The sequence below is a fragment of the Coregonus lavaretus genome (genome assembly GCF_964263955.1).
Source record: "Coregonus lavaretus genome assembly, contig: HAP1_SCAFFOLD_2030, whole genome shotgun sequence".
NCBI lineage: Eukaryota > Metazoa > Chordata > Actinopteri > Salmoniformes > Salmonidae > Coregonus > Coregonus lavaretus.
In genome coordinates this window covers 20,152-87,500 of record NW_028164070.1, presented here as the reverse complement: position 1 = coordinate 87,500, position 67,349 = coordinate 20,152, and the positions used below count along the sequence as shown (strand labels likewise).

Below are 67,349 nucleotides of genomic sequence, written 5' to 3'. Positions count from 1 at the left end.
CAGAGGAGAGGGCTTAGCGTCAGACACCTGTTCTGTTATATTGTCTGTCTGTCTGTCTGTGTCATCAGTGTTGCGCAACATCACAGTAACCGTTTTTGAATGAATGATTTGATTGTATGTCAAGTGATTATCTTATGAAGTTTAGAATCCTTAAAAGTTCATATAAATGCACCCGTCTGTTCTACTCCTTAGTTATCTGTCAGTCGCTCCATCGAATGAATTTACAGTTATTTAGGTAATAGAGCAGGCTAAGTATGCTGAGCAAAAATATAAACGGAACATTCAACAATTTCAAAGATTTTACTGAGTTACAGTTCATATAAGTATATCTGTGCATTCAAATTGCCATCAATAAAATGTAATTGTGTTCGTTGTCCGTAGCTTATGCCTGCCCATACCATAACCCCACCACCACCATGGGGCACTCTGTTCCCAACGTTGACATCAGCAAACCGCTCGCCCACATAACTCTATACACGCTGTCTGCCATCTGCCTGGTACGGTTGAAACCGGGATTCATCATTGAAGAGCACACTTCTCGAGCATACCAGTGGCCATCGAAGGTGAGCATTTGCCCTTTGAAGTCGGTTACAATGCCAAAGGAGAAGAAGCCGGATGTGGAGGTCCTGGGCTGGCGTGGTTACACGTGGTCTGCGGTTGTGAGGCCGGTTAGACGTACTGCCAAATTCTTTAAAACAACGTTGGAGGCGGCTTATGGTAGAGAAATTAACATTAAATTCTCTGGCAACAGCTCTGGTGGACATTCCTGCAGTCAGCATGCCAATTGCACGCTTCCTCAAAACTTTGACATCTGTGGCATTGTGTTGTGTGACAAAACTGCCCATTTTAGAGTGGCCTTTTATTGTCCCCAGCACAAGCTGCACCTGTGTAATGATCATGCTGTTTAATCAGCTTCTTGATATGCCACACCTGTCAGGTGGATTGATTATCTTGGCAAAGGAGAAATGCTCACTAACAAGGATTTAAACACATTCTTGCCCCCCCAAAAATGAGAGAAATAAGCTTTTTGTGCATATGGAACATTTCTGGGATATTTTATTTCAGCTCATGAAACATGGGACCACTTTACATGTTACGTTTATGTTCAGTGTAGATTGGGGAATATTAGGCTTAATTGCTATTAGTTCGTTCTAGGTTGAGGTTCAAAATATTCTTTATTTAACCAATCGTTTTATCTCGATAATAAGAGTGATGAGGCAGAAGGAACGGCAAATAGGTCTGGCAGCACAACCTATTGGCAAACGTACTGCAAATTGAGAAATAATGTGACTAAACTGAATAAAAATAAACGACACTATGACGTCACGCCTCTCTCCAGCGCTCAGCGTTGCCAGTCTACTAACCACCGTTTATAATTAAACTGACCTTCTGCACCTGCTTCCTGACTCACCTGCTTCCTGACTCACCTGCTTCCTGACTCACCTGCTTCCTGACTCACCTGCTTCCTGACTCCAAGTGCTTACGTTACATATGAAACAAAGATAAATGACATAAAGAATGATAGTAAAAAGCTTGGGAGCAGCTTCAATGACATTTTGGGCAAAAAGGTAAACTAAGCTCCATCATTAATTGAATCAGATGGCTCATTCATCACAAAACCAGTATGAAAATGTATGCACTCACTAACTGTAAGTCGCTCTGGATAAGAGCGTCTGCTAAATGACTAAAATGTAAAATGTAAAACCCACTGATATTGCCAATTACTGTAATGATTTTGTAATTGGCAAGATTAGCAAACTTAGGCATGACATGCCAGCAACAAACACTGACACTACACATCCAAGTATATCTGACCAAATTATGAAAGACAAGCATTGTAATTTTGAATTCCGTAAAGTGAGTGTGGAGGAAGTGAAAAAAAGTATTGTTGTCTATCAACAATGATAAGCCACCGGGGTCTGACAACTTGGATGGAAAATTACTGAGGATAATAGTGGACGATATTGCCACTCCTATTTGCCATCTCTTCTAAGCCTACTAGAAAGTGTGTCCCCTCAGTCCTGGAGGGAAGCTAAAGTCATTCCGCTACCTAAGAATAGTAAAGCCACCTTTGCTGGCTGAAATAGCCGACCAATCAGCCTGTTACCAACCCTTAGTAAACTATTGGAATACAATGTTATTTTACAGTATACAAATTGACAACCGACTTTCAGCACGCTTATAGGGAAGGATATTCAACAAGCACAGCACTTACACAAATGACTGATGATTGGCTGAGAGAAATTGATGATAAAAAGATTGTGGGGGCTGTTTTGTTAGACTTCAGTGCGGTTTTTGACATTATAGATCATAGTCTGCTACTGGAAAAACGTATGTGTTATGGCTTTACTCCACCTGCTATAATGTGGATAAAGAGTTACCTGTCTAACAGAACACAGAGGGTGTTCTTTAATGGAAGCCTCTCCAACAAAATCCAGGTAGAATCAGGAATTCCCCAGGGCAGCTGTCTAGGCTCCTTACTTTTTTAAAATCTTTACTAATGACATGCCACTGGCTTTGAGTAAAGCCAGTGTGTGTATGTATGCGGATGACTCAATACTATAAACGTCAGCTACTACAGCGACTGAAATGACTGCAACACTTAACAAGGAGCTGCAGTTAGTTTCAGAATGGGTAGCAAGGAATAAGTTAGTCCTAAATATTTCAGAAATTAAAAGCATTGTATTTGGGACAAATCATTCACTAAACCCTAAACCTCAACTTAATCTTGTAATAAATAATGTGGAAATTGAGCAAGTTGAGGAGACTAAACTGCTTGGAGTAACCCTGGATTGTAAATTGTCATGGTCAAAACATGTTGATACAACAGTAGCTAAGATGGGGAGAAGTCTGTCCATAATAAAGCTCTGCTCTGCCTTCTTAACAGCACTATCAACAAGGCAGGTCCTACAGGCCCTAGTTTTGTCGCACCTTGACTACTGTTCAGTCGTGTGGTCAGGTGCCACAAAGAGGGACCTCTGAAAATTACAATTGGCCCAGAACAGGGCAGCACGGCTGGCCCTTGGATGTACACAGAGAGCTAACATTAATAATATGCATGTCAACCTCTCCTGGCTCAAAGTGGAAGAGAGATTGACTTCATCACTGCTTGTTTTTGTAAGAGGTGTTGACAAGCTGAATGTACCGAGCTGTCTGTTTAAACTACTAGCACACAGCTCAGACACCCATGCATACCCCAGAAGACATACCACCAGAGGTCTCTTCACAATCCCCAAGTCCAGAACAGACTATGGGAGGCACACAGTACTACATAGAGCCATGACTACATGGAACTCTATTCCACATCAAGTAACTGATGCAAGCAGGAAGATCAGATTTTAAAAAACAGATAGAAATACACCTTATGGAACAGCGGGGACTGTGAAGAGACACACACAGGCACAGACACACATACACATAATAAGACACGTCCTCTACCCACACGTACACATGGATGTTGGATTGTAAATATGTGATAGTGGAGTAGTGGCCTGAGGGAACACACTAAATGTATTGGGTAAAGTGTTATGAAATGTAATCTCATGTCATATTTTAAATTATAACTGCCTTAATGTTGCTGGACCCCAGGAAGAGTAGCTGCTGCCTTGGCAGGAACTAATGGGGATCCATAATAAACTCCAGGAAGAGTAGCTGCTGCCTAGGCAGGAACTAATGGGGATCCATAATAAACCCCAGGAAGAGTAGCTGCTGCCTTGGCAGGAACTAATGGGGATCCATAATAAACCCCAGGAAGAGTAGCTGCTGCCTTGGCAGGAACTAATGGGGATCCATAATAAACCCCAGGAAGAGTAGCTGCTGCCTTGGCAGGAACTAATGGGGATCCATAATAAACCCCAGGAAGAGTAGCTGCTGCCTTGGCAGGAACTAATGGGGCTCCATAATCCACCTGTATAAAAAGACACCTGTCCACAGAAGCAATCTATCAATTAGATTCCAAACTCTCCACCATGGCCAAGACCAAAGAGCTCTCCAAGGATGTCAGGGACAAGATTGTAGACCTACACGACGCTGGAATGGGCTACAAGACCATCGCCAAGCAGCTTGGTGAGAAGGTGACAACAGTTGGTGCGATTATTCGCAAATGGAAAAAACACAAAATAACTGTCAATCTCCCTCGGCCTGGGGCTCCATGCAAGATCTCACCTCGTGGAGTTGCAATGATCATGAGAACGGTGAGGAATCAGCCCAGAACTACACAGGAGGATCTTGTCAATGATCTCAAGGCAGCTAGGACCATAGTCACCAAGAAAACAATTGGTAACACACTACGCCGTGAAGGACTGAAATCCTGCAGCGTCCGCAATGTCCCCCTGCTCAAGAAAGCACATATACAGGCCTGTCTGAAGTTTGCCAATGAACATCTGAATGATTCAGAGGAGAACTGGGTGAAAGTGTTGTGGTCAGATGAGACCAAAATGGAGCTCTTTGGCATCAACTCAACTCGCCGTGTTTGGAGGAGGAGGAATGCTGCCTATGACCCCAAGAACACCATCCCCACCGTCAAACATGGAGGTGGAAACATTATGCTTTGGGGTGTTTTTCTGCTAAGGGGACAGGACAACTTCACCGCATCAAAGGGACGATGGACGGGGCCATGTACCGTCAAATCTTGGGTGAGAACCTCCTTCCCTCAGCCAGGGCATTGAAAATGGGTCGTGGATGGGTATTCCAGCATGACAATGACCCAAAACACACGGCCAAGGCAACAAAGGAGTGGCTCAAGAAGAAGCACACTAAGGTCCTGGAGTGGCCTAGCCAGTCTCTAGACCTTAATCCCATAGAAAATCTGTGGAGGGAGCTGAATGTTCGAGTTGCCAAATATCAGCCTCGAAACCTTAATGACTTGGAGAAGATCTGCAAAGAGGAGTGGGACAAAATCCCTCCTGAGATGTGTGCAAACCTGGTGGCCAACTACAAGAAACATCTGACCTCTGTGATTGCCAACAAGGGTTTTGCCACCAAGTACTAAGTCATTATTTTGCAGAGGGGTCAAATACTTATTTCCCTCATTAAAATGCAAATCAATTTAAAACATTTTTTAAATGCTTTTTTCTGGATTTTTTTGTTGTTATTCTGTCTCTCACTGTTCAAATAAACATACCTTTAAAATTATAGACTGATCATGTCTTTGTCAGTGGGCAAATGTACAAAATCAGCAAGGGATCAAATACTTTTTCCCCCTCACTGTATCATACTAAATGGAGGTACACAAATGTAAGTTTAGTATGGTCAGGCTGCCAAGAAGTGAAAGCATCATGTGTAATGCCTTGGCCTAAAAAAACTAAAACAAACTTAGTGAACAGTGGTGGCTTTTAATTTCAATGAAATAGAGGCTTATGATTTTAGCATTTTAACATCGACTTGACCTCACCTTATCACTTGTTTCTTATTGGCTGATTTGAGGAAAAGGTTCCCTTACTACGACTGTGCTGTGGTTGTGAACTGTAAGATAATAAAACCGGGACAGGATCAGGGTTGTTCAGCTGTAATCTCACAGTAACAACAATGTAGTTCATTCAGAGACAGACCGCTCTCCTGGTCTACTTCTCAAACCTCCATTGGAGGAGAAGGTCAGAGGGGCGGGACGCTGGCTCTCATCCAATGGGTTTTGAGAAGACGAGAGAGGATGCGAGGAGTATGGAATCCTAATCCTAAATCTACCCCTAGTCCCTAGAGAGGCCAGTTGGAACCTGTCAAATCCACTCAGATCTCCACGAGGGCCTAGGGTCTAGGGTCTAGGGCCTAGGGTCTAGGGCATAGGGCATAGGGTCTAGGGCCTAGGGTCTAGGGCATAGGGTCTAGGGCATAGGGTCGAGGGCCTAGGGTCTAGGGCATAGGGTCTAGGGCATAGGGTCTAGGGCATAGGGTCGAGGGCCTAGGGTCTAGGGCATAGGGTCTAGGGTCTAGGGCCTAGGGTCTAGGGCATAGGGTCTAGGGCCTAGGGCATAGGGTCTAGGGCATAGGGTCTAGGGTCTAGGGCATAGGGTCTAGGGTCTAGGGCCTAGGGCATAGGGTCTAGGGCATAGGGTCTAGGGTCTAGGTCCTAGGGTCTAGGGCATAGGGTCTAGGGCCTAGGGTCAAGGGCATAGGGTCTAGGGCCTAGGGTCTAGGGCATAGGGCATAGGGTCTAGGGCATAGGGTCTAGGGCCTAGGGTCAAGGGCCTAGGCCATAGGGCCTAGGGTCTAGGGCATAGGGCATAGGGTCTAGGTCATAGGGTCTAGGGCCTAGGGTCAAGGGCATAGGGCATAGGGTCTAGGTCATAGGGTCTAGGGCCTAGGGTCAAGGGTCTAGGGTCTAGGGGTCTCTACACTTCAGAGTTGGGTTTGTTTGAAGTTTATTAATTTGTAGATTTTACATTTGAGCTTGTATCCTTCAGAATGGTAAAGAATTCCCTTAAAAAAAAAAAATAGTCAAACCAATCCCAAAACATGAAGTTGCTCACAGTAGTTTAATTTCTGATTAAATACTATATGATTTAAATCTTATTAGCTCGGACACTAAAAATAGACTAAAAATATGACTGTCCCTTTAAAACATTCTGAGACAGTGATATGACAACACCTCAGACGAGTGCAAACACTTAGAATCACACGGAGTATTGGAACATGTGCATCGGTAGCTTAGCATAGCTTCAACATGGTAGCTTAGCATAGCTTCAACATGGTAGCTTAGCATAGCTTCAACATGGTAGCTTAGCATAGCTTCAACATGGTAGCTTAGCATAGCTTCAACATGGTAGCTTAGCATAGCTTCAACATGGTAGCTTAGCATAGCTTCAACATGGTAGCTTAGCATAGCTTCAACATGGTAGCTTAGCATAGCTTCAACATGGTAGCTTAGCATAGCTTCAACATCGTAGCTTAGCATAGCTTCAACATCGTAGCTTAGCATAGCTTAAACATGCTGCAGGACCGGAAACAGCAGAGACGTTTAGCATCGCTCTTCAATGCTCTATTTCCACTTCACAAACAATAACACAGAAAATTATCTTGAGAAAAAAATCTGTTTTATTTGTATAAAACTCGTTTGCATAGTGTTTTACAGGAGGGAGGTGGAGTGACACACACACAGTGACACACACACACACACAGTGACACACACACACACCACAGTGACACACACAAACACAGTGACACACACAAACACAGTGACACACACAAACACACACAGAGAGAGAGAGAAGGAGGGAGAGAGAGGAAGAGATGATAGAGGAAGAGATGAGATGAGAGAGAGGAAGAGGGATAAGAGAGAGGAAGAGAGAGGGGAGAGATGAGAGAGAGGAAGAGAGAGGGGAGAGAGGAAGAGAGAGAGGAAGAGAGGAGGGGAGAGAGGAAGAGAGAGAGGAAGAGAGAGGGGAGAGATGAGAGAGAGAGGAAGAGGGATGAGATGAGAGAGAGGGGAGAGAGGAAGAGAGAGAGGAAGAGAGGGGAGAGGAGAGAGAGAGGAAGAGAGAGAGGAGAGAGGAAGAGAGAGAGGAAGAGAGAGGGGAGAGATGAGAGAGAGAGAGGAAGAGAGAGGGGAGAGATGAGAGAGAGAGGAAGAGAGAGAGGAAGAGAGAGGGGAGAGAGAGGGGAGAGATGAGAGAGAGAGGAAGAGAGAGGGGAGAGAGAAAGAGAGAGAGGAAGAGAGGGGAGAGAGGAAGAGAGAGAGGAAGAGAGAGGGGAGAGATGAGAGAGAGAGAGGAAGAGGGATGAGATGAGAGAGGGGAGAGAGGAAGAGAGAGAGGAAGAGAGAGGGGAGAGAGAAAGAGAGAGAGGAAGAGAGGGGAGAGAGGAAGAGAGAGAGGAAGAGAGGGGAGAGAGGAAGAGAGAGAGGAAGAGAGAGGGGAGAGATGAGAGAGAGAGAGGAAGAGGGATGTGTTCATCCAAGGGAGATATCAAAACAAGGACAGATCATCATCATCATCATCATCATCATCATCATCATCATCATGTCACAGCACCCTCTAGTCAGTCTGTACTGGACTAACAGGATAACCACTGCTCTAGGATCAGTCTCCTCTCCCCATATCCCAACATTAACCATCAGTGGGACCAATACCAAACTGACCTGAGATCAGTGTTCCTCACAGAGTACAGATCAGATGAGACAGGAGAACAAGCATTAAGACAAGAACGTTCCATAAAACAAACGGTTCTTTCAAGAACTACATAAAAGACATTTCATGTTTCAACATTACCAATACAGACCAATCAATGTTAAAAAAGAAAGTCCTGGAGAGAGAGACAGAGACAGAGAGATGGAGCGATCTAATTCACAGTATGTAGAATCAGCTGACGTTTAACTAGACACAGAGAGGAGGGGGTGAAGGGAAAACACTGGGCCGGGTGTTTGTGTGTTTGTGGCTCGAGCAGGGATGGGGTGAGGCTGTTGGTGTTTTCCCCAGAGGAGGAGGCTCTGATCTGGGTGTCGGCCATCACAACCCCTGCCTGATACTCTGAATGATCTGGAAGATAGCTGAGAGAGGGAGGAGGAGAGAGAGGGAGGAGGAGGAGAGAGGGAGGAGGAGAGAGAGGGAGGAGGAGGAGAGAGGGAGGAGGAGGAGAGAGAGGGAGGAGAGAGAGAGATTTAGTCAGAGTCTGTGACCGAGCTCCACCCAAACATTCCCAACCCAAAGTCCTGCGTCGGGTGACACAAGAATATTAGCTGGTCGGCTCTCGGTTCAGAACAATTATATTGCGGGTTTGAAACGTTTTAAAACCAAGATAATATATTTTTTAAATGATCCACCCACACAGACAGTGTGGTGAAGAAGGCACAACAGCGCCTCTTCAACCTCAGGAGGCTGAAGAAATTTGGTTTGGCACCTAAAACCCTCACAAACTTTTACAGATGCACAATTGAGAGCATCCTGTCGGGCTGTATCACCGCCTGGTATGGCAACTGCACCGCCCGCAACCGCAGGGCTCTCCAGAGGGTGGTGCGGTCTGCCCAAAACATAATCGGGGACAAACTACCAGCCCTCCAGGACACCTACAGCACCCGATGTCACAGGAAGGCCAAAAAGATCATCAAGGACATCAACCACCCGAGCCACGGCTATCATCCAGAAGGCGAGGTCAGTACAGGTGCATCAAAGCTGGGACCGAGAGACTGAAAAACAGCTTCTATCTCAAGGCCACCAGACTGTTAAATAGCCATCACTAGCCGGCCTCCACCCAGTACCCTGCCCTGAACTTAGTCACTGTCACTAGATACCACCCGGTTACTCAACCCTGCACCTTAGACTGCTGCCCTCAAAGTATTCATACCCCTTGACTTGTGTTACAGTCCGAATTTTAAAACGAATAAAATATAAAATCCTTACCCATCTACACACAATACCCCATAACAACAGTGATAACGTTATTTTTTGGTACATTTATTGAAAATTAAATACAGAAATATCTAATTTACACCTGAGGCAATACTTTGTAGAAGCACCTGGATTGTACAACATTTGCCCACGATTATTTTCAGAATTCTAGATTTTCAAGCAGATTTAGGTCAAAACTGTAACTCGGCCATTCAGGAACATTCACTGTCTTCTTGGTAAGCAACTTCAGTGTAGATTTGGCCTTGTGTTTTGGTTATTGTCCTGCTGAAAGGTGAATTCATCTCCCAGTATCTGGTAGAAAGCAGACTGAAACAGGTTTTCCTCTAGGATTCTGCCTGTGCTTAGCTCCATTCCGTTTATTTTTTATCCTGAAAAACTCCCTAGTCCTTAATGATTACAAACATACCCATAACATGATGCAGCCACCACTATACTTGAAAATATGGAGAGTGGTACTCAGTAATGTGTTGTATTTGCCCCAAACATAACACTTTGTATTCAGGACAAAAAGTTAATTGCTTTGCCACATTTTTTGCAGTATTACTTTAGTGCCTTGTTGCAAACAGGATGCATGTTTTGGAATATTTTTATTCTGTACAGGCTTCCTTCTTTTCTCTCTGTCATTTAGGTTAGTATTGTGGAGTAACTACAATGTTGTTGATCCATCCTCAGTTTTCTCCTATCACAGCCAATAAACTCAGTAACTCTTTTAAAGTCACCATTGGCCTCATGGTGAAATCCCTGAGTGGTTTCCTTCCTCTCCGGCAACTGAGTTAGGAAGGACGCCTTTATCTTTGTAGTGACTGGGTGTATTGATACACCATCCAAAGTGTAATTAATAACTTCACCATGCTCAAAGGGATATTCAATGTCTGCTTTTTTCATTTTTACCCATCTACCAATAGGTGCTCTTCTTTGCGAGGCATTGGAAAAACCTCCCTGGTCTTTGTGGTTGAATCTGTGTTTGAAATTCACTGCTCGACTGACGGACCTTACAGATAATGAATTGTATATGTGGGGTACACAGATGAGGTAGTCATTCAAAAAAATCATGTTAAACACTTATTGCACACAGAGTCCATTCAACATATTAACAAATGATTACTCAAAACGTATTTAGGCCATAACAAAGGGGTTAAATACTTAGACGCAAAACATCAGCTTTTCCTTTTGAATTCATTTGGAAACATTTCAAAAAAACAATTCCACTTTGGCCAGCAAATTTATTTTTTATTTTTTTCAATTCAGGCTGTAACATAACAAAATATGGAAAAGGTCAAGGGGTGTGAATACTTTCTGAAGGCACTGGTCACTTTAATAATGTTTACATACTGTTTACCCACTTTATATGTATCTACTGTATTCTAGTCAAGGTTCATCCTAGACAGCGCATTCAGAAAGTATTCGGACCCCTTGACTTTTTCCACATTTTGTTACGTTACAGCCTTATTCTAAAATGGATTAAATAAAAAATCCTTAATCTACCCACAATATCCCATAATGACAAAGCGAAAACAGGTTTAGAAATGTTTGCAAATGTATTAAAAATAAAAAACAGAAATACCTTATTTACAGTGGGGAAAAAAAGTATTTAGTCAGCCACCAATTGTGCAAGTTCTCCCACTTAAAAAGATGAGAGAGGCCTGTAATTTTCATCATAGGTACACGTCAACTATGACAGACAAATTGAGGAAAAAAATTCCAGAAAATCACATTGTAGGATTTTTAATGAATTTATTTGCAAGTTATGGTGGAAAATAAGTATTTGGTCACCTACAAACAAGCAAGATTTCTGGCTCTCACAGACCTGTAACTTCTTCTTTAAGAGGATCCCCTGTCCTCCACTCGTTACCTGTATTAATGGCACCTGTTTGAACTTGTTATCAGTATAAAAGACACCTGTCCACAACCTCAAACAGTCACACTCCAAACTCCACTATGGCCAAGACCAAAGAGCTGTCAAAGGACACCAGAAACAAAATTGTAGACCTGCACCAGGCTTGGAAGACTGAATCTGCAATAGGTAAGCAGCTTGGTTTGAAGAAATCAACTGTGGGAGCAATTATTAGGAAATGGAAGACATACAAGACCACTGATAATCTCCCTCGATCTGGGGCTCCATGCAAGATCTCACCCCGTGGGGTCAAAATGATCACAAGAACGGTGAGCAAAAATCCCAGAACCACACGGGGGGACCTAGTGAATGACCTGTAGAGAGCTGGGACCAAAGTAACAAAGCCTACCATCAGTAACACACTACGCCGCCAGGGACTCAAATCATGCAGTGCCAGATGTGTCCCCCTGCTTAAGCCAGTACATGTCCAGGCCCGTCTGAAGTTTGCTAGAGTGCATTTGGATGGTCCAGAAGAGGATTGGGAGAATGTCATATGGTCCGATGACTTTTTGGTAAAAACTCAACTCGTCGTGTTTGGAGGACAAAGAATGCTGAGTTGCATTTAAAGAACACCATGCCTACTGTGAAGCATGGGAGTGGAAACATCATGCTTTGGGGCTGTTTTTCTGCAAAGGGACCAGGACGACTGATCCGTGTAAAGGAAAGAATGAATGGGGCCATGTATCGTGAGATTTTGAGTGAAAACCTCCTTCCATCAGCAAGGGCATTGAAGATGAAACGTGGCTGGGTCTTTCAGCATGACAATGATCCCAAACACACCGCCCGGGCAACGAAGGAGTGACTTGGTAAGAAGCATTTCAAGGTCCTGGAGTGGCCTAGCCAGTCTCCAGATCTCAACCCCATAGAAAATCTTTGGAGGGAGTTGAAAGTCCGTGTTGCCCAGCGACAGCCCCAAAACATCACTGCTCTAGAGGAGATCTGCATGGAGGAATGGGCCAAAATACCAGCAACAGTGTGTGAAAACCTTGTGAAGACTTACAGAAAACGTTTGACCTGTGTCATTGTCAACAAAGGGTATATAACAAAGTATTGAGAAACTTTTGTTATTGACCAAATACTTATTTTCCACCATAATTTGCAAATAAATTCATAAAAAATCCTACAATATGATTTTCTGGAATTTCTTTTCTCATTTTGTCTGTCATAGTTGACGTGTACCTATGATGAAAATTACAGGCCTCTCTCATCTTTTTAAGTGGGAGAACTTGCACAATTGGTGGCTGACTAAATACTTTTTTTCCCCACTGTACATAAGCTCAGATGCATCCTGTTTCCATTGATCATCCTTGAGATGTTTCTACAACTTGATTAGAGTCCACTTGTGGTAAATTCAATTGATTGGACATGATTTGGAAAGGTACACACCTGTCTATATAAGGTCCCACAGTTGACAGTGCATGTCAGAGCATAAACCAAGCCATGAGGTCGAAGGAATTGTCCACCTTCCAGAAGGGCAACCATCTCTGCAGCACTCCACCAATCAGGCCTTTATGGTAGAGTGGCCAGACGGAAGCCACTCCTCAGTAAAAGGCACATGACAGCCAGCTTGGAGTTTGCCAAAAGGCACCTAAAGACTCTCAGACCATGAGAAACAAGATTCTCTGGTCTGAATGTCAAGCGTCATGTCTGGAGGAAACCATCCGTATGGTGAAGCGTGGTGGTGACAGCACCTGAAACTGTGCAGCGACGCTCCCCATCCAACCTGACAGAGCTTCTTCTGCAGAGAAGAATGGAAGAAACTCCCCAAATACAGTACTGAGTAAAGGGTCTGAATACTTATGTAAATGTAATATTTCAGTTTTTTTTTTTTATATACATTTGCAAAAATGTCTAAACAACTTTTTGTTTTGTCATTATGGGATATTGTGTGTAGATTGATGAAAAAAAAAACAATTTAATCCATTTTAGAATAAGGCTGTAACGTAACAAAATGGGGGAAAAGTATACTTTCCGAATGCAATGTAGATAGAGAGAAATAACTTGAGCATCGCTGAGAATTCGAGAAGCTAATGGTCCAATATTCTAGAACACGTTTTGGACTCTGAGACAGTCTCTTACCTGATCCACACACCACAAAGACAAAGAGAGCCAGGAGCCAGGGACCTACAGGAGACTTCTCCTCATTCACCACCCGCTGAAACACACAGGGTTAATACAGGGTTAATACCAGAGAGAGGGCACAGGGTTAATACCAGAGAGAGGAGACGGGGTTAAACGCCAGAGAGAGGAGATGGGGTTAAACGCCAGAGAGAGGGCACGGGGTTAAACGCCAGAGAGAGGAGACAGGGTTAAACGCCAGAGAGAGGGCACAGGGTTAAACGCCAGAGAGAGGAGACGGGGTTAAACGCCAGAGAGAGGAGACGGGGTTAAACGCCAGAGAGAGGGCACAGGGTTAAACGCCAGAGAGAGGAGACGGGGTTAAACGCCAGAGAGAGGAGACGGGGTTAAACGCCAGAGAGAGGGCACAGGGTTAAACGCCAGAGAGAGGGCACAGGGTTAAACGCCAGAGAGAGGAGACGGGGTTAAACGCCAGAGAGAGGAGACGGGGTTAAACGCCAGAGAGAGGGCACGGGGTTAAACGCCAGAGAGAGGAGACGGGGTTAAACGCCAGAGAGAGGAGACGGGGTTAAACGCCAGAGAGAGGAGACGGGGTTAAACGCCAGAGAGAGGAGACGGGGTTAAACGCCAGAGAGAGGAGACGGGAGCTGTGTTCGAATACTCTTACTAACCCTACTATTTGTGACGTAAATTGAGTATGTAGCATGCTTATTGGTCATAGTATGGATATAGTTAGTATGCCAAAAGTTCCAGGATGTTTTTCCTCTCTTGTTTCTGAGTAACTTAAGTCACGAGGCCAAAGACAAACGGCCGTCTGAGAGTGACCAGTTTCTGGTTCATCCTGTTCTTTTGGTATCTTTCAAGGGCACAGCTGTGTGGAGATATGAAGAGAACAGAGGCTGGCTGGAGCAGCAGCGACAATTCTATCAGCAGAAAACAAAACTGGCGTTATCACTGGTTTGTATGATATGTTCCCACCAGGCTCTCACACACCTGCTAAACTGCCACGTAGACAAAGGTTATAAAAGCTGAGACACAACTCTTCTCTGTTGGGCCGTTAACTCTGCACTGTTGAGTGGATTGTTAACCAGCTCCAGACTTGCAAATCTTATAATAAATAGTTGTTGTTTGAAGAATCAACAGTCTCTCTTCCTTTCTGGTTAGAATTTCCACAACAATTCTTAGCGACGAGGATGGCATGGTTAACTCCGCTTGCTGATCGTTCCCGGGGACAACAATGTTAACTGCACAGGGAGCCCACACTCCGCTCCAAGGAGCAGAAGGGACCCGCCTCGGACCCGCCAGGGAGCGTCAGTGGACGGATACACCATCCCGAACAGACAAAAGAAATTAAAAGGGTGAGACTGATTTTCTTAAAACACAACTCTCAATTGAGGGTAGGTTCTGGGAACCTTCAGAAATCCTGTTCTGGGAACAGGTTGTGCACAATCAGTTCTGGGAACTGAGGCTCTGTTTGGAACAGAGTAATCTCCGATTGGGGGAAAAGTTCTGGGAACTTTTAGAAAATCCTGTTCTGGGAGATACCAGGACAGGGTCCTGATGAATGTGTTCCAGGACAAGGCCCTGAGGTAGAAGTAAAAAATATTATTGCGGGTTGAAACAAATATTATAGAAAATAAAAATGTAAAATGCATTAAATCAGTGGACTGGTAAAACAGTTGGTTATGATTGGGAAACCAGCTACACATTTAAAACTTACACAGACATTTGCATAGGAGGAACTACCATGTGGGTACAACATGTTAAATTACAGAGTAATTAATTCTGCAACATGTTACAGGGTATCACTCTGGCACAAGGTAGCAGACTTTCCCTTAAAAAGGCACATTGAGTCAAGCTTTATTAGCAGAATGTAGAAAGAAATTGCAGGACTTTGAAGAAACCAAGAAAGGCAAGTAGAATAGACTGGGATGATTTCAGGAAGTAGGAAAGAGAAGCAGGAAGTAGGAAAGTGAAGCAGAGAGTAGGAAAGAAGCAGAGAGAAGATGAAAGGAATAATGGGTAGGTAATGGGTAGGTAATGGGTAGGTAATGGGTAGGTAATGGGTGATACGAAAAGAAGGAGAAACAGGGATGATGTCTTTAATGATGTAATAATAATAATAATAATAATAATAATAATAATAATAAGTCTTTCCACCTCCCTATTATACGCCTGTATCCACTGCACCAGCACCCGCCCTGGGTTGTCCAACAGCAGCCCGCTCAGCCGTCTCCCCCGCTCTAGTACTTTGTTGAAGAACCTTTGACAGCGATTACAGCCTCGAGTCTCCTTGGGTATGAAGCTACAAGCTTGGCACACCTGTATTTGGGGAGTTTCTCCCATTCTTCTCTGCAGATCCTCTCAAGCTCTGTCAGGTTGGATGGGGAGCATCGCTGCACAGCTATTTTCAGGTCTCTCCAGTGATGTTCGATCGGGTTCAAGTCCGGGCTCTGGCCACTCAAAGACATTCAGAGACTTGTCCTGATGCCACTCCTGCATTGTCTTGGCTGTGTGCTTAAGGTTTTCATCAAGGATCTCTCTGTACTTTGCTCCAATCATCTTTCCCTCGATCCTGACTAGTCTTCCAGTCCCTGCCGGTGAAAAAAACATCCCTGATGCTGCCACCACCACACTTCACCATAGGGATGGGGCCAGGTTTCCTCCAGACATGACGCTTGGCATTCAGGCCAGAGAATCTTGTTTCTCATGGTCTGAGAGTCCTTTAGGTGCTTTTTGGCAAACTCCAAGCGGGCTGTCATGTGCCTTTTACTGAGGAGTGGCTTCTGTCTGACCACTCTACCATAAAGGCCTGATTGGTGGAGTGCTGCAGAGATGGTTGTCATTCTGGAAGGTTCTCCCATCTCCACAGAGGACCTCTGGAGCTCTGTCAGAGTGACCATCGGGTTCTTGGTCACCTCCCTAACCAAGGCCTTTCTACCCCGATTGCTAAGTTTGGCTGGGTGGCCAGCTCTAGGAAGAGTCTTGGTGGTTCCAAACTTCTTCCATTTAAGAATGATGGAGGCCACTGTGTTCTTGGGGACCTTCAATGCTGCAGACATTTTTTGGTACCCTTCCCCAGATCTGTGCCTCGACACAATACCATCTCGGAGCTCTATGGACAATTCCTTCAACCTCATGACTTGGTTTTTGCTCTGACATGCACTGTCAACTGTGGGACCTTATATAGACAGGTGTGTGCCTTTCCAAATCATGTCCAATCAATTGAATTTACCACAGGTGGACTCCAATCAAGCTTTTCAAATCAAATCAAATTGTATTTGTCACATACACATGTTTAGCAGATGAGTGGTGCAGTGGTCTAAGGCTGTGCCACTAGAGATCCTGGTTCGAATCCAGGCTCTGTCGCAGCCGGCCGCGACCGGGAGACTCATGGGCGGCGCACAATTGGCCCAGCGTCGTCCAGGGTAGGGGAGGGAATGGCCGGCAGGGATGTAGCTCAGTTGGTAGAGCATGGTGTTTGCAACGCCAGGGTTGTGGGTTCGATTCCCACGGGGGGCCAGTATAAAAAAATAAATAACAAATGAATAACAAATAAAAAAATATATACAAAAAATAAAAAAATGTCAAATATAAATTAATTAATTTAAAAAACTAAGATAAAAGAAACAAACAAAAAAGATAAACAATGTATTCACTAACTGTAAGTCGCTCTGGATAAGAGCGTCTGCTAAATGACTAAAATGTAAATGTAAATGTTATTGTGGGTGTAGCTAAATGCTTGTGTTCCTAGCTCCAACTGTGCAGTATATCTAACAATTCACAACAATACACACAACCTAAAAGTTAAATAATGGAATTAAGGAATATATAAATATTATAAATATTAGGATGAGCAATGTCAGAGTGGCATAGACTAAAATACAGTAGAATAGAATACAGTATATACATATGAGATGAGGAAAGCAAAAATGTGTAAACATTATTAGAGTGACTAGTGTTCCATTATTAAAGTGGCCAGTGATTCCAAGTCTATGTATATGAGCAGCAGCCTTTAAGGTGCAGGGTTACGTAACCGGGTGGAAGCCGGCTAGTGATGGCTATTTAACAGTCTGATGGCCTTGAGGTAGAAGCTGTTTTTCAGTCTCTCGGTCCCAGCTTTGATGCACCTGTACTGACCTCGCCTTCTGGATGATAGCGGGGTGAACAGGCCGTGGCTCGGGTGGTTGATGTCCTTGATGATCTTTTTGGCCTTCCTGTGACATCGGGTGCTGTAGGTGTCCTGGAGGGCAGGTAGTTTGGCCCCGGTGATGTGTCGGGCAGACCGCACCACCCTCTGGAGAGCCCTGCGGTTGCTGGCGGTGCAGTTGCCGTACCAGGCGGTGATACAGCCCGACAAGATGCTCTTATAATAATAATAATAAAATAATATGCCATTTAGCAGACGCTTTTATCCAAAGCGACTTACAGTCATGCGTGCATACATTTTTGTGTATGGGTGGTCCCGGGGATCGAACCCACTACCTTGGCGTTACAAGCGCCGTGCTCTACCAGCTGAGCTACAGAGGACCACATTTAATTGTGAATCTGTAAACGTTTGTGAGGGTTTTAGGTGCCAAACCAAATTTCTTCAGCCACCTGAGGTTGAAGTGGTGCTGTTGCGCCTTCTTCACCACACTGTCTGTGTGGGTGGACCATTTCAGTTTGTCAGTGATGTGTACGCCGAGGAACTTGAAGCTTTCCACATGCTCAACAGCGGTCCTGTTGATGTGGATAGGGGCGTGCTCCCTCTGCTGTTTCCTGAAGTCCACGATCAGCTCCTTTGTTTTGTCGATATTGAGGGAGATGTTATTTTCCTGGCCCCACCCTGCCAGGGCCTTCACCTCCTCTTTGTAGGCTGTCTCGTCATTGTTGGTCATCAGGCCTACTACTGTTGTGTCGTCTGCAAACTTGATGATTGAGTTGGAGGCGTGCGTGGCCACGCAGTCATGGGTGAACAGGGAGTACAGGAGGGGGCTGAGCACGCACCCTTGTGGGGCCCCTGTGTTGAGGATCAGCGAAGTGGAGGTGTTGTTTCCTACCTTCACCACCTGGAGGCAGCCCGTCAGGAAGTCCAGGACCCAGTTGCACAGGGCGGGGTTCAGACCCAGGGCCCCGAGCTTAATGATGAGCTTGGAGGGTACTATGGTGTTGAATGCTGAGCTATAGTCAATGAACAGCATTCTTACATAGGTATTCCTCTTGTCCAGATGGGATAGGGCAATGTGCAGTGCGATGGCATCATCTGTGGATCTATTGGGGTGGTAAGCAAATTGAAGTTGGTTTAGGGTGTCAGGTAAGGTGGAGGTGATAACTAGCCTCAAAGCACTTCATGATGACAGAGGTGAGTGCTACGCGGCGATAGTCATTTAGTTCAGCTACCTTTGCTTTCTTGGGTACAGGAACAATGGTGGCCATCTTGAAGCAAGTGGGGACAGCAGACTGGGATAGGGAGAGATTGAATATATGTCCGTAAACACTCCAGCCAGCTGGTCTGCGCATGCTCTGAGGACGCAGCTAGGGATGCCGTCTGGGCCGGCAGCCTTGCGGGGGTTAACATGCTTAAATGTCTTAATCACGTTGGCCACGGAGAAGGAGAGGCCACAGTCCTTGTTAGTGGGCCTCGTCAGTGGCACTGTGTTATCCTCAAAGCGGGCGAAGAAGGTGTTTAGCTTGTCTGGAAGCGAGACGTCGGTGTCGGCGACATGGCTGGTTTTCCCTTTATAATCCGTGATTGTCTGTGGACCCTGCCACATACGTTACGTGTCTGAGCCGTTGAATTGCGACTCCACTTTGTCTCTGTACTGATGTTTTGCCTGTTTGATTGCCATACGGCGGGAATAACTACACTGTTTGTATTCTGCCATATTCCCAGTCACCTTGCCATTGTTAAATGTGGTGGTTCACGCTTTCAGCTTTGCGCGAATGCTGCCATCTATCCACGGTTTCTGGTTAGGGTAGGTTTTAATAGTCACAGTGGGTACATCATTTCCTATAACCTTCCTAATAAACTCAGACACCGTATCCGCGTATTCTTCAATATTATTCTCGGAGGCTACCCGGAACATATCCCAGTCCGCGTGATCAAAACAATCTTGAAGCGTGGATTCCGATTGGTCAGACCAGCGTTGAATAGTCCTTAGTTGTAGAAACATCAAGGATGATCAATGGAAACAGGATGCACCTGAACTCAATTTCAAGCCTCATTGCAAATGGTCTGATTACTTATGTAAATAAGGTATTTCTGTTTTAATAAATGTGCAAAAATTTCTAAAAACCTGTTTTCGCTTTGTCATTTTGGGGTATTGTGTGTAGATTGATGAGCAAAAACTGTATTTAATCAATTTTAGAATAAGGCTGTAACGTAATAAAATGTGGAAAAGGTCAAGGGGTCTGAATACTTCCCGAATGCCCTGTATAATGCAAGTCTCAGGAAAGACTGTCTGGGTTGGCAATACTCAGTGTAGAAAACCCGAATGCCCTGTATAATGCCAGTCTCAGGAAAGACTGTCTGGGTTGGCAATACTCAGTGTAGAAAACAGCCGGACCCACAACCTGGACCTGCAGGCTGTGGTGAAATCATTTGCACACAAAAAAGGAGGACTTCAGGAGACCAGGGGAGTATCAAGTTAGATTTAATTAGATTTAATTTTCTGTGAATATTGTAGATCATTTATGTAGACTATTAGCCAGGAAAAACCCTCTGAGTAGTGGCTGGATTTATCCTCAAGCCGACTACTTTTTTCCTCATTGTTAGGCTATTTGATGTGGAATTTGTATAAAAAGTTTATAAATAGCAGCTAAATTGAGGTTAAACACATTATATAGCTAGATAGTACACTGCATAATGAAACAATCCCTAGTAAGCTAGTGTTGAGGGTGGACTGACTGTATTATTTGGCGTTAATAGACTGGTTTTATGCACAACAACTTTCTATCCAAGATGGGAGAGTGTGAGAACAGCTGCAGGTTCGGGAACAATCTGTAATATTTGAATTTCCAACTTTTATTACTGAACAAGTAATTACATTATCGCCAGCAGCCAGCTGTCTAAAGATGGCTGCATTGGGACACCTTGTACGGCTTCGTGAACAGTTAGGCGTAACATTAGAAAATGACGACCAAATAGGCCTACCAATAAACATTCATCCATTAGCTAAAGCAAAGCTATATATTCACTGGCACAAAGAAAGACTATAATCGATTGGATAGGCATGCAGCCGCATAGACATGTCTCGATTTCTGCACCCCGGACAGTGATCGGTATAGTCTATCATTTGTGAGTGGCTGTCTGGCTTGGGGGGTAATTTCATTACATTTGACATTTTAGTCATTTAGCAGACGCTAAATCTTATCCACTCTTATCCAGAGCGACTTACAGTTAGTGAGTGCATACATTTTCATACTGGCCCCCCGTGGGAAACGAACCCACAACCCTGGCGTTGCAAGCACCATGTTCTACCAACTGAGCTACAGGGGAATTTCACTGGCAAATGAGCTGCTTGCTGCTCCAAATAAGGCAGTATATCTACCGAACTGGTGTTAGCTAGCTGGGTACTGTAGCACAACAATGTTTATATGAATAAGGTGATAGATATCTTGTCCCCAAGGCTGCAGTCCAAACACCTTATATTTTTATCTTTACCCCCTCAGCCCTTGCTTGGGGAATCCCCGTAGAAACCGGATGCAGTTTGGTTGCCATCTTAAGCGGCGGTCCAAATCATTAACATTACCCCCTCCGCCCTCCATTTAGTTCGAGGGAACAACGTTGGTCACTTGTGGGGTTGATATGACCCACAATTCAATGCAAACTGTAGTCACATGTCAAACGCTGGTGGTTGTGAAGTGTCACATTTAATCAACAAGGCTGCATTTTCAGCATGTCAGTAAAAAGTTTGACGCTAGCTTGCAAAAAGATATAATTTATATAGACATTGTTTTTGGCGTTGGCAAATTGGCTTAGTCTCGTAGTGAGGAGCCTATAAAACGTAGCTAGATCCATAAACATATTTTGGCGAATTCTGAAATGTATTGGAAAAAATGACCACACTATAAAAACTAGCTAGACAGCTATGGGTAACTGTAGCTAGCTACCTGACAGGAGTGCTAGCTAGCTATGTTAGCTTACTAGGTACATCAATAGCTTCAGGTTGGTTGTTTTTAAGATCAATTTAAAGAATTCCACCAAGGACGTTGCCTCTCCGATCATCCCTCTCCCTCGCTTGGACAAGGACATTTAAGGTACACTCGGATGTGACGATGGAAAACGTCATTCAAGGGTTGGAGGGTTTAGGGCCGTCTACTTTGAGTTTGATACGTTGCCTTCAGTCGAATGGTCACTACTAGCTAGCTACTACACTTAGCCAGCCAACATTATAATCCCTAGCAAGCTAGCGTGCCGGCATCCAAAACGTGTCTTAGCTAAAATTGTTTTATTCTTGATTATGAATTACAAAATGTAATTAACTACAGCATCGTGCACTGTGAATGGTGAACTATCAGTTTGATACCCAGTCAGACAGTTTGTAGTTAGCTTCTGCTTGTTACAGTCAAGCTACCAGTTTGAATGGCCAGCTGATTTTATAGCCAACTAGTTAGCCGGTAACGTTAGCTATCATAGCCTAGGCAGTCGATAGTACATGGGCGCTAGATCTGCACTATCAGCTGCCTAGGTAGGCTAGTAGCTATCGGTGTGTGTGGAGCTGATAACCAGCTAATGTTAGTTAGCTAGCTAGTTAGATTCTAACCGTGGTCTTCTGGACGTGTCCTCGCTGCGTTATGGTCTTGCTATGTTTCTCGTTAGCCACTTTCATCCGTTGGACCGCCGACATGTCGACAACCGGTGTGTCAAAATCACTCACAGCCACGAAATGACGATACACTTAACTCAACCACCGGGCGTATCAGTCACAGATCAGGACTCTGAGAAAGGAGACGGTTTGTTGATTAGCCGATAAATGCTGTAGCGTCCAGCTCGCGAAGGCTAACGGTTGTTAGCTTGCTGCTAGCCTGCTAGCTACCGGAAGTAGATGCTTCTACCCGCGTCATGTGACGAGGGTCTAGTGTGAGGCACGTTTGCTAAGGGCAGATATAGTGTAATGTTTACTGTTAATATTGGTTTATTATCTACTTCACTTGCTTCGGCAATGTTAACATACGTTTCCCATGCCAATAAAGCCATTAAATTGAAATGTTCACCCTGATACATGTTTGCTAAAGGCAGATATAGGGTCGGTTTATTCCATCTACCCCAAACTAGACCCAAACGATGTGGAGGGCTGAAGGTACAACGCAAAACCGACCGTGGATCAGTTTCACAAATGTAAATGAAGTACTGGCTACTTGCCTGCATTTCAAGCAGTGTTTATTCAGTGTTATTTTACATGGGCTTATTTTAGCTGTGCATGTGCCTTCACGTACTTTCGCTCTCCCGGTTTCGCTGTAACTGCAAAACATCTTCCTAAACTCGTCCGTTTCACGGTGGTCCACATGGATGTTACCGAGGACCGCTCAACTCCGTTCTCTTATATCGAGGCGGAGTTGAGTTTTGATAACTGGTAGATGGATTTGTTAGTAACAACATTGAGACACCATCAGTCGATTCTTGTAAAAATGTCAATTTTGAAAACTCTTACATGTACCTATGTTTGTCCAGTACAAATGCGGTCTTTCCGCGGGGTGATGAAATTCATACTTTTAATAAAAACCCAACAACGTAGAGTTTAAAGTTAAAATAGACCCATGGGCGGCGCACAATTGGTCCAGCGTCGTCCAAGGTAGGGGAGGGTTTGGCCGGCAGGGATGTGGGTTCGTTTCCCACGGGGGGCCAGTATGAAAGAAGAAAAAAACAAGAAAAAAAACATGTATGCATTCACTAACTGTAAGTCGCTAAAATGTAAATGTATATAAAATAGGAACTTCTTATTCGGTGGGGTTTATCAGCGGTTGGCATCCAACGTTATGGTGCATTACCGCCACCTACTGTACTTGAGTGTGGGCCAGCGACAGGGAGAAACTAAATCCTACCTGCCAGCCCCGTTGCTCTTAAAACATTTACATTTACGTCATTTAGCAGACGCTCTTATCCAGAGCGACTTAAAGATAACAACATATTTGAGACTATATCTAATGACGTTCTACTCAATATACTCTTTAAACTTATTTCCTTAATCCCTTTCTCCCTCATACTAGATCTCAGCCTCTCTCTTTACATTTACATTTTAGTCATTTAGCAGACGCTCTTATCCAGAGCGACTTACAGTTAGTGAGTGCATACATTTTCATGACTCTTTCCCTCTGATACTGCCCACACTGTAGCAATACATGCTCCACTGTCTCTGTTTCCTGACAATAATCACACTTTCCTGTTGGATGCTTTCCTATCACATTAAGGTCTTATTCAACCGGCTGTGTCCCACCCTTAATCTTGTAAAAATAGCCTCCTCTCTTCTGTCCCTTCCTGCCGTCCTCCCCTCCCCGACTTTCCTCTGTACTTGAAATAAATGCCTTCCCTTATTATCTCTATTCCACTGCTCCTGCCATCTCTAGACCATCACTGTCCATATCAGGATTTTTGCCTCTGCCTTGCTCATTGAAACTACAACATCAACATCCCCACTACTAAGTGCTTGTTTAGCCAGTTCATCTACTGCCTCGTTCCCCTCCCCCCCACATGGGCTGGGACCCAAGTAAATCTTATCTGAATACCCATCTGTTTAATCCTGCCATGGGTTTGTAGCACCTCATAAAGCAGGTCTTGTCTGCTACGTGAGCTAAAGGACTGGAGACTCATTAACTCTGCACATGAATCAGAACAAATAACTATTCTGTCTGGCTTAACTTCCTCCACCCACTGCAAGGCCAACAGGATGGCCATCAGCTCCACCCACTGCAAGGCCAACAGTATGGCCATCAGCTCCACCCACTGCAAGGCCAACAGTATGGCCATCAGCTCCACCCACTGCAAGGCCAACAGTATGGCCATCAGCTCCGCCCACTGCAAGGCCAACAGTATGGCCACCAGCTCCACCCACTGCAAGGCCAACAGTATGGCCACCAGCTCCACCCACTGCAAGGCCAACAGTATGGCCATCAGCTCCACCCACTGCAAGGCCAACAGTATGGCCATCAGCTCCACCCACTGCAAGGCCAACAGTATGGCCATCAGCTCCACCCACTGCAAGGCCAACAGTATGGCCATCAGCTCCACCCACTGCAAGGCCAACAGTATGGCCATCAGCTCCACCCACTGCAAGGCCAACAGTATGGCCATCAGCTCCACCCACTGCAAGGCCAACAGTATGGCCATCAGCTCCACCCACTGCAAGGCCAACAGGATGGCCATCAGCTCCACCCACTGCAAGGCCAACAGGATGGCCATCAGCTCCACCCACTGCAAGGCCAACAGGATGGCCATCAGCTCCACCCACTGCAAGGCCAACAGTATGGCCATCAGCTCCACCCACTGCAAGGCCAACAGTATGGCCATCAGCTCCGCCCACTGCAAGGCCAACAGTATGGCCATCAGCTCCACCCACTGCAAGGCCAACAGGATGGCCATCAGCTCCGCCCACTGCAAGGCCAACAGGATGGCCATCAGCTCCACCCACTGCAAGGCCAACAGGATGGCCATCAGCTCCACCCACTGCAAGGCCAACAGGATGGCCATCAGCTCCACCCACTGCAAGGCCAACAGTATGGCCATCAGCTCTGCCATATATACAGCCAGATGATCTGTAATACGTTTCCTGACGTCCACCACTCACTGCAAGGCCAACAGGATGGCCATCAGCTCCGCCATATATACAGCCAGATGATCTGTAATACGTTTCCTGACTTCCACCACCCACTGCAAGACCAACAGGATGGCCATCAGCTCCGCCATATATACAGCCAGATGATCTGTAATATGTTTCCTGACTTCCACCACCCACTGCAAGGCCAACAGTATGGCCATCAGCTCCGCCATATATACAGCCAGATGATCTGTAATACGTTTCCTGACTTCCACCACCCACTGCAAGACCAACAGGATGGCCATCAGCTCCGCCATATATACAGCCAGATGATCTGTAATACATTTTTTACATTACATTTTAGTCATTTAGCAGACGCTCTTATCCAGAGCGACTTACAGTTAGTGAATACATTTTTTATTTAATTTTTTTTTTTTTTATACTGGCCCCCCGTGGGAATCGAACCCACAACCCTGGCGTTGCAAACGCCATGCTCTATCAACTGAGCTACATCCCTGCCGGCCATTCCCTCCCCTACCCTGGACGACACTGGGCCAATTGTGCGCCGCCCATGAGTCTCCCGGTCGCGGCCGGCTGCGACAGAGCCTGGATTCGAACCAGGATCTCTAGTAGCACAGTTAGCACTGCGATGCAGTGCCTTAGACCACTGCGCCACTCAGGATTAGTCCAACGGTAGCTATTCCTGTGAATCCACCATGGCTACTCCCGCCTCCAGTAGTTGATCTAGAAGTGTTGGAGAGACTACAGAAAGATAGGGAGAGTGTTGATCCAACTGATTTGTTTAAGAGACGTCTGCATACTGTGTATCAGGATTTTGTGGCCATTTACACAGACGGTTCAAAAGAGTACGTTTCCTGACTTCCACCACCCACTGCAAGACCAACAGGATGGCCATCAGCTCCGCCATATATACAGCCAGATGATCTGTAATACGTTTCCTGACTTCCACTGCAAGGCCAACAGTATGGCCATCAGCTCTGCCGTATATACAGCCAGATGATCTGTAATACGTTTCCTGACTTCCACCCCACATTCCTGCACTACAAACGCTGACCCAGTACGTCCTGTCCTTGGATCTTTTGAACCGTCTGTGTAAATGGCCACAAAATCCTGATACACAGTATGCAGACGTCTCTTAAACAAATCAGTTGGATCAACACTCTCCCTATCTTTCTGTAGTCTCTCCAACACTTCTAGATCAACTACTGGAGGCGGGAGTAGCCATGGTGGATTCACAGGAATAGCTACCGTTGGACTAAACTCCCTTCCATCCAGTCCCATCTCCTTCGCCTGGGCATTACCCACCTTCCCAAAACTCATGTTCTGTCTTCGCTCATGTTCCTAGCATGCCTGTAAAATCCCTTTTCGCAGGATGAGACACCCCATGTCCTTGTAGGTTGACTCAATAATTCATTGCCAGCTGCTGTCTCCTAATCTACAATGGCATATCCCCCTTCTCCACCTGTAATGCAGCCACTGGGGAGGTCTGAAACGCCCCACTACATATTCTGAGTCCTTGCCCCTGTAGCCTTTCCAGTGAGGTCCGGGCTGCCGAACCATATGCTATACTGCCATAGTCTATTACAGATCGGATCAATGCAACATACATGGTCCTCAATGAGGAACGCCCAGCCCCCCAATCCTTCCCTGTCAGACAGCGCATCACATTTAGCACCTTCTTATGCTTTCCCACCACTCTCTCAATGTGTTCTGCCCAGGTCAGTCTAGTATCAAAGTATACCCCAAGGAACCTGAAGGCCCCCACCCTCTCCAAGTTTCTCCCATGCAACTTCAAGCATACCTCATCTCCCACCTTCCTCCTGGTTAAGAACACTGAGTTTTCTCTACAGAGAACCTGAATATCCACATTAATGCCCAGCGCTCTACCTCATCAATTGCTTCCTGTACCTCTCTGACTATTTATGGCACATTTCTTCCCCTCTTCCATAAGGTCCCATCATCTGCAAATAACCACCTCCCGATATCCGGCCGAACCTGAGAGTAAACTCTCCAAAACTTGAGCGTGCGTCTCTAGCCAACTCTCCTGCTATCTCTCTCAGAATGACCTTCTTGATCCAAACCAGTCAGGTTTCAAGACTGGTCATTCAACTGAGACTGCTCTTCTCTGTGTCACGGAGGCTCTCCGCACTGCTAAAGCTAACTCTCTCTCCTCTGCTCTTATCCTTCTAGACCTGTCTGCTGCCTTTGATACTGTGAACCATCAGATCCTCCTCTCCACCCTCTCCGAGCTGGGCATCTCCGGCGCGGCTCACTCTTGGATTGCGTTCCTACCTGACCGGTCGCTCCTACCAAGTGGCGTGGCGAGAATCTGTCTCCGCACCATGTGCTCTCACCACTGATGTCCCCCAGGGCTCAGTTCTAGGCCCTCTCCTATTCTCGCTATACACCAAGTCACTTGGCTCTGTCATATCCTCACATGGTCTCTCCTATCATTGCTACGCAGACGACACACAACTCATCTTCTCCTTTCCCCCTTCTGATAACCAGGTGGCGAATCGCATCTCTGCATGTCTGGCAGACATATCAGTGTGGATGTCGGATCACCACCTCAAGCTGAACCACGGCAAGACAGAGCTGCTCTTCCTCCCGAGGAAGGACTGCCCGCTCCATGATCTCGCCATCACAGTTGACAACTCCATTGTGTCCTCCTCCCAGAGTGCAAAGAACCTTGGCGTGACCCTGGACAACACCCTGTCGTTCTCCGCTAACATCAAAGCGGTGACCCGATCCTGCAGGTTCATGCTCTACAACATTCGCAGAGTACGACCCTACCTTACACAGAAAGCGGCACAGGTCCTAATCCAGGCACTTGTCATCTCCCGTCTGGATTACTGCAACTCGCTGTTGGCTGGGCTCCCTGCCTGTGCCATTAAACCCCTACAACTCATCCAGAATGCCGCAGCCCGTCTGGTGTTCAACCTTCCCAAGTTCTCTCACGTCACCCCGCTCCTCTGCACACTCCACTGGCTTCCAGTTGAGGCTCGCATCTACTACAAGATCATGGTGCTTGCCTACGGAGCTGTGAGGGGAACGGCACCTCCTTACCTTCAGGCTCTGATCAGTCCCTACACCCAAACGAGGGCACTACGTTCATCCACCTCTGGCCTGCTGGCCCCCCTACCTTTGCGGAAGCACAGTTCCCGTTCAGCCCAGTCAAAACTGTTCACTGCTCTGGCACCCCAATGGTGGAACAAGCTCCCTCACGACGCCAGGACAGCGGAGTCACTCACCACCTTCCGGAGACACTTGAAACCCCACCTCTTTAAGGAATACCTGGGATAGGATAAAGTCATCCTTCTACCCCCCCCCCCCCCCATAATAAAAAAAAGAAGAAAAGTGGTTATCCCACTGGTAAATAATGTACTTACATTCAGTAATCTTGCACTGATTTGTCATCCTAAGCGTCCCAGAGATAAAATGTAGCATAGTTTTGTTTGATAAAATCCATTTTTATATTCAAATGTAGGAACTGGGTTCTACAGTTTGAACCCCTGCTGTCTCTGGCTCCACACCCACCCCGACCGGCCATCTAGATGTATGGAAGTTAGTGTATAAGCTAATGATCCATCATGTATGACATTCCTGGGAGGGTGTAAACTTACAAAAATGATATGGTAATACAAAATGTATATTCTCTATTGTTATGTACTTGAAAATGTATCAATTGACCAATTCAGCACATTTGGGCAGACTTAATACAAAATAGTCCAGTATTGCAATGCTTCACTGGATAAATCTGAAACTTTGCACACACACTGCTTCCATCTAGTGGCCAAAATCTAAATTGCGCCTAAACTGCAATATTATATTGTGGCCTTTCTCTTACATTTTACATTGTAGTCATTTAGCAGACGCTCTTATCCAGAGCGACTTACAGTTAGTGAGTGCATACATTTTTCATACTCTTGCATTTTCATGATGGAACAAAAAAATAAATAGAAAACACATGTTTCTTTGTTTGTATTATCTTTTACCAGATCTAATGTGTTATATTCTCCTACATTAATTTCACATTTCCACAAACTTCAAAGTGTTTCCTTTCAAATGGTATCAAGAATATGCATATCCTTGCTTCAGGTCCTGAGCTACAGGCAGTTAGATTTGGGAATGTCATTTTAAGCGAAAATTGAAAAAACGGGTCCGATCCTTAAGAGGTTAAGGGCTTGTAAGTAAGCATTTCACAGTAAGGTCTACACCTGTTGTATTCGGCGCATGTGACAAATTTGATTTGATTTGGCTTTATTCAAAGCCAGTGGCATGTCGTTAGTAAAGATTGAAAATAGTAAGGGGCCTAGACAGCTGCCCTGGGGAATTCCTGATTCTACCTGGATTATGTTGGAGAGGCTTCCATTAAAGAACACCCTCTGTGTTTTGTTAGACAGGTAACTCTGTATCCACATTATAGCAGGGGGTGTAAAGCCATAACACATACGTTTTTCCAGTAGCAGACTATGATCTATAATGTCAAAAACCGCACTGAAGTCTAACAAAACAGCCCCCACAATATTTTTATCATAAATTTCTCTCAGCCAATCATCAGTCATTTGTGTAAGTGCTGTGCTTGTTGAATGTCCTTTCCTATAAGCGTGCTGAAAGTCTGTTGTCAATTTGTTTACTGTAAAATAGCATTGTATCTGGTCAAACACAATTTTTCCCCAAAGTTTACTAAGGGTTGGTAACAGGCTGATTGGTCAGCTATTTGAGCCAGTTAAGGGGGCTTTACTATTCTTAGGTGGGGGTTAACGTTTGCTTCCCTCCAGGCCTGAGGGCACACACTTTATAGTAGGCTTAAAATGAAGATATGTCAAATAGGAGTGGCAATATCGTCCGCTATTATCCTAAGTAATTTTCCATCCAAGTTGTCAGACCCCGGTGGCTTGTCATTGTTGATAGACAACAATACTTTTTTCACCTATTCCACAATCACTTTACGGAATTCAAAACTACAATGCTTGTCTTTCATAATTTGGTCAGATATCCTTGGATGTGTAGTGTCAGCGTTTGTTTGCGGGCATGTCATGCCTAAATTTGCTAATCTTGCCAATGGTTTGCTAATCTTGCCAATAGTTTGCTTATCTTGCCAATAGTTTGCTAATCTTGCCAATAGTTTGCTAATCTTGCCAATGTTTTGCTAATCTTGCCAATGTTTTGCTAATCTTGCCAATAGTTTGCTAATCTTGCCAATAGTTTGCTAATCTTGCTAATAGTTTGCTAATCTTGCCAATAGTTTGCTAATCTTGCCAATAGTTTGCTAATCTTGCCAATAGTTTGCTAATCTTGCCAATAGTTTGCTAATCTTGCTAATAGTTTGCTAATCTTGCCAATGGTTTGCTAATCTTGCCAATAGTTTGCTAATCTTGCCAATAGTTTGCTAATCTTGCCAATAGTTTGCTAATCTTGCTAATCTTGTATCATGTTAAATATGAGCCACTATCGGTAGCCACATTAACTGTCACTTTAGTTCCTTTCAAATTGGTATCATTCATCCCCTGGACAGGACACTAGTCTATCTCCTGTTTCTGTAGTGAGACAGCTTGATGTACATTACACCCCCTGGACAGGACACTAGTCTATCTCCTGTTTCTGTAGTGAGACAGCTTGATGTACAGTACACCCCCTGGACAGGACACTAGTCTATCTCCTGTTTCTGTAGTGAGACAGCTTGATGTACAGTACACCCCCTGGACAGGACACTAGTCTATCTCCTGTTTCTGTAGTGAGACAGCTTGATGTACAGTACACCCCCTGGACAGGACACTAGTCTATCTCCTGTTTCTGTAGTGAGACAGCTTGATGTCCTGTAAGATGCTCTTGATAAGAGTGTTTGCTATAATTTTAATGGCTTAGCTGATAATAACAAAAGAAGAACAATATTTACATGGCTCAAAGAGAAGGAATATAATATCTATTGTTTACAGGAAACTCATTCAACAATTCTAGATGAAGTTGCGTGGAATGGGGGGGGGGGGGGGGGGGGGGGGGGATATCCTTCTCCCATGGGCAAATAAATTCAAAAGGGGTGATGATATTAATTAATAGTAATTTCGATCCGAATGTGCAAATTGTCCAAATAGATACGCAAGGTAGATGGATTATTTTAAATATGTTATTGGACCATAAACAGATATGGCTCATTAACCTTTACGGACCAAATAATGATGATCCACACTTCTTTGACAATATATATAATGAATTGCTTGCAGGGTTGACAATTTAAGACAATATTATTATGGTGGGGGATTATAATACTGTTTTAAATAGCTCAATGGACCGTAAAGGAAATCACACCACAAACAATCACCCACATGCTCTTAAGGGAATTGTGAATGTCATGGATACATTAGAACTAGTAGATATATGGAGGCTTAAATATACTGATCTAGTGAGATATACATGGCGGAGACTCAATCAAGCTAGTCGTCTTGACTTCTTTCTTATCTCATTCTCGTTGGCACCAAAAGTTTAAAAAGTTTTGATAGGGGACAGAATGCAGTCGGACCATCATATAATTGGCATATACATTACTCTTACTGAATTTCCACGTGGGCGAGTATATTGGACATTTAATCAAAGCCTATTGGATGATAATTTATTTATAATTAGAACAAAGGAATTTATAACTGACTTTTTCCGACATAACATAGGTACAGCAAATCCACTTATTGTATGGGACAACTTTAAATGTGCCTTTAGAGGCCATGCAATTCAGTACTCATCTCGAAAACAAAAGCAATTTAGGTCAAAAGAGTTTATACTAACAAAAAATGTTTACATTACCATGTAGTTTACCAATAAAATGGTCTGATGGTGATGTGGATATACTCGGAATACATATCTCAAAGGAAGTAAATGATCTCACTTCAATAAATTTGAATAGAAGGTTAGCAAAAATAGATAAGATCTTGCTACCATGGAAAGGTAAATACCTGTCAATTTGTGGAAAAATCACCCTGATTAACTCTTTAGTATTATCCCAGTTTACCTATTTGCTTAAGGTCTTGCCTACGCCTAGCGAACAGTTTTTTAAATTATATGAGAAAAAAATATTCAATTTTATTTGGAATGGCAAGCCAGACAAAATTAAAAGAGCATATTTATATAATGAATATGAATTCGGAGGACAGAAATTATTAAATATTAAAGCTTCAGTCATACAAAAGTTATACTTAAATCTGAACTGGTTCTCAAGCAAATTAGTAAGAATGTCTCACCCAATGTTCAAGAATGGCCTTTTTCCCTTTATTCAGATTACAACCTCTCATTTTCAGTTATTTGAAAAGGAAATCATCTCCCAAATATCACTATTTCTAAAACAAGCCATAGAACGTTTGTTGCAATTTCAATTTAATCCTCCAGAAACGACAGAACAAATAATGCAACAAATATTGTGGTTAAATTCAAATATACTAATTGACAAAAATCCTTAATTTTTTGACAGAATGTTTAAAAAAGGTATAATCTTCGTAAATGATATCATCGGTAGGACTGGTGGAGTTATGTCGCACATGCAGCTAACAAAAACATATGGAAATGTCTGCTCTACCCAAAATTACAACCAAATAATTGCAGCCTTACCGCAAAAGTGGAAGAGGAAAGTAGAAGGGGGAGAAAGTAAGGAACTTGTCTGTCAGCCTTGCATTAAAGAACATAATTGGTTAAGGAAAACTGTGATAAATAAAAAAGTATGTCAGTTTCACTTAAGGACCAAAGGATTGATAGCCGTCCCATATAAATTGAAAAATAGTTGGGAAGAGATTTTTGACGTACCGATCCCATGGCATAGTGTTTATGAACTGACACGCAAAACGACACCGGATTCAAAAACTTGAATCTTTCAATTTAAATTATTATATAAAATTCTTGCTACCAATAGAATGTTATTTATATGGGGGATACAATCTTCCCAGCTCTGCAGATTTTGCTGCGAAGAGACATAATCATTAGATCAATTTTTTTGGAACTGTCCATTTGTAGCTTGTTTTTGGACACAGGTCCAGGAATGGCTAAAGGATTGCAATATTTACCTGGAGCTAACCTTGCAGACAGCACTACTGGGTGATCTGAAAAGTCATAGTCAATAATAATAATACTTTTAGCAAAAATGTTTATTTTTAATTCACAATCTGTAGAAGCAATGAGAATAGAAAGGTTCAGAACTTTTGTAAAACATCACAGTACGGTTGAAATATATATGGCAAATAGAAATCCAATATGGATGGTGTTAAGAGATAGATGGGTGGTGTTGAATGGAGTTGAAGGATGGGACTAATAACAACTAACAACAACTAATAACAAAGATAGCTAATAATGTAAAGCATACTGTGGCCATAATAAGTATATAGGTTATAGGTTGAGAGCTTTTGGGAAAGAGCACAGTTAGAAAGATATGGCATATAGAAGCAAACCGGATGGACATCATGAAAATGATCGGAGAGATTGAGAGTAGAAGAAGTTCAGGAGCAAAAACAAATAAAATATAATTATTGTAAAATTGACTGTGTCCATAAAATATATATAGTATGTATAAGCTGGAAGTAGAGGCCTAAGCGTTGTTGTTCACTAATTTACCCCAAGTAGGGAAAGGATGGCGGAGTTGAAAAGTAATAAAGGGGAGTATATATATAAAAAACATGGAGGATTGGAAGTGATGCAGACAATTACATTGATAGAAGATACAATCTATCTGCAATATTAAGCTGATCTACCCCCAAAAAAATAAAAATAAAAAATTTAAAAGAGTGTTTACTAAATCAATGAAATGTAAATGTAGTTGCTTTGTGAGTAGGTCAGCCATTGTTATGAAAAGTACCCAGGGCCCGGGCTTCAACTCAGGGCAGGTCCTCCGGAGCCATGGCCCAGTGAGACACGGATTAGAAGTCTGAGCCTTTTGGGTAAAACACCAGGATAAATCCTTAATAGAAAGTCGCCATAAACAACCAATCAGGACAGGAGAGCACAACTTTACATTTTTTATTTGTTTTATTTCTCACGTTACATCAATAAAGACGCTTGTGATGGGAGAGGGATGGAGGGATGAGGAGGTCGAAGATAAAACCAAAACCTGACCCCTGAACCCAGTCAGCCGTGATGGAGAGGGGGAAGAAGAAAGCCGTGGTTTAGGTCAGAGGTCAGGATTTAGTTGACCTTGGGGTGGCGGTAGTCCTTGCCAGCGAACTTTGCCTTGTCTCCAAGCTCCTCCTCAATCCTGGAAGGGTTAGGGGTTAGAGGTCAGAGTTTTACATATAGAATCTCTAAAATGGCCATTGGCATCCTAACAATATGACAAAAAATCATCCATCTTGATCAGGAAAACGTTCAATCTAGAAACAAGGCAACAGTAAACATGCCGTCCCCCACGAATGATGCAGCACCCCCCTTGGGCCAATCAGTGACAGCAATTGAAGCTTAAACGGGACAGGAGAAATGCTTGTTCAAAGTTTGGAATTTCAGTTTATTAGTATAGCGCCCCCCTTGGGCCAGTCAGTGTAATTTGCCGGGTCTCTATTGCAAGATGCACCACTCACCCAAGTTTCATCAAAATTGGCCAAGTGGTGTCTGAGATATCGCGTGAGACTAACGTACGAACGGACAGACAGATCCATAGTCCCCCCCTCCAACCAATTTCATGGAGGGGGACAACTAGTCTAGTTGTATTGGTCAGGGTACAGTAGCTGTTGTCAGTGTTGGGGTCAATTCCATTTACATTCCAGTCAATTCAGGAAGTAGACTGAAATTCCAATTCTATTTCATGCCTTTCAATTAGGAAAATGTTTAATTCTAATTGGGTTTACTTTCTGCATGCATTTGCATATTTCCATTAGGGAACGCCTTCTCTGTGAAGTGTGGGTACAATAACGCAATTTGCCCTTGCACTCCTAAACAACGCAATTTTTTACAACTTTGGCAAAGGGTCAAATCTAGAAAATTTAGTGCACTCTGTTCGTAACGGATCGTAGTTTTGGGAACAGAAAACTGTATTGAGATTAAATGTTTAATTGATGAGAAAATGAGCAGAATGTCGGGCAAGTTTCATGTCGCTCCATCTTCTCCCACTTCACCATATTTCGAGTGGAAGTTCTAAAATGATTCTTCAGATTTACAAAATATACAAATATGATGGTATGATAAAACATTGTGAATGAACAATCCTTTTCATACTTTATAATAGGTGCATATATACAGTGCATTAGGAAAGTATTCAGACCCCTTGACTTTTTCCAAATTTTGTTACGTTACAGCCTTATTCTAAAATTGATTAGATCGTTTTTTTCCCCTCATCAATCTACACACAATACCCCATAATGACAAAGCAAAAATAGGTTTTCATAAATGTTTGAAAATGTAAAAACGGAATTGTCACAAGTATTCAGACCCTTTACTCAGTACTTTGGCGAAGCACCTTTGGCAGCGATTACAGCCTCAAGTCTTCTTGGGTATGACGCTACAAGCTTGGCACACCTGTATTCAGGTCTCTCCAGAGATGTTAGATCGGGTTCAAGTCTGGGCTCTGGCTGGGCCACTCAAGGACATTCAGAGACTTGTCCCGAAGCCACTCCTGCGTTGTCTTGGCTGTGTGCTTTTTTTATTTTTTTATTTCACCTTTATTTAACCAGGTAAGCCAGTTGAGAACAGGTTCTCATTTACAACTGCGACCTGGCTTAGGGACGTTGTCCTGTTGGAAGGTGAACCTTGACCCCAGTCTGAGGTCCTGAGCGCTCTGGAGCAGGTTTTCATCAAGGATCTCTCTGTACTTAGCGCCGTTCATCTTTCCCTCGATCCTGACTAGTCTCCCAGTCCCTGCCGCTGAAAAACATCCCCACAGCATGATGCTGCCACCACCATGCTTCACCGTAGGGATGGTACCAGGTTTCCTCCAGACATGACGTTTGGCGTTCAGGCCAAAGAGTTCAATCTTGGTTTAATCAGACCAGAGAATCTTGTTTCTCATGGCTGTCATGTGCCTTTTACTGAGGAGTGGCTTCTGTTTTTTGCTTTGTCATTATGGGGTATTGTGTGTAGATTGATGAGGGGAAAAAACAGTTTAATTCATTTTAGAATAAGGCTGCAACGTAACAAAATGTGGAAAACGTAAAGGGGTCTGAATACTTTCTGAATGCGCTGTAAACATAATCTGGCGTCTTTCAGTCTGTACAGTATGTTAACGGAGTCAGGGTGCAGTAGCTGGTGTATTCCTGTAGGGGTCAGTCTACCATAACACTACAGTATATTAACTGAGTCAGGGTGCAGTAGCTGGTGTATTCCTGTAGGGGTCAGTCTACCATAACTCTACAGTATATTAACTGAGTCAGGGTGCAGTAGCTGGTGTATTCCTGTAGGGGTCAGTCTACCATAACGCTACAGTATATTAACTGAGTCAGGGTGCAGTAGCTGGTGTATTCCTGTAGGGGTCAGTCTACCATAACACTACAGTATATTAACTGAGTCAGGGTGCAGTAGCTGGTGTATTCCTGTAGGGGTCAGTGTAACTGACCTCATCAGCTGGTTGTATTTGGCCAGACGTTCTGATCTACAGGGGGCGCCAGTCTTGATCTGTCCAGTGCAGAGTCCGACCACCAGGTCAGCGATGAAGGTGTCCTCTGTCTCTCCTGAACGATGAGACACCATCACACCCCATCCGTTAGACTGGGCCAGCTTACACCTGTAATACACAGAGTATAGACACCATCACACCCCATCCGTTAGACTGGGACAGCTTACACAGAGTATAGACAGGTTGAGAGCTTCAAGTTCCTAGGTGTCCACATCACCAACGAACTATCATGGTCCAAACACACCAAGACAGTCGTGAAGAGGGCACGACAAAGCCTATTCCCCCTCAGGAGACTAAAAAGATTTGGCATGGGTCCTCAGATCCTCAAAAAATTCTACAGCTGCACCATCGAGAGCATCCTGACTGGTTGCATCACCGCCTGGTATGGCAACTGCTTGGCCTCCGACCGCAAGGCACTACAGAGGGTAGTGCGTACGGCCCAGTACATCACTGGGGCAAAGCTTCCTGCCATCCAGGACCTCTATACCAGGCGGTGTCAGAGGAAGGCCCTAAAAATTGTCAAAGACTCCAGCCACCCTAGTCATAGACTGTTCTCTCTGCTACCGCACGGCAAGCGGTACCGGAGTGCCAAGTCTAGGTCCAAAAGACTTCTCAACAGCTTCTACCCCCAAGCCATAAGACTCCTGAACAGCTAATCATGGCTACCCGGACTATTTGCACTGCCCCCCCACCCCATCCTTTTTACGCTGCTGCTACTCTGTTAAGTATTTATGCATAGTCACTTTAACTCTACCCACATGTACATATTACCTCAACTACCTCAACTAGCCGGTGCCCCCGCACATTGACTCTGCAACGGTACCCCCCTGTATATATAGCCTCCCTACTGTCACTTTATTTTACTTCTGCTCTTTTTTTTCTCAACACTTTTTTTGTTGTTGTTTTATTTTTACTTTTTTTGTTAAAAATAAATGCACTGTTGGTTAAGGGCTGTAAGTAAGCATTTCACTGTAATGTCTGCACCTGTTTTATTCGGCGCATGTGACCAATAAAATTTGATTTGATTTGATTTGATTAGACACCATCACACCCCATCCGTTAGACTTGACCAGAGAAGAGATGGTCAGGGGTGTAGTCATTACGCACACCGTATCAAAACCGTAGCAATGGAAAAAATAAAACAAGTGTTTGTTATTTGATTAATTTAGGTCCCTCCTCGTATCGGCCTGTTCGCTTCAGTTAGTTTCCTAGTGAATACATCCCAGTTTGGCCCTGTTATATAGCCCCTGTGGCGCAGCTCTGCGAGGGGGCCCTGTAGCCTAGTCCCTGTGGTGCAGCTCTGCGAGGGGGCCCTGTAGCCTCTGTGGTGCAGCTCTGCGAGGGGGCCCTGTAGCCTAGTCCCTGTGGTGCAGCTCTGCGAGGGGGCCCTGTAGCTTAGTCCCTGTGGTGCAGCTCTGCGAGGGGGCCCTGTAGCCTAGTCCCTGTGATGCAGCTCTGCGAGGGGGCCCTATACTTACGCCTTGATGGACTCTGTGACGGAGCCGATCTGGTTGACCTTGAGGAGCAGGCAGTTACAGGCCTTCTTCTCCACAGCCTGCTGGATACGCTTGGGGTTGGTCACGGTCAGATCATCACCCACCACCTATAGAATAACACAATGTATAGATTATATAGGTTAACATCATATAGAGTAACTCTAACCGTAATGCTTGGGGTTGGTTCCGGTCAGATCGTCACCTCCCAGGGATATATAGGGTTAATATATAGGGTTATATAGAGAACATATACAATATATAGGGTTATATAGAGAACATATATAATATATAGGGTTATATAGAGAACATATAACCCTATACAAGCTCCCCCACGACGCCAGGACAGCGGAGTCACTGACCACCTTCCGGAGACACTTGAAACCCTCCCTCTTTAAGGAATACCTGGGATAGTATAAAAGTAATCCTATAGGGTTAACAGACAGAGGGGTGGACCACCGAGACAGAGGGGTGGACCACCTAGACAGAGGGGTGGACCACCTAGACAGAGGGGTGGACCACCTAGACAGAGGGGTAGACCACCTAGACAGAGGGGTAGACCACCGAGACAGAGGGGTGGACCACCGAGACAGAGGGGTAGACAGAGGGGTAGACCACCTAGACAGAGGGGTAGACCACCGAGACAGAGGGGTAGACAGAGGGGTGGACCACCTAGACAGAGGGGTAGACCACCTAGACAGAGGGGTAGACAGAGGGGTAGACCACCTAGACAGAGGGGTAGACCACCGAGACAGAGGGGTAGACCACCTAGACAGAGGGGTAGACCACCGAGACAGAGGGGTAGACCACCGAGACAGAGGGGTAGACAGAGGGGTAGACCACCTAGACAGAGGGGTAGACCACCTAGACAGAGGGGTGGACCACCGAGACAGAGGGGTAGACCACCGAGACAGAGGGGTAGACCACCTAGACAGAGGGGTGGACCACCGAGACAGAGGGGTAGACCACCGAGACAGAGGGGTGGACCACCGAGACAGAGGGGTGGACCACCGAGACAGAGGGGTGGACAGAGGGGTGGACCACCGAGACAGAGGGGTAGACCACCGAGACAGAGAGGTAGACCACCGAGACAGAGGTAATGACTGGACCCACCTGGATGTCGACAGCGGCAGTGAACTTTGACCATGCTGCCCAATCATCCTGATCGAAGGGATCCTCAATGGACTGAACTGGAAGAGGAGAGGAGGAGTTAGAGAGGAAGGGTGTGTGTGTGTGTGTGTGTGTGTGTGTGTGTCTGTGTGTGTGTGTGTGTGTGTGTGTGTGTGTGTCTGTACCGGGATATCCCTTGATGAAGCTCTTGTACAGATCTCCCAGCTGATCGCCAGTGATGTATCTGGCAGGGTCGTCAGGTGACTTGAAGTCCAGGTCGTACTTTCCTGCCTTGTAGAACTCAGAGGCAGCCACGTCCATGCCGATGATGATCTTGTCTGGGTATCCAGCCTTCTCAATAGCTGACTTCAGGAGCTCCAGAGCTGGAGGGAGAAGAAAGGTTCAAGTATCACACACCTCTGCCAGGGGGCCCTAAGACCCTTTACAATAGTCCCTGTGGCGCAGCTCCACCAGGGGGCCCTACAGGATAGTCCCTGTGGCGTAATAGTCCCTGTAGCGTAGCTCCACCATGGGGCCCTACAGGATAGTCCCTGTGGTGCAGCTCCACCAGGGGGCTCTATAGGATAGTGGCGTAGCTCCACCAGGGGGCCCCACAGGATAGTCCCTGTGGTGCAGCTCCATTAGGGGGCCCTCCAGGATAGTCCCTGTGGCGTAGCTCCACCAGGGGGCCCTACAGGATAGTCCCTGTGGTGTAGCTCCACCAGGGGGCCCTACAGGATAGTCCCTGTGGCGTAGCTCCACCAGGGGGCCCTACAGGATAGTCCCTGTGGCGTAGCTCCACCAGGGGGCCCTATAGGATAGTCCCTGTGGTGTAGCTCCACCAGGGGGCCCAACAGGATAGTCCCTGTGGCGCAGCTCCACCAGGGGGCCCTATAGGATAGACCCTATGGCGTAGCTCCACCAGGGGGCCCTCCAGGATAGTCCCTGTGTTGCAGCTCCACTAGGGGGCCCTATAGGATAGTCCCTGTGGTGTAGCTCCACCAGGGGACCCTATAGGATAGTCCCTGTGGCGTAGCTCCACCAGGGGGCCCTACAGGATAGTCCCTGTGGCGTAGCTCCACCAGGGAGCACTATAGATAGACATTAAAGTCTGGTCTAGTGGTACATCTGCCAACACTGACAAAGGGGTTTGAACTGGGCTGGGCCGACTGTCCTCTCGTTTCCACTCTCTTGTACCTATCCCCGTCATAAACTTCTACAAATATACAAGGAGATCTTTCTCTCTTACCCTCGTTGTTCTCCAGGATGTTGGGTGCGAAGCCACCCTCATCTCCTACGTTGGTGGCGTCCTTTCCGTACTTGGCCTTGATCACGTTCTTCAGGTTGTGGTAAACCTCAGCTCCGATCCTCATGGCCTCGTGGAAGTTAGACGCTCCGATGGGCAGGATCATGAACTCCTGCATGGCCAGCTTGTTACCAGCATGGCTACCACCGTTGATCACGTTGAAGGCCTGGAGAGAGGGAGGAGAGGGGTAGAGAAGATGAGGTTAGGGCTTGTTACCAGCACGGCCTGGAGAGAGGGAGGAGAGGGGTAGAGAAGATGAGGTTAGGGCTTGTTACCAGCACGGCCTGGAGAGAGGGAGGAGAGGGGTAGAGAAGATGAGGTTAGGGCTTGTTACCAGCACGGCCTGGAGAGAGGGAGGAGAGGGGTAGAGAAGATGAGGTTAGGGCTTGTTACCAGCACGGCCTGGAGAGAGGGAGGAGAGGGGTAGAGAAGATGAGGTTAGGGCTTGTTACCAGCACGGCCTGGAGAGAGGGAGGAGAGGGGTAGAGAAGATGAGGTTAGGGCTTGTTACCAGCACGGCCTGGAGAGAGGGAGGAGAGGGGTAGAGAAGATGAGGTTAGGGCTTGTTACCAGCACGGCCTGGAGAGAGGGAGGAGAGGGGTAGAGAAGATGAGGTTAGGGCTTGTTACCAGCACGGCCTGGAGAGAGGGAGGAGAGGGGTAGAGAAGATGAGGTTAGGGCTTGTTACCAGCACGGCCTGGAGAGAGGGTAGGAAACACACATTTTCTTTAGGAAATGTCCTTTCAAGTTTGATATGCTACCTGTTATTTTTCAGAACATAAAAAAAGTAGACATTTCTTCAGTTACCATTTCAAAGTCATTTTTCCATATACAGTACATCAAATGTAAATGTCTTTGTTGTAAAGATAAACGTTCCAAGCCATGCTGTATTCGATGACACAGACGGTAACAGTTCCATCTGAATTATCACAGCCTTTATAAGAATATCATGTTTGTATTTATTATGGATCCCCATTAGTTCCTGCCAAGGCAGCAGCTACTCTTCCTGGGGTTTATTATGGATCCCCATTAGTTCCTGCCAAGGCAGCAGCTACTCTTCCTGGGGTTTATTATGGATCCCCATTTCTCTTCCTGGCATCCAGCAAAATTAAGGCAGTTATACATTTTAAAAACATTACAATACATTCATAACAGATTTCACAACATATTAAGTGTGTGCCCTCAGGCCTCTACTCTACTACCACATATCTACAACACAAAATCCATGTGTACGTGTGTATAGTGCGTATGTTATCATGTGTTTGTATGCATGTGTCTATGTTTGTGTTGCTTCACAGTCCCCGCTGTTCCATAAGGTGTATTTCTATCTGCTTTTTAAATCTAATTTTACTGCTTGCATCAGTTACTTGATGTGGAATAGAGTTCCATGTAGTCATGGCTCTATGTAGTACTGTGCGCCTCCCATAGTCTGTTCTGGACTTGGGGACTGTGAAGAGACCTCTGGTGGCATGTCTTGTGGGGTATGCATGGGTGTCCGAGCTGTGTGCTAGTAGTTCAAACAGACAGCTCGGTTCATTCAACATGTCAATACCTCTCACAAATACAAGTAGTGATGCAGTCAATCTCTCCTCTGCTTTGAGCCAGTGGAAACAGGAGCTCAATTTGGAGTCTCATAGCAAAGGGTCTGAATACTTATGTAAATAAGGTATTTCTGTTTTTTTTTTATGTATAAAAACCTGTTTTCACTTTGTCATTATGGGGTATTGTGTTTTTTAAAAATCCATTTCAGAATAACGTAACAAAATGTGGAAAAAGGAAAGGGGTATGAATACAGAGAGGTAGACCACCTAGATATATTAATTAATATATTATATATAAACATGTATGTTGACACCCTTTAAGTTATTAGATTTGCGCACACAGCCATGCAATCTCCATAGACAAACATTGGCAGTAGAATGGCCTTACTGAACAGCTCAGTGACTTTCAACGTGGCGCCTTCATAGGATGCCACCTTTCCAACCTGTCAGTTCATCAAATATCAGCCCTGCTAGAGCTGCCCCGGTCAACTGTAAGTGCTGTTATTGTGAAGTGGAAACGTCTAGGAGCAACAACGGCTCAGCCGCGAAGTGGTAGACCACACAAGCTGACAGAACGGGACCGCCGAGTGCTGAAGCGTGTAGCGCATAAAAATGGTCTGTCCTCGGTTGCAACACTCACTACCGAGTTCCAAACTGCCTCTGGAAGCAAGTCAGCACAATAACGGTTCGTAGGGAGCTTCATGAAATGGGTTTCCATGGCTGAGCAGCCGCACACAAGCCTTAGATCAACATGTGCAATGCCAAGCGTCAGCTGGAGTGGTGTAAAGCTCGCCGCCATTGGACTCTGGAGCAGTGAAACGCGTTCTCTGGAGTGATGAATCACGCTTCACCATCTGGCAGTCCGACAGACAAATCTGGGTTTGGCGGATGCCAGAAGAACGCTACCTGCCACAATGGATAGTGTCAACTGTAAAATTCGGTGGAGGAGGAGTAATGGTCTGGGGCTGTTTTTCATGGTTCGGGCTAGGCTCCTTAGTTCCAGTGAAGGGAAATCTTAACGCTACAGCATACAATGACATTCTAGACGATTATGTGCTTCCAACTTTGTGGCAACAGTTTGGGGAAGGTTCTTTCCTGTTTCAGCATGACAATGCCCCTGTGCACAAAGCGAGGTCCATACAGAAATGGTTTGTTGAGATCGGTGTGAAAGAACTAGACTGGCCTGCACAGAGCCCTGACCTCAACCCCATCGAACACCTTTGGGATGAATTGGAACGCTGACTGCGAGCCAGGTCTAATCGCCCAACATCAGGTCCCGACCTCACTAATGCTCTTGTGGCTGAATGGAAGCAAGTCCCACAGCAATGTTCCAACATCTAGTGGAAAGCCTTCCCAGAAGAGTGGAGGCTGTTATAGCAGCAAAGGGGGGACCAACTCCATTCTAATGCCCATGATTTTGGAATGAGATGTTCGATGAGCAGGTGTACACATACTTTTGATCATGTAGTGTAGGTATATGATGGGGCAGGAGTTAAAGGTTAACGGTTAAAGGTTAAAGCTGTACTCACGGGGCAGGGCAGGATGACGTCCTGGTTATATTATATATAGGTAGGTATATGATGGGGCAGGGGTTAAAGGTTAAAGCTGTACTCACGGGGCAGGGCAGGATGACGTCCTGGTTATATTATATATAGGTAGGTATATGATGGGGCAGGGGTTAAAGGTTAAAGCTGTACTCACGGGGCAGGGCAGGATGACGTCCTGGTTATATTATATATAGGTAGGTATATGATGGGGCAGGGGTTAAAGGTTAAAGCTGTACTCACGGGGCAGGGCAGGATGACGTCCTGGTTATATTATATATAGGTAGGTATATGATGGGGCAGGGGTTAAAGGTTAAAGCTGTACTCACGGGGCAGGGCAGGATGACGTCCTTGTGTCCGGCCAGGTCAGCGATGTGACGGTACAGGGGCACTCCCTTCTCCGCTGCTCCTGCCTTGCAGACCGCCAGAGACACACCCAGGATGGCGTTGGCTCCAAACTTAGCTACAGAAAAGCCAAGAGTTTTAAACACATAGTGATACCATCTCCTCCAGTTGTAAAGTATTTTCAGCTTATTCAAAGGACATTTTACTGGGAGAGGACTTACTGAGATGGACGTGATCTAACTTTCAATGGTAATAAAGTGAATTAAGAAAGGAGGAGACAGAGACAGAGAGAGAGAGAGAGACAGAGAGAGAGACAGAGACTGAGAGAGAGACCGAGAGAGAGACAGAGAGAGACCGAGAGAGAGACAGAGAGAGACCGAGAGAGAGACAGAGAGAGACCGAGAGAGAGACAGAGAGAGAGAGAGAGAGAGGGAGAGAGACAGAGAGAGAGAGACAGAGAGAGACAGAGAGAGAGAGAGAGAGAGAGAGAGAGAGAGAGAGAGAGAGAGAGAGAGAGAGAGAGAGAGAGAGAGACAGAGAGAGACAGAGAGACAGAGAGAGACAGAGAGAGACAGAGAGAGACAGAGAGAGAGACAGAGAGAGAGAGGGAGAGAGACAGAGAGACAGAGAGAGACAGAGAGAGACAGAGAGAGACAGAGAGAGACAGAGAGAGAGACAGAGAGAGAGACAGAGAGAGAGACAGAGAGAGAGACAGAGAGAGAGACAGAGACAGAGACAGAGAGAGAGACAGAGAGAGAGACAGAGACAGAGACAGAGAGAGAGACAGAGACAGAGACAGAGAGAGAGACAGAGACAGAGACAGAGACAGAGAGAGACAGAGGATGAGCGACGTACATTTGTTCTCAGTTCCGTCCAACTCCAGCATGAATTTATCGATCTTCTCCTGGTCAACAACGCTGAATTTCTGCTCAATCAGTTTGGCGGCAATGTCCTTGTTCACATGATCCACAGCCTTAACGGTACCTTTAGAGATAGTAAGAATTATTTGATATTTAGAGATAGGCCTTCTTGGAACACAACACTGTCAGACCAGACCTACCGATCACTGAGAGACACAAGAGATCTCCTTTCTATACAATGGTCTCATCTGTGACAGCAGCCACTTTCCATTTGAAAGTAGTCAATTTTTTCTTCTACTTCTATGAGTATATTGACAGTTCATAAATAAACTGAAAAGGTACCACCTAATGTGCTGGAGTAACTATATTCTTAGCAGGGAAGGTAGTAGTAGTAGTAGTAGTAGTAGTAGTAGTAGTAGTAGTAGTAGTAGTAGTAGTAATAGCAGTAACAGTAGTAGTAACCTTTTTATTATTTTTTTATTTCACCTTTATTTAACCAGGTAAGCCAGTTGAGAACAAGTTCTCATTTATAACTGCGACCTGGCCAAGATAAAGCAAAGCAGTGCGATAAAAACAACAACACAGAGTTACATATGGGGTAAAAAACATAAAGTCAAAAATACAACAGAACATATATATACAGTGTGTGCAAATGTAGCAAGTTATGGAGGTAAGGCAATAAATAGGCTATAGTGCAAAATAATTACAATAGTATTAACACTGGAATGCTAGATGTGCAAGAGATTATGTGCAAATAGAGATACTGGGGTGCAAAAGAGCAAAATAAATAACAATATAGGGATGAGGTAGTTGGGTGGGCTAATTTCAGATGGGCTGTGTACAGGTGCAGTGATCGGTAAGGTGCTCTGACAACTGATGCTTAAAGTTAGTGAGGGAGATAAGTGTCTCCAGCTTCAGAGATTTTTGCAATTTGTTCCAGTCATTGGCAGCAGAGAACTGGAAGGAATGGCGGCCAAAGGAGGTGTTGCCATAGTAGCAGTAGCAGCAGTAGTAGTTGTTCTACCTTGCCGGCTCGGGGATTCGACCACCGACCTTTCGGTTACTAACGTTCTTAACCGCTAGGCTACCTGCCGCTAGGCTACCTGCCGCTAGGCTACCTGCCGCTAGGCTACCTGCCGCTAGGCTACCTGCTGCTAGGCTACCTGCTGCTAGGCTACCTGCTGCTAGGCTACCTGCTGCTAGGCTACCTGCCGCTAGGCTACCTGCCGCTAGGCTACCTGCCGCTAGGCTACCTGCTGCTAGGCTACCTGCTGCTAGGCTACCTGCCGCTAGGCTACCTGCTACCTGCCGCTAGGCTACCTGCCGCTAGGCTACCTGCCGCTAGGCTACCTGCTGCTAGGCTACCTGCCGCTAGGCTACCTGCTGCTAGGCTACCTGCCGCTAGGCTACCTGCTGCTAGGCTACCTGCTGCTAGGCTACCTGCTGCTAGGCTACCTGCTGCTAGGCTACCTGCTGCTAGGCTACCTGCCGCTAGGCTACCTGCCGCTAGGCTACCTGCCGCTAGGCTACCTGCTGCTAGGCTACCTGCTGCTAGGCTACCTGCTGCTAGGCTACCTGCCGCTAGGCTACCTGCTACCTGCCGCTAGGCTACCTGCCGCTAGGCTACCTGCCGCTAGGCTACCTGCCGCTAGGCTACCTGCCGCTAGGCTACCTGCCGCTAGGCTACCTGCCGCTAGGCTACCTGCCGCTAGGCTACCTGCCGCTAGGCTACCTGCCGCTAGGCTACCTGCTGCTAGGCTACCTGCCGCTAGGCTACGTCTACTTAAAAATGGTGAAAGTCCTCAATGGTCCTGCCCATGCTAAAACAAGCTTTGGGCCAAGTGCACCCTCTATCCACCTCTATGGATCGGACTCACCTTTTCCCAGGTAGCGTGACTTGTCTCCATCTCTCAGCTCCAGAGCCTCATGGACACCGGTAGAGGCACCGCTGGGCACGGCTGCCCTGAAACGGCCTGACCATACACACACAGAGAGAGAGAGGTTAGACTGCTGGGTCGGTGAACAACATTGTGGAACAGTATGTTTGTATGTAAACACTGTGAGCACCTTTGGCAGTGTAGAGGTCCACCTCCACGGTGGGGTTTCCTCTGGAGTCGAGGATCTCTCTGGCATGGATCTTAGTGATAGACATCCTGACTAGAGGAGTGGAGGAGGGGGGGGGGGGGGGGAGGTAGAGAGAAAAATAGAAAAACGTCAGATTTCTTCTGTTTGCTCTGAGCCAATCAGAATACAGGTCAGAGTCTCCTAGCAATCTGTTCTGTAGTCTGAACACTACAGTCTGTGTCCCATAGAGATAGATAGGGGACTCTTTATATCTGTCCCGTTGTACTGTCTGTGTCCCATAGAGATAGATAGAGGACTCTTTATATCTGTCCCGTTGTACTGTCTGTGTCCCATAGAGATAGATAGAGGACTCTTTATATCTGTCCCGTTGTACTGTCTGTGTCCCATAGAGATAGATAGAGGACTCTTTATATCTGTCCCGTTGTACTGTCTGTGACAGCAGCACCATTGAGGCTACAACCCACAGGAACCCCAACCCAGTTGGCTACTTTAAAATGGCGGAAGCCCTCAATGGCGCTGCCCATGCTATAACAGCCTATAGGCCACTAGAGGCCTCTATCATTCTCTATGGTGTGACCTGAGGTAGCCAGTCTGTGTTGTAGCTTCATGTTGTCATCACAGTGTAATCTGTGCCTTCTGTCCCTCTCCCCACACCGTACTTCCTCCTCTACGCATCACACACCCAGCTAGCCTATCCGACTGACCCGCTGTCCGACTGCAGAACCTGTCTCTCGTCCGTCCGTCTGTCTCTCGGTCCTTCTGTCTGTCTCTCGGTCCTTCTGTCTGTCTCTCGGTCTGTCTGTCTGTCTCTCGGTCTGTCTGTCTGTCTCTCGGTCTGTCTGTCTGTCTCTCGGTCTGTCTGTCTGTCTCTCGGTCTGTCTGTCTGTCTCTCGGTCTGTCTGTCTCTCGGTCTGTCTGTCTCTCGGTCTGTCTGTCTGTGGATGCAATCTGAGCTGGACACTAAAGCTGTTCCTACACTGTGTCTGGGCACACTCTGCCCGGAGTGCAGCTGTCTGAAGGGCTCCCCCAAGAGCGGAGCAGTTATGTCCTGAATGCTCTCTAGAGACTGCTATTAATAAACACAAGATAGTGTGTACTGTATACGTGCTGCATATAGTGTGTACTGTATACGTGCTGCGTATAGTGTGTTAGTGTATATGTGCTGCGTATAGTGTGTTAGTGTATATGTGCTGCGTATAGTGTGTTAGTGTATACGTGCTGCGTATAGTGTGTACTGTATACATGCTGCGTAGTGTGTACTGTATATGTGCTGCGTATAGTGTGTACTGTATACATGCTGCGTATAGTGTGTACTGTATACGTGCTGCGTATAGTGTGTACTGTATACGTGCTGCGTATAGTGTGTACTGTATACGTGCTGCGTATAGTGTGTACTGTATATGTGCTGCGTATAGTGTGTTAGTGTATACGTGCTGCGTATAGTGTGTACTGTATACGTGCTACGTATAGTGTGTACTGTATATGTGCTGCGTATAGTGTGTTAGTGTATACGTGCTGCGTATAGTGTGTACTGTATACGTGCTGCGTATAGTGTGTACTGTATATGTGCTGCGTATAGTGTGTACTGTATACGCACTGCGTATAGTGTGTAATGTATATGTGCTGCGTATAGTGTGTACTGTATACGTGCTGCGTATAGTGTGTTAGTGTATACGTGCTGCGTATAGTGTGTACTGTATACGTGCTGCGTATAGTGTGTACTGTATACGTGCTGCGTATAGTGTGTACTGTATACGTGCTGCGTATAGTGTGTACTGTATATGTGCTGCGTATAGTGTGTTAGTGTATATGTGATGCGTATAGTGTGTACTGTATACGTGCTGCGTATAGTGTGTTAGTGTGTATGTGCTGCGTATAGTGTGTTAGTGTGTATGTACTGCGTATAGTGTGTTAGTGTGTATGTACTGCGTATAGTGTGTTAGTGTGTATGTACTGTGTATAGTGTGTTAGTGTGTATGTACTGCGTATAGTGTGTTAGTGTGTATGTACTGCGTATAGTGTGTATGGACTGTGTATAGTGTGTTAGTGTATATGTACTGCGTATAGTGTGTTAGTGTGTATGTACTGCGTATAGTGTGTTAGTGTGTATGTACCGCGTATAGTGTGTTAGTGTGTATGTACCGCGTATAGTGTGTTAGTGTGTATGTACTGCGTATAGTGTGTTAGTGTGTATGTACTGCATATAGTGTGTATGTACTGCATATATTGTGTTAGTGTATATGTACTGCGTATAGTGTGTTAGTGTGTACGTGCACTACAGTGTGTGTGGTTAGCAGTTAATTTGTGCAATGAGTGTATGAAGCGTTCTAGAGCCTCATTGACCCTTCATCTTTTAGTTTGACCTTTCACTACATTCACAAGAGATTTCAGTTTGACCTTTCACTAGCGGTCATGGTTGAGGCTGGCGATCCTGTATTTCAGTACGGAACGCAGTGTGTTTATTAATAAACATACACACAACATTCATGACATTTGAATGACATTAGCGAGCTGATACAGGATAAGCGGTCCTTGGCTCTCCTCATCTGACTGGGAGAGAACATTCTGAAGTAACATTCTCATTCTATACACTGAGTATACAAAACATTATGAACAACTGCTCTTTCCATGAGTGATTCCAGGTGAACGCTATGATCCCTTATTGATGTCACCTGTTAAATCCACTACATTCAGTGTAGATGAAGGGGAGGAGACCGGTTAAAGAAGGATTTTCAAGCCTTGAGACAATTGAGACATGGATTGTGTATGTGTGCCATTCAGAGGGTGAACGGGCAAGACAAAAGATTGAAGTGCCTTTGAACGGGGTATGGTAGTAGGTGCCAGGCACACTGGTGTGGTCAAGAACTGCAATGCTGCTGGGTTTTTCACACTCAACAGTTTCCCTTGTGTATCAAGAATGGTCCACCCCCCAAAAATATATCCAGCCAACTGTTGGAAGCATTGGAGTCAACATGGGCCAGCATCCCTGTGGAGCGCTTTCGACATGAGTCCATGCCCCAACGAATTGAGGCTGTTCTGAGGGCAAAAGGTGGGTGCAACTCAGTATTATGAAAGGTGTTCCTAATGTTTTGTACAGTCAGTGTATGTCCGCATCGACATTCTAAAGGAATATCCTAGACTCCTACAACATTACAACGTTAGATATTCCTGTTTAAAAAGAATACTGGTCTAGGATGGTGGTTTAGTTACACTAGGCTAACACTGATGCTGTACATCAATACAGCAGTTACAGATCCATACAGCTATGGAGCCTCCATCCTACTAAACTACACTGTAGCAGTTACAGATCCATACAGCTATGGAGCCTCCATCCTACTAAACTACACTGTAGCAGTTACAGATCCATACAGCTATGGAGCCTCCATCCTACTAAACTACACTGTAGCAGTTACAGATCCATACAGCTATGGGGCCTCCATCCTACTAAACTACACTGTAGCAGTTACAGATCCATACAGCTATGGGGCCTCCATCCTACTAAACTACACTGTAGCAGTTACAGATCCATACAGCTATGGGGCCTCCATCCTACTAAACTACACTGTAGTTACAGATCCATACAGCTATGGGGCCTCCATCCTACTAAACTACACTGTAGTTACAGATCCATACAGCTATGGTGCCTCCATCCTACTAAACTACACTGTAGTTACAGATCCATACAGCTATGGTGCCTCCATCCTACTAAACTACACTGTAGTTACAGATCCATACAGCTATGGTGCCTCCATCCTACTAAACTACACTGTAGCAGTTACAGATCCATACAGCTATGGGGCCTCCATCCTACTAAACTACACTGCAGTTACAGATCCATACAGCTATGGGGCCTCCATCCTACTAAACTACACTGTAGCAGTTACAGATCCATACAGCTATGGTGCCTCCATCCTACTAAACTACACTGTAGCAGTTACAGATCAATACAGCTATGGGGCCTCCATCCTACTAAACTACACTGTAGCAGTTACAGATCCATACAGCTATGGTGCCTCCATCCTACTAAACTACACTGTAGCAGTTACAGATCCATACAGCTATGGAGCCTCCATCCTACTAAACTACACAGCAGTTACAGATCCATACAGCTATGGGGCCTCCATCCTACTAAACTACACTGTAGCAGTTACAGATCCATACAGCTATGGGGCCTCCATCCTACTAAACTACACTGTAGCAGTTACAGATCCATACAGCTATGGGGCCTCCATCCTACTAAACTACACTGTAGCAGTTACAGATCCATACAGCTATGGAGCCTCCATCCTACTAAACTACACTGTAGCAGTTACAGATCCATACAGCTATGGGGCCTCCATCCTACTACACTGTAGCAGTTACAGATCCATACAGCTATGGAGCCTCCATCCTACTAAACTACACTGTAGTTACAGATCCATACAGCTATGGGACCTCCATCCTACTAAACTACACTGTAGTTACAGATCCATACAGCTATGGGACCTCCATCCTACTAAACTACACTGTAGCAGTTACAGATCCATACAGCTATGGGGCCTCCATCCTACTAAACTACACTGTAGCAGTTACATATCCATACAGCTATGGGGCCTCCATCCTACTAAACTACACAGCAGTTACAGATCCATACAGCTATGGGGCCTCCATCCTACTAAACTACACTGTAGCAGTTACAGATCCATACAGCTATGGAGCCTCCATCCTACTAAACTACACTGTAGCAGTTACATATCCATACAGCTATGGGGCCTCCATCCTACTAAACTACACAGCAGTTACAGATCCATACAGCTATGGGGCCTCCATCCTACTAAACTACACTGTAGCAGTTACAGATCCATACAGCTATGGAGCCTCCATCCTACTAAACTACACTGTAGCAGTTACAGATCCATACAGCTATGGGGCCTCCATCCTACTAAACTACACAGCAGTTACAGATCCATACAGCTATGGAGCCTCCATCCTACTAAACTACACTGTAGCAGTTACAGATCCATACAGCTATGGGGCCTCCATCCTACTAAACTACACTGTAGCAGTTACAGATCCATACAGCTATGGGGCCTCCATCCTACTAAACTACACTGTAGTTACAGATCCATACAGCTATGGGGCCTCCATCCTACTAAACTACACTGTAGTTACAGATCCATACAGCTATGGGGCCTCCATCCTACTAAACTACACTGTAGCAGTTACAGATCCATACAGCTATGGAGCCTCCATCCTACTAAACTACACTGTAGCAGTTACAGATCCATACAGCTATGGGGCCTCCATCCTACTAAACTACACTGTAGCAGTTACAGATCCATACAGCTATGGGGCCTCCATCCTACTAAACTACACTGTAGTTACAGATCCATACAGCTATGGGGCCTCCATCCTACTAAACTACACTGTAGTTACAGATCCATACAGCTATGGTGCCTCCATCCTACTAAACTACACTGTAGTTACAGATCCATACAGCTATGTGGCCTCCATCCTACTAAACTACACCTCCTGAGTTCCACACAGCTGTTCGGAGCATGCTAGATAGCTACAGAGTATTCATTAACCTGTATATAGCCTCGTTTTTGTTATTTTATTGTGTTACTTTTGTGTTAAATTTAGTTTTACTTTATTTAGTAAATATTTTCTTATCGCTTTCTTGAACTGCATTGTTGGTTAAGGGCTTGTAAGTAAGCGTTTCACGGTGAGGTCTACACCTGTTGTATTCGGGGCGCATGTGACAAATAAAATGTGATTAGATTTTACACCCCCTTGACAAAAAAAAATGCTATTGTGTTACAAAGTGGGATTAAAGTGGATTTAATTGTCATATTTTTTTTCAATGATCTACACCAAATACTCCAATGTCAAAGTGGAAGAAAAATTCTAACATTTGTAACTTGTTCAACACCTGCTGTCAGTCGGCTTCAGACAGTCAATCAAACGAGAATAGGAGGCAGCGGTTTCAGTAAAAGGTCATTTTTAAAAGGTAATTCCATTGCTAACAGTTGCAATATCTAAGAAAGTAGGCTCACGTTTCCTCATTCCCAAACGCTATGATGAAAGTATTCAGTAACCTATCTATGATGTAGTCCGACGTGGAACACCAGCAAAGTGAGCAGGTCTAGGCTACAGTCCAAAGCAACTACAGCGTGTCCTTCATAACCACAAGACGATCTTTCCCAAGTATTTACATTACACTAGATGTTTATGATGTTTAAGAAGAGAACAGAGGAAAACTGGACGGTACCTGAGTGGGTTTTCACCTACTGGCTCTCCGACTGTCCTTCTGGAAAGTGTCACGCTGTCCTCCAGTCTGACGTTTTATAGCCTGCCGGTGGCGACCGCAGCCAGATAAGGACAAGGATTTAGAGACCAGAGACAAACTACCAGACACAGTCAGAAACGGAAAAACTGAAAGTATGGTCATGTGTCTGAGTGTATCTGAATAAAGGGTTTTCATATATAGAATACATATGATTCATCAACATGTAAGATCATTAAAGGATTTAAAGAGTATAAAATGCTATTTTGGTTACTTTTGAATGTTTTCTAGATTTCGCTATTTTAGATGAAAACATGTAGGCCTACTGTCAATTTACAGTGGGGTATCTAGGAACACATGAACTGATCAGAGAGAACAGTGGGGTATCTAGGAACACATGAACTGATCAGAGAGAACAGTGGGGTATCTAGGAACACATGAACTGATCAGAGAGAACAGTGGGGTATCTAGGAACACATGAACTGATCAGAGAGAACAGTGGGGTATCTAGGAACACATGAACTGATCAGAGAGAACAGTGGGGTATCTAGGAACACATGAACTGATCAGAGAGAACAGTGGGGTATCTAGGAACACATGAACTGATCAGAGAGAACAGTGGGGTATCTAGGAACACATGAACTGATCAGAGAGAACATTGGGGTATCTAGGAACACACGAACTGATTCAGAGAACAATACATTACTTTGGACTCAACCAGTGTTCATCTCTTTTTCAGAAGAGAATATTAGGATCATTTGATTTGATTGTGTTCCAGAGATAACAGAACAGCAACCCTAGTTCTGTTCAGTGGTGGGAAACAAGTACCCAATTGTCATACTTGAGTAAAAGTAAAAAGATACCTTAATAGAAAATGACTCAAGTAAAAGTGAAAGTCACCCAGTAAAATACTACTTGAGTAAAAGTCTAAAAGTATTGGGTTTTAAAAATACTTAAGTATGAAAAGTAAAAGTAGAAATCATTTCACATTCCTTATATTAAAAGATAGCCAGGGGCACACTCCAACACTTTGACAATAATTTACAAACAAAACATTTGTGTTTAGTGAGTCCACCAGATCTGAGGCAGTAGGGATGACCAGGGATGTTCTCTTGGTAAGTGTTTGAATTGGACCATTTTTCTGTCCTGCTAAGCATAAAAAATGTAACAGGTACTTTTGGGAGTCAGGGAAAATGTATGGCGTAAAATGTACATTATTTTCTTTAGGAATGTAGTGAAGTAAAAGTTGTCAAAAATATAAATAGTAAAGTACAGATACCCAAAAAAACTACTTAAGTAAAAATACTTGAAAGTACTACTTAAAGTACTTTACACCACTAGTCCAGATGGTAGGCTGCATCAGGTTTCTGAGTTCAACCTCTTCTGTTTAGACCTGGGAGACCAGGTCGGTGGAATTCAGCCAATCACTTATATTGATCAATGACCTGAGTTGGTGAGGTGATACGTAGTCAGGTGTGATGCTTGCTTGGAGCTAAACCCTGCACTAGGCCTCAGCTCTCCAGCAGGTACAGGACTGCAGACTAGCCAGGTAGTGGTAGTGATAATGTAACGTACTGAACTAGCCACGTAGTGATAATGTAACGTACTGAACTAGCCAGGTAGCGGTAGTGATAATGTAACGTACTGAACTAGCCACGTAGTGATAATGTAGTGTACTGAACTAGCCACGTAGTGATAATGTAACGTACTGAACTAGCCATGTAGTGATAATGTAACGTACTGAACTAGCCACGTAGTGATAATGTAACGTACTGAACTAGCCACGTAGTGATAATGTAACGTACTGAACTAGCCATGTAGTGATAATGTAGTGTACTGAACTAGCCATGTGGTGATAATGTAGTGTACTGAACTAGCCAGGTAGTGATAATGTAACGTACTGAACTAGCCATGTAGTGATAATGTAACGTACTGAACTAGCCATGTAGTGATAATGTAACGTGCTGAACTAGCCATGTAGTGATAATGTAGTGTACTGAACTAGCCATGTGGTGATAATGTAGTGTGCGGAACTAGTCAGGTAGTGATAATGTAGTGTACTGAACTAGTCAGGCAGTGATAATGTAGTGTACTGAACTAGCCAGGTAGTGATAATGTAGTGTGCTGAACTAGCCATGTAGCGATAATGTAGTGTACTGAACTAGTCAGGCAGTGATAATGTAGTGTACTGAACTAGCCATGTGGTGATAATGTAGTGTACTGAACTAGTCAGGCAGTGATAATGTAGTGTACTGAACTAGTCAGGTAGTGATAATGTAGTGTACTGAACTAGTCAGGCAGTGATAATGTAGTGTACTGAACTAGCCATGTGGTGATAATGTAGTGTACTGAACTAAATTCGTTGGGTACTGATAATATAGTGTGCTCAACTAGTTGGGTAGTGGTAGAGATAATGTAGTGTACTGAACTAAATTAGTTGGGTACTGATAACATAGTGTTCTGAACTAGTCGGGTAGTGTTAGAGATAATATAGAGTACTGAACTAGTAGGGTAGTGGTAGTGATAATATAGAGTACTGAACTAGTAGGGTAGTGGTAGTGATAATATAGAGTACTGAACTAGTAGGGTAGTGGTAGTGATAATATAGAGTACTGAACTAGTAGGGTAGTGGTAATATAGAGTACTGAACTAGTAGGGTAGTGGTAGTGGTAATATAGAGTACTGAACTAGTAGGGTAGTGGTAGTGATAATATAGAGTACTGAACTAGTAGGGTAGTGGTAGTGATAATATAGAGTACTGAACTAGTAGGGTAGTGGTAGTGATAATATAGAGTACTGAACTAGTAGGGTAGTGGTAATATAGAGTACTGAACTAGTAGGGTAGTGGTAGTGATAATATAGAGTACTGAACTAGTAGGGTAGTGATAATATAGAGTACTGAACTAGTAGGGTAGTGGTAGTGGTAATATAGAGTACTGAACTAGTAGGGTAGTGGTAGTGGTAATATAGAGTACTGAACTAGTAGGGTAGTGGTAGTGGTAATATAGAGTACTGAACTAGTGGGTAGTGGTAGTGATAATATAGAGTACTGAACTAGTAGGGTAGTGGTAATATAGAGTACTGAACTAGTAGGGTAGTGGTAGTGATAATATAGAGTACTGAACTAGTAGGGTAGTGGTAGTGATAATATAGAGTACTGAACTAGTAGGGTAGTGGTAGTGATAATATAGAGTACTGAACTAGTAGGGTAGTGATAGTGGTAATATAGAGTACTGAACTAGTAGGGTAGTGATAATATAGAGTACTGAACTAGTAGGGTAGTGGTAATATAGAGTACTGAACTAGTAGGGTAGTGGTAGTGATAATATAGAGTACTGAACTAGTAGGGTAGTGGTAGTGATAATATAGAGTACTGAACTAGTAGGGTAGTGGTAGTGATAATATAGAGTACTGAACTAGTAGGGTAGTGGTAGTGGTAATATAGAGTACTGAACTAGTAGGGTAGTGGTAGTGATAATATAGAGTACTGAACTAGTAGGGTAGTGGTAATATAGAGTACTGAACTAGTAGGGTAGTGGTAATATAGAGTACTGAACTAGTAGGGTAGTGGTAGTGATAATATAGAGTACTGAACTAGTAGGGTAGTGGTAGTGATAATATAGAGTACTGAACTAGTAGGGTAGTGGTAGTGGTAATATAGAGTACTGAACTAGTAGGGTAGTGGTAGTGATAATATAGAGTACTGAACTAGTAGGGTAGTGGTAGTTGTAATATAGAGTACTGAACTAGTAGGGTAGTGGTAGTGGTAATATAGAGTACTGAACTAGTAGGGTAGTGATAATATAGAGTACTGAACTAGTAGGGTAGTGGTAGTGGTAATATAGAGTACTGAACTAGTAGGGTAGTGGTAGTGATAATATAGAGTACTGAACTAGTAGGGTAGTGGTAATATAGAGTACTGAACTAGTAGGGTAGTGGTAGTGATAATATAGAGTACTGAACTAGTAGGGTAGTGATAATATAGAGTACTGAACTAGTAGGGTAGTGGTAGTGGTAATATAGAGTACTGAACTAGTAGGGTAGTGGTAGTGGTAATATAGAGTACTGAACTAGTAGGGTAGTGGTAGTGATAATATAGAGTACTGAACTAGTAGGGTAGTGGTAGTGGTAATATAGAGTACTGAACTAGTAGGGTAGTGGTAGTGGTAATATAGAGTACTGAACTAGTAGGGTAGTGGTAGTGGTAATATAGAGTACTGAACTAGTAGGGTAGTGATAATATAGAGTACTGAACTAGTAGGGTAGTGGTAGTGATAATATAGAGTACTGAACTAGTAGGGTAGTGGTAGTGATAATATAGAGTACTGAACTAGTAGGGTAGTGGTAATATAGAGTACTGAACTAGTAGGGTAGTGGTAGTGATAATATAGAGTACTGAACTAGTAGGGTAGTGGTAATATAGAGTACTGAACTAGTAGGGTAGTGATAGTGATAATATAGAGTACTGAACTAGTAGGGTAGTGGTAGTGGTAATATAGAGTACTGAACTAGTAGGGTAGTGATAATATAGAGTACTGAACTAGTAGGGTAGTGGTAGTGGTAATATAGAGTACTGAACTAGTAGGGTAGTGATAATATAGAGTACTGAACTAGTAGGGTAGTGGTAGTGGTAATATAGAGTACTGAACTAGTAGGGTAGTGATAATATAGAGTACTGAACTAGTAGGGTAGTGGTAGTGGTAATATAGAGTACTGAACTAGTAGGGTAGTGGTAGTGATAATATAGAGTACTGAACTAGTAGGGTAGTGGTAGTGGTAATATAGAGTACTGAACTAGTAGGGTAGTGGTAGTGGTAATATAGAGTACTGAACTAGTAGGGTAGTGGTAGTGGTAATATAGAGTACTGAACTAGTAGGGTAGTGGTAATATAGAGTACTGAACTAGTAGGGTAGTGGTAGTGATAATATAGAGTACTGAACTAGTAGGGTAGTGGTAGTGGTAATATAGAGTACTGAACTAGTAGGGTAGTGGTAGTGATAATATAGAGTACTGAACTAGTAGGGTAGTGGTAATATAGAGTACTGAACTAGTAGGGTAGTGGTAATATAGAGTACTGAACTAGTAGGATAGTGGTAGTGGTAATATAGAGTACTGAACTAGTAGGGTAGTGGTAGTGATAATATAGAGTACTGAACTAGTAGGGTAGTGGTAATATAGAGTACTGAACTAGTAGGGTAGTGGTAATATAGAGTACTGAACTAGTAGGGTAGTGATAATATAGAATACTGAACTAGTAGGGTAGTGGTAGTGGTAATATAGAGTACTGAACTAGTAGGGTAGTGGTAGTGATAATATAGAGTACTGAACTAGTAGGGTAGTGGTAATATAGAGTACTGAACTAGTAGGGTAGTGGTAATATAGAGTACTGAACTAGTAGGGTAGTGGTAGTGGTAATATAGAGTACTGAACTAGTAGGGTAGTGATAATATAGAGTACTGAATAGTAGGGTAGTGATAGTGATAATATAGAGCACTGAACTAGTAGGGTAGTGGTAGTGATAATATAGAGTACTGAACTAGTAGGATAGTGGTAGTGATAATATAGAGTACTGAACTAGTAGGGTAGTGGTAATATAGAGTACTGAACTAGTAGGGTAGTGATAATATAGAGTACTGAACTAGTAGGGTAGTGGTAGTGGTAATATAGAGTACTGAACTAGTAGGGTAGTGGTAGTGATAATATAGAGTACTGAACTAGTAGGGTAGTGATAATATAGAGTACTGAACTAGTAGGGTAGTGGTAGTGATAATATAGAGTACTGAACTAGTAGGGTAGTGGTAATATAGAGTACTGAACTAGTAGGGTAGTGGTAGTGGTAATATAGAGTACTGAACTAGTAGGGTAGTGGTAGTGGTAATATAGAGTACTGAACTAGTAGGGTAGTGGTAGTGATAATATAGAGTACTGAACTAGTAGGGTAGTGGTAGTGATAATATAGAGTACTGAACTAGTAGGGTAGTGGTAGTGATAATATAGAGTACTGAACTAGTAGGGTAGTGATAATATAGAGTACTGAACTAGTAGGGTAGTGGTAGTGATAATATAGAGTACTGAACTAGTAGGGTAGTGGTAGTGATAATATAGAGTACTGAACTAGTAGGGTAGTGGTAGTGATAATATAGAGTACTGAACTAGTAGGGTAGTGGTAATATAGAGTACTGAACTAGTAGGGTAGTGGTAGTGATAATATAGAGTACTGAACTAGTAGGGTAGTGGTAGTGGTAATATAGAGTACTGAACTAGTAGGGTAGTGGTAGTGATAATATAGAGTACTGAACTAGTAGGGTAGTGATAATATAGAGTACTGAACTAGTAGGGTAGTGGTAGTGGTAATATAGAGTACTGAACTAGTAGGGTAGTGGTAGTGATAATATAGAGTACTGAACTAGTAGGGTAGTGATAATATAGAGTACTGAACTAGTAGGGTAGTGGTAGTGGTAATATAGAGTACTGAACTAGTAGGGTAGTGGTAGTGGTAATATAGAGTACTGAACTAGTAGGGTAGTGATAGTGATAATATAGAGTACTGAACTAGTAGGGTAGTGGTAGTGGTAATATAGAGTACTGAACTAGTAGGGTAGTGATAATATAGAGTACTGAACTAGTAGGGTAGTGGTAGTGGTAATATAGAGTACTGAACTAGTAGGGTAGTGATAATATAGAGTACTGAACTAGTAGGGTAGTGGTAGTGATAATATAGAGTACTGAACTAGTAGGGTAGTGGTAGTGATAATATAGAGTACTGAACTAGTAGGGTAGTGGTAGTGGTAATATAGAGTACTGAACTAGTAGGGTAGTGGTAGAGATAATATAGAGTACTGAACTAGTAGGGTAGTGGTAGAGATAATATAGAGTACTGAACTAGTAGGGTAGTGGTAATATAGAGTACTGAACTAGTAGGGTAGTGATAATATAGAGTACTGAACTAGTAGGGTAGTGGTAATATAGAGTACTGAACTAGTAGGGTAGTGGTAGTGGTAATATAGAGTACTGAACTAGTAGGGTAGTGGTAGTGATAATATAGAGTACTGAACTAGTAGGGTAGTGGTAATATAGAGTACTGAACTAGTAGGGTAGTGGTAATATAGAGTACTGAACTAGTAGGGTAGTGGTAGTGATAATATAGAGTACTGAACTAGTAGGGTAGTGGTAGTGATAATATAGAGTACTGAACTAGTAGGGTAGTGGTAGTGGTAATATAGAGTACTGAACTAGTAGGGTAGTGGTAGTGATAATATAGAGTACTGAACTAGTAGGGTAGTGGTAGTTGTAATATAGAGTACTGAACTAGTAGGGTAGTGGTAGTGGTAATATAGAGTACTGAACTAGTAGGGTAGTGATAATATAGAGTACTGAACTAGTAGGGTAGTGGTAGTGGTAATATAGAGTACTGAACTAGTAGGGTAGTGGTAGTGATAATATAGAGTACTGAACTAGTAGGGTAGTGGTAATATAGAGTACTGAACTAGTAGGGTAGTGGTAGTGATAATATAGAGTACTGAACTAGTAGGGTAGTGATAATATAGAGTACTGAACTAGTAGGGTAGTGGTAGTGGTAATATAGAGTACTGAACTAGTAGGGTAGTGGTAGTGGTAATATAGAGTACTGAACTAGTAGGGTAGTGGTAGTGATAATATAGAGTACTGAACTAGTAGGGTAGTGGTAGTGGTAATATAGAGTACTGAACTAGTAAGGTAGTGATAATATAGAGTACTGAACTAGTAGGGTAGTGGTAGTGGTAATATAGAGTACTGAACTAGTAGGGTAGTGATAATATAGAGTACTGAACTAGTAGGGTAGTGGTAGTGGTAATATAGAGTACTGAACTAGTAGGGTAGTGATAATATAGAGTACTGAACTAGTAGGGTAGTGGTAGTGGTAATATAGAGTACTGAACTAGTAGGGTAGTGGTAGTGATAATATAGAGTACTGAACTAGTAGGGTAGTGGTAGTGGTAATATAGAGTACTGAACTAGTAGGGTAGTGGTAGTGATAATATAGAGTACTGAACTAGTAGGGTAGTGGTAGTGATAATATAGAGTACTGAACTAGTAGGGTAGTGGTAGTGGTAATATAGAGTACTGAACTAGTAGGGTAGTGGTAGTGGTAATATAGAGTACTGAACTAGTAGGGTAGTGGTAATATAGAGTACTGAACTAGTAGGGTAGTGGTAGTGATAATATAGAGTACTGAACTAGTAGGGTAGTGGTAGTGGTAATATAGAGTACTGAACTAGTAGGGTAGTGGTAGTGATAATATAGAGTACTGAACTAGTAGGGTAGTGGTAATATAGAGTACTGAACTAGTAGGGTAGTGGTAATATAGAGTACTGAACTAGTAGGATAGTGGTAGTGGTAATATAGAGTACTGAACTAGTAGGGTAGTGGTAGTGATAATATAGAGTACTGAACTAGTAGGGTAGTGGTAATATAGAGTACTGAACTAGTAGGGTAGTGGTAATATAGAGTACTGAACTAGTAGGGTAGTGATAATATAGAATACTGAACTAGTAGGGTAGTGGTAGTGGTAATATAGAGTACTGAACTAGTAGGGTAGTGGTAGTGATAATATAGAGTACTGAACTAGTAGGGTAGTGGTAATATAGAGTACTGAACTAGTAGGGTAGTGGTAATATAGAGTACTGAACTAGTAGGGTAGTGGTAGTGGTAATATAGAGTACTGAACTAGTAGGGTAGTGATAATATAGAGTACTGAACTAGTAGGGTAGTGATAGTGATAATATAGAGTACTGAACTAGTAGGGTAGTGGTAGTGATAATATAGAGTACTGAACTAGTAGGGTAGTGGTAGTGATAATATAGAGTACTGAACTAGTAGGGTAGTGGTAATATAGAGTACTGAACTAGTAGGGTAGTGATAATATAGAGTACTGAACTAGTAGGGTAGTGATAATATAGAGTACTGAACTAGTAGGGTAGTGATAATATAGAGTACTGAACTAGTAGGGTAGTGATAATATAGAGTACTGAACTAGTAGGGTAGTGGTAGAGATAATATAGAGTACTGAACTAGTAGGGTAGTGGTAATATAGAGTACTGAACTAGTAGGGTAGTGGTAGTGGTAATATAGAGTACTGAACTAGTAGGGTAGTGGTAGTGGTAATATAGAGTACTGAACTAGTAGGGTAGTGGTAGTGGTAATATAGAGTACTGAACTAGTAGGGTAGTGGTAGTGGTAATATAGAGTACTGAACTAGTAGGGTAGTGGTAGTGATAATATAGAGTACTGAACTAGTAGGGTAGTGGTAGTGATAATATAGAGTACTGAACTAGTAGGGTAGTGATAATATAGAGTACTGAACTAGTAGGGTAGTGATAATATAGAGTACTGAACTAGTAGGGTAGTGATAATATAGAGTACTGAACTAGTAGGGTAGTGATAATATAGAGTACTGAACTAGTAGGGTAGTGGTAGAGATAATATAGAGTACTGAACTAGTAGGGTAGTGGTAATATAGAGTACTGAACTAGTAGGGTAGTGGTAGTGGTAATATAGAGTACTGAACTAGTAGGGTAGTGGTAGTGGTAATATAGAGTACTGAACTAGTAGGGTAGTGGTAGTGGTAATATAGAGTACTGAACTAGTAGGGTAGTGGTAGTGGTAATATAGAGTACTGAACTAGTAGGGTAGTGGTAGTGATAATATAGAGTACTGAACTAGTAGGGTAGTGGTAGTGATAATATAGAGTACTGAACTAGTAGGGTAGTGGTAGTGATAATATAGAGTACTGAACTAGTAGGGTAGTGATAATATAGAGTACTGAACTAGTAGGGTAGTGGTAGTGATAATATAGAGTACTGAACTAGTAGGGTAGTGGTAGTGGTAATATAGAGTACTGAACTAGTAGGGTAGTGGTAGTGATAATATAGAGTACTGAACTAGTAGGGTAGTGGTAGTGATAATATAGAGTACTGAACTAGTAGGGTAGTGGTAATATAGAGTACTGAACTAGTAGGGTAGTGGTAGTGATAATATAGAGTACTGAACTAGTAGGGTAGTGATAATATAGAGTACTGAACTAGTAGGGTAGTGGTAGTGGTAATATAGAGTACTGAACTAGTAGGGTAGTGGTAGTGGTAATATAGAGTACTGAACTAGTAGGGTAGTGGTAGTGGTAATATAGAGTACTGAACTAGTAGGGTAGTGGTAGTGGTAATATAGAGTACTGAACTAGTAGGGTAGTGGTAGTGATAATATAGAGTACTGAACTAGTAGGGTAGTGGTAATATAGAGTACTGAACTAGTAGGGTAGTGGTAGTGGTAATATAGAGTACTGAACTAGTAGGGTAGTGGTAGTGATAATATAGAGTACTGAACTAGTAGGGTAGTGGTAGTGGTAATATAGAGTACTGAACTAGTAGGGTAGTGATAATATAGAGTACTGAACTAGTAGGGTAGTGGTAGTGATAATATAGAGTACTGAACTAGTAGGGTAGTGATAATATAGAGTACTGAACTAGTAGGGTAGTGGTAGTGGTAATATAGAGTACTGAACTAGTAGGGTAGTGATAATATAGAGTACTGAACTAGTAGGGTAGTGGTAGTGGTAATATAGAGTACTGAACTAGTAGGGTAGTGGTAGTGATAATATAGAGTACTGAACTAGTAGGGTAGTGGTAGTGGTAATATAGAGTACTGAACTAGTAGGGTAGTGGTAGTGGTAATATAGAGTACTGAACTAGTAGGGTAGTGGTAGTGGTAATATAGAGTACTGAACTAGTAGGGTAGTGGTAATATAGAGTACTGAACTAGTAGGGTAGTGGTAGTGGTAATATAGAGTACTGAACTAGTAGGGTAGTGGTAGTGGTAATATAGAGTACTGAACTAGTAGGGTAGTGGTAGTGATAATATAGAGTACTGAACTAGTAGGGTAGTGGTAATATAGAGTACTGAACTAGTAGGGTAGTGGTAGTAATATAGAGTACTGAACTAGTAGGTAGTGTAGTGGTAATATAGAGTACTGAACTAGTAGGGTAGTGGTAGTGATAATATAGAGTACTGAACTAGTAGGGTAGTGGTAATATAGAGTACTGAACTAGTAGGGTAGTGGTAATATAGAGTACTGAACTAGTAGGGTAGTGATAATATAGAGTACTGAACTAGTAGGGTAGTGGTAGTGGTAATATAGAGTACTGAACTAGTAGGGTAGTGGTAGTGATAATATAGAGTACTGAACTAGTAGGGTAGTGGTAATATAGAGTACTGAACTAGTAGGGTAGTGGTAATATAGAGTACTGAACTAGTAGGGTAGTGGTAGTGGTAATATAGAGTACTGAACTAGTAGGGGTAGTGATAATATAGAGTACTGAACTAGTAGGGTAGTGATAGTGATAATATAGAGTACTGAACTAGTAGGGTAGTGGTAGTGATAATATAGAGTACTGAACTAGTAGGGTAGTGGTAGTGATAATATAGAGTACTGAACTAGTAGGGTAGTGGTAATATAGAGTACTGAACTAGTAGGGTAGTGATAATATAGAGTACTGAACTAGTAGGGTAGTGGTAGTGGTAATATAGAGTACTGAACTAGTAGGGTAGTGGATAATATAGAGTACTGAACTAGTAGGGTAGTGGTAGTGATAATATAGAGTACTGAACTAGTAGGGTAGTGATAATATAGAGTACTGAACTAGTAGGGTAGTGATAATATAGAGTACTGAACTAGTAGGGTAGTGGTAGAGATAATATAGAGTACTGAACTAGTAGGGTAGTGGTAATATAGAGTACTGAACTAGTAGGGTAGTGGTAGTGGTAATATAGAGTACTGAACTAGTAGGGTAGTGGTAGTGATAATATAGAGTACTGAACTAGTAGGGTAGTGGTAGTGGTAATATAGAGTACTGAACTAGTAGGGTAGTGGTAGTGGTAATATAGAGTACTGAACTAGTAGGGTAGTGGTAGTGATAATATAGAGTACTGAACTAGTAGGGTAGTGGTAGTGATAATATAGAGTACTGAACTAGTAGGGTAGTGGTAGTGATAATATAGAGTACTGAACTAGTAGGGTAGTGATAATATAGAGTACTGAACTAGTAGGGTAGTGGTAGTGATAATATAGAGTACTGAACTAGTAGGGTAGTGGTAGTGATAATATAGAGTACTGAACTAGTAGGGTAGTGGTAGTGATAATATAGAGTACTGAACTAGTAGGGTAGTGGTAGTGATAATATAGAGTACTGAACTAGTAGGGTAGTGGTAGTGATAATATAGAGTACTGAACTAGTAGGGTAGTGGTAATATAGAGTACTGAACTAGTAGGGTAGTGGTAGTGATAATATAGAGTACTGAACTAGTAGGGTAGTGATAATATAGAGTACTGAACTAGTAGGGTAGTGGTAGTGGTAATATAGAGTACTGAACTAGTAGGGTAGTGGTAGTGGTAATATAGAGTACTGAACTAGTAGGGTAGTGGTAGTGGTAATATAGAGTACTGAACTAGTAGGGTAGTGGTAGTGGTAATATAGAGTACTGAACTAGTAGGGTAGTGGTAGTGATAATATAGAGTACTGAACTAGTAGGGTAGTGGTAATATAGAGTACTGAACTAGTAGGGTAGTGGTAGTGGTAATATAGAGTACTGAACTAGTAGGGTAGTGGTAGTGGTAATATAGAGTACTGAACTAGTAGGGTAGTGGTAGTGATAATATAGAGTACTGAACTAGTAGGGTAGTGGTAATATAGAGTACTGAACTAGTAGGGTAGTGGTAGTGGTAATATAGAGTACTGAACTAGTAGGGTAGTGATAATATAGAGTACTGAACTAGTAGGGTAGTGGTAGTGATAATATAGAGTACTGAACTAGTAGGGTAGTGGTAGTGATAATATAGAGTACTGAACTAGTAGGGTAGTGGTAATATAGAGTACTGAACTAGTAGGGTAGTGATAATATAGAGTACTGAACTAGTAGGGTAGTGGTAGTGGTAATATAGAGTACTGAACTAGTAGGGTAGTGGTAGTGATAATATAGAGTACTGAACTAGTAGGGTAGTGGTAGTGATAATATAGAGTACTGAACTAGTAGGGTAGTGGTAGTGATAATATAGAGTACTGAACTAGTAGGGTAGTGGTAATATAGAGTACTGAACTAGTAGGGTAGTGGTAATATAGAGTACTGAACTAGTAGGGTAGTGGTAGTGATAATATAGAGTACTGAACTAGTAGGGTAGTGATAATATAGAGTACTGAACTAGTAGGGTAGTGGTAGTGGTAATATAGAGTACTGAACTAGTAGGGTAGTGGTAGTGATAATATAGAGTACTGAACTAGTAGGGTAGTGATAATATAGAGTACTGAACTAGTAGGGTAGTGGTAGTGGTAATATAGAGTACTGAACTAGTAGGGTAGTGGTAGTGGTAATATAGAGTACTGAACTAGTAGGGTAGTGGTAGTGATAATATAGAGTACTGAACTAGTAGGGTAGTGGTAGTGATAATATAGAGTACTGAACTAGTAGGGTAGTGGTAATATAGAGTACTGAACTAGTAGGGTAGTGGTAGTGATAATATAGAGTACTGAACTAGTAGGGTAGTGATAATATAGAGTACTGAACTAGTAGGGTAGTGGTAGTGATAATATAGAGTACTGAACTAGTAGGGTAGTGATAATATAGAGTACTGAACTAGTAGGGTAGTGGTAGTGATAATATAGAGTACTGAACTAGTAGGGTAGTGGTAGTGGTAATATAGAGTACTGAACTAGTAGGGTAGTGGTAGTGTAATATAGAGTACTGAACTAGTAGGGTAGTGGTAGTGATAATATAGAGTACTGAACTAGTAGGGTAGTGGTAGTAGTGGTAATATAGAGTACTGAACTAGTAGGGTAGTGGTAGTGATAATATAGAGTACTGAACTAGTAGGGTAGTGGTAGTGGTAATATAGAGTACTGAACTAGTAGGGTAGTGGTAGTGATAATATAGAGTACTGAACTAGTAGGGTAGTGGTAGTGATAATATAGAGTACTGAACTAGTAGGGTAGTGGTAGTGATAATATAGAGTACTGAACTAGTAGGGTAGTGGTAGTGATAATATAGAGTACTGAACTAGTAGGGTAGTGGTAGTGATAATATAGAGTACTGAACTAGTAGGGTAGTGGTAGTGATAATATAGAGTACTGAACTAGT

At 43.6% G+C, this 67,349-nt stretch overlaps 2 protein-coding genes across 2 annotated transcripts; both read right to left on the bottom strand.

Moving 5' to 3' along the window:
* Window positions 1–7,008: 7,008 nt before the first annotated feature.
* Window positions 7,009–22,338, bottom strand: LOC311117493 (stress-associated endoplasmic reticulum protein 1). Its single transcript, XM_084192417.1, has 3 exons — window positions 22,059–22,338; window positions 13,312–13,387; window positions 7,009–8,479 (listed from the first exon to the last, which is right to left on the bottom strand). Exons 1-3 carry the CDS (start codon window positions 22,140–22,142, stop codon window positions 8,439–8,441), a joined length of 201 nt encoding a protein of 66 aa, XP_084048543.1. The 5' UTR covers window positions 22,143–22,338; the 3' UTR covers window positions 7,009–8,438.
* Window positions 22,339–34,042: 11,704 nt separating this feature from the next.
* LOC311117492 (beta-enolase-like) lies at window positions 34,043–53,256 on the bottom strand. Its single transcript, XM_084192416.1, has 11 exons — window positions 53,174–53,256; window positions 46,906–46,995; window positions 46,716–46,811; window positions 44,834–44,962; window positions 43,963–44,096; window positions 40,492–40,714; window positions 39,428–39,625; window positions 39,246–39,322; window positions 38,118–38,242; window positions 36,580–36,747; window positions 34,043–34,293 (listed from the first exon to the last, which is right to left on the bottom strand). Exons 2-11 carry the CDS (start codon window positions 46,988–46,990, stop codon window positions 34,224–34,226), a joined length of 1,305 nt encoding a protein of 434 aa, XP_084048542.1. The 5' UTR covers window positions 46,991–46,995; window positions 53,174–53,256; the 3' UTR covers window positions 34,043–34,223.
* Between the last annotated feature and the right edge of the window lie 14,093 nt (window positions 53,257–67,349).

Coding starts and splice junctions, on each gene's coding strand:
- LOC311117492 (XM_084192416.1), bottom strand. CDS start 46,990: ATGTCTATCACTAAGATCCATGCCAGAGAGATCCTCGACTCCAGAGGA. Junction 38,243..39,245: donor CTGCCGCTGTCGACATCCAG/GTGGGTCCAGTC, acceptor GTTATTCTATAG/GTGGTGGGTGATGATCTGAC. Junction 36,748..38,117: donor GTCACAGAGTCCATCAAGGC/GTAAGTATAGGG, acceptor TGTGTATTACAG/GTGTAAGCTGGCCCAGTCTA.
- LOC311117493 (XM_084192417.1), bottom strand. CDS start 22,142: ATGTCGGCGGTCCAACGGATGAAAGTGGCTAACGAGAAACATAGCAAG. Junction 13,388..22,058: donor GACACGTCCAGAAGACCACG/GTTAGAATCTAA, acceptor TGTGTGTTTCAG/CGGGTGGTGAATGAGGAGAA. Junction 8,480..13,311: donor CTTTGTGGTGTGTGGATCAG/GTAAGAGACTGT, acceptor TCCCTCTCTCAG/CTATCTTCCAGATCATTCAG.